Below are 72089 nucleotides of genomic sequence, written 5' to 3'. Positions count from 1 at the left end.
TGGCCATCCGATGCAGAGAGAGCCACTCTGTGGCCCTCTCTGCACCGGACATCGATGGCCGGTATCGTTGGTGGGTGGGAGCTTACGTGGGAGGCGGGTGGGCGGCCATCGATGTTGTGTATGGAGTGGAGGGGGGCGGGATCGGGGGCGGGACCCACGGGGGCGCGCACGGGAGCACGCGCGTGCACGGGGGTTGGAGGGCGGGCACGTGCACGGGGCAGGAGCGGGTGGGAACCGCTACACTACAGAAAAACAGTAAAAAGTATTTAAAAAAAATGAAGTTTAAACTTGAAAAAATATAATCTCAGGGATCTGGAAGGGGTGGGGGGTTGGTCTTGGTGGGGGGGAAAGCTACACTACAGAAAATTGCTTTTTTTTTAATAAAATGGCACTTTTTTTGCAAAACTGGGTACTGGCAGACAGCTGCCAGTACCCAAGATGGCGCCCATTAAGGCAGAGGGGAAGGGTTAGAGAGCTGTTAGGTGGGGGATCAGTGAGGTTGGGGTCTAAGGGGGGATCATACACATCAGCATATGTAAATATGCTTTTTTTTTTTTTTTTTTTTTTTTTTAAATGGCCAAATACCTTTTATTTTAGTACTGGCAGAGTTTCTGCCAGTACTTAAGATGGCGGGGACAATTGTGGGGTGGGGGAGGGAAGAGAGCTGTTTGGGAGGGATCAGGGGGTCTGATGTTTCAGGTGGGAGGCTGAGCTCTACACTAAAGATAAAATTAACCCTGCAAGCTCCCTACAAGCTACATAATTAACCCCTTCACTGCTAGCCATAATACACGTGTGATGCGCAGCGGCATTTAGAGGCCTTCTAATTACCAAAAAGCAATGCCAAAGCCATATATGTCTGCTATTTCTGAACAAAGGGGATCCCAGAGAAGCATTTACAACCATTTGTGCCATAATTGCACAAGCTGTTTGTAAATAATTTCAGTGAGAAACCTAAAATTGAGAAAAATTTAACTTTTTTTTTAATTTGATCGCATTTGGCGGTGAAATGGTGGCATAAAATATACTAAAATTGGCCTAGATCAATACTTGGGGTTGTCTACTACACTACACTAAAGCTAAAACTATCCCAAAAAGCTCCCTACATGCTCCCTAATTAACCCCTTCACTGCTGGGCATAATACACGTGTGGTGCGCAGTGGCATTTAGCGGCCTTCTAATTACCAAAAAGCAACGCCAAAGTCATATATGTCTGCTATTTCTGAACAAAGGGGATCCCAGATAAGAATTTACAACAATTTATGCCATAATTGCACAAGCTGTTTGTAAATAATTTAAGTTAGAAACCAAAAGTTTGTGAAAAAATTTGTGAAAAGTGAACGATTTTTTGTATTTGATTGCATTTGGCGGTGAAATGGTGGCATGAAATATACCAAAATGGGCCTAGATCAATACTTTGGGTTGTCTACTAAAAAAAAATATATACATGTCAATGGATATTCAGAGATTCCTGAAAGATATCAGTGTTCTAATGTAACTAGCGCTAATTTTGAAAAGAAATGGTTTGGAAATAGCAAAGTGCTACTTGTATTTATGGCCCTATAGTTTACAAAAAAAGCAAAGAACATGTTAACATTGGGTATTTCTAAATTCAGGACAAAATTTAGAAACTATTTAGCATGGGTGTTTTTTGTGGTTGTAGATGTGTAACAGATTTTGGGGGTCAAAGTTAGAAAAAGTGTGTTTTTTTCCATTTTTTCCTCATATTTTATAATTTTTTTTATAGTAAATTATAAGATATGATGAAAATAATGGTATCTTTAGAAAGTCCATTTAATGGCGAGAAAAACGGTATATAATATGTGTGGGTACAGTAAATGAGTAAGAGGAAAATTACAGCTAAACACAAACACCTCAAAAATGTAAAAATAGCCTTGGTCCCAAACGGACAGAAAATGGAAAAGTGCTGTGGTCATTAAGGGGTTAATGGCCGCCATCTTGGGTACTGGCAGCTGTCTGCCAGTACCCAGTTTATAAAAAAAAACAGTTGCTTTTTCATTTTTTCCCCATTTTCTGTAGTGTAGCTCCCCTACCCACCAAAGAACAAACCCCCACCCCCTCCTAGATACCTTTGACTGTTGTTTTTTTTTTTAATAAAAAGCTTTACACTGAAACTTTTCTGTAGTGTAGCGGTTCCCACCCGCTCCCGCCCCGTGCACGTGCCCGCCCGCCACTCGGCGTGCACGCGCGCGCGCCTGTGCGCGCCCCCATCACCCCCGCCCCCGATCCCGCCCCCCTCTACATTACCCGGCCCATCGATGGCCGCCCACCCGCCTCCCAAGTCAGCTCCCACCCACCAACGTTACCGGCCACCGATGTCCGGTGCAGAGAGGGCCACAGAGTGGCTCTCTCTGCACCGGATGGCCATTTAAGGTTATTGCAGGATGCCTCCATATCGAGGCATCACTGCAATAACCGGAAAGCAGCTGGAAGCGAGCAGGATCGCTTCCAGCTGCTTTCCACACCGAGGACGTGCAGGGTACGTCCTCAGGCATTAACTGCCTTTTTTCTGAGGACGTACCCTGCACGTCCTCGGTCGTTAAGGGGTTAAACGAGAGTCAAAACCTCATGCTAGCTTTAATTGATAAAGCACCTTACAATCATCTGTTACAACTTGTAGGAATGAAGCAGATGTCCTCTACATTTCCAGCGTTGTCCCTAAAAATAATGTCCTCTGACTGTGCTGCAGCACTTTCTAATGGGACCTGTCAAGAGGATCGATATGGTATACCGCCTCAACACGAGAATCCTACTCAGTTTCAATCAAAATATACCCTGATCTACCACTAATACTAAAATGTACCCCTCCGGAGTACACAGCTGCCCGCATGGAGAGGCCTGTGGATCTTAGCAATCACACTTACATTACTCTTTCAGCACCACTGGTGGAGTGGTCTAGTCTCACAGATCCGGTGGGAGACACAGAGCTAGTGATGGCACAGAGGATCTTGGAAGAAACTTCAGAAAAGCCGTTCTTGGCTATAGCAATCGACTGTCCTGCATGGCTCTTAAAGGAAGCACAGCTGAGTTTTTATAAACCCTTAAATTGGTACACATACTCTAAGGGACTCTCAGATGATCCAACCCAAATTACAGTCTTCCTGCAACCCCAATGAGTTAAAAATACAGGACACTCTTCATCCCTTTATAGAAGTGGTCATATCCTCTAGACTGGATAACAGCAACCAACAGGAGTCCACTGTTATCTGTTGTATGTCAGTTTAAAGTTGGATTTATATACAATATAGTTTATAGTTAACTCAAGATAGTTTTATACATTCATGTACACAAATTTATGTTTTGCAGAACATGTTGGAGTTATATTTTTAGTAGATATTGTAGTTAACTCTCATGTAAATGTCATTATTTAAATGTTTTTAATATGTTACAATCCTTAACTATCTTTGGTACACCTATGCACATTCACTAATTTAATCTCAAAGGGGGGAAAAAACAATCACTGTTCCCATGAATCTGACATTATTTATACTAATGATGGAGGCTTGTGAGCTTTTGTTATACTTTGATGCCTTTCCCAGGGCCTGTGGCCGAGGCTACGGGGGAAGATAGAACATCAGAATGTCTTACAGTAAGCACTTAATTTTGCTTAAGACTCCACTAGGCTATTTTTAATTCAGTGTAGGGTAGGGCTTTTTTTATTTTGGGGGGGGGGCTTTTTTATTTTGTTAGGGGGATTAGATTAGGTGTAATTAGTTTAAAAATCTTGTAATTTGTTTATTATTTTCTGTAATTTAGTGTTTGTTTGTTTTTGTACTTTAGATCATTTTATTTAATTGTATTTAATTTAGGGAAATAATTTAATTATAGTGTAGTGTTAGGTGTAATTGTAACTTAGGTCAGGTTTTATTTTACAGGTAACTTTGTATTTATTTTAGCTAGGTAAATATTAAATAGTTAATAACTATTTAATAACTATTCTACCTAGTTAAAATAAATACAAACTTGCCTGTAAAATAAAAATAAACCCTAAGCTAGCTACAATGTAACTATTAGTTATATTGCAGCTAGCTTAGGGTTTATTTTATAGGTAAGTATTTAGTTTTAAATAGGAATTATTTAGTTAATGATAGGAATTTTTATTTAGATTTATTTTAATTATATTTAAGTTAGGGGGTGTTAGGGTTAGGGTTAGACTTGGATTTAGGGGTTAATAACTTTAGTATAGTGGCGGCGACGTTGGGGGCGGCAGATTAGGGGTTAATAAATGTAGGTAGGTGTCAGCGATGTTAGGGCCGGCAGATTAGGGGTTAATAATATTTAACTAATGTTTGCGAGGAGGGAGTGCGGAGGTTTAGGGGTTAATATGTTTATTATAGTGGCGGCGCTGTCCGGTTCGGCAGATTAGGGGTTAAAAAATTTATTTTAGTGTTTGCGATGCAGGAGGGCCTCGGTTTAGGGGTTAATAGGTAGTTTATAGGTGTTAGTGTACTTTTTAGCACTTTAGTTAAGAGTTTTATGCTATGGTGTTGTAGTGTAAAACTACTGACTTTAAAATGCGGTACCAGTCTTGACAGGAGAGGGTCTACCGCTCACTTTTTGTCAGACTCGTAATACCGGCACTATGCAACTGCCATTGAAAAAAGAGGATACGCAATTTACGTAAGTGGATTTGCGGTATTTCCAAGTCTGGCCAAAAAAGTGAGCGGTACATCTGTACCTGCAAGACTCGTAATACCAGCGGGCGTTGAAAAGCAGCGTTAGGACCTCTTAACACTGCTTTTTAAACCTAACGCATAACTTGTAATCTAGGTGTTTATTTTTCTGTCAATACCACCTCATAATTTTCATATTTTTGTGTTTATAATATTTCACTATCATTATAGCTTACCTGTAACAATTTTTATTTTGTTCATAATTAGGATCCAAAAGTGGTCCAACTTGAAGTTAACAGGGATAAAAATGAGGACAATTAAGTTGTATGTATCACTATGAACCTTAGGCAATATGTGTCATAATGTATGGAGTACATATCCCTTGCCTTTGAGCAACTGCATTTCTGTTGTAAGTTTTTGTTGATCCTAAACAAGTATGTTATATATTTCTCTATATGTCCTTAATAGAAAATGAAATTAAAAAAAATACAAAATAAAAAAGTTGTGGATGCTATAACCAATCTTATAAAAGATAGGGAGATAAAGAAAGAACACATTGATTTCATCCTAATAGGGATCTGTTTTATTTTAGAACACAACTATTTTGCATTTGATGGTAAATATTTCCTGCAAATAGAGGGAACTGCGATTGGTACGAGGTTTGCCAACGATTGGGAGGAAATCTTTTTCACTAGCAATAACTATGGTGCAAACCTTGTACTCTATAAAAGATACATAGATGATCTTTTAATTATCTGGAATGGACCCGAAAAAGAGTTAAATGGTATGTTTGAGAATATGAATAAGAACACAAGAGGCTTACAATTCACATATAAGCACAGTAAAGAATCAGTGGTATTTCTAGATTTAGAAATTATGAAAGTAGATGAACATTTAGAAAACAAAACCCATTTTAAAACGGTGGATTCTAATAATTACATCCACGTTGATTTTTGCCATCTAAACAGATGGAAAGTAACATCCCTATAGGACAATATCTACGTATTAGAAAAAACTGTTCACGAATAGAAGACTTTGAAGGCCAAGCAGCTATTCTAGGGGAGAAATTTAATATTAGAGGCTATAAACAGGAAAATATAAATAAAGCCACCACTAAAGCCAAACTAACAGATAGAAAAAAACTTATTAAAATATAAAAAAATATAAAAATTCTTTACTTGTGTGAATTGTCTATATCCACTGTCTGAATATATCCGAGAAAATAGTTGTCTTCCCATATCAGGATTATTCCTTCAAAGCCTGAAATAATATACAAATCAACCTTAAGTATTAGCACCACCTGGTTTTCATTCTAACCAATAAGAACAATGGAACACCATAAGGATTACACCTGGTAGCCAGAACTCATCTTGATAAAGCCCTTAAGCAGGGTGAAACGCATCAAAGTTTTCTGGCTATTACTTTAAAAGTGTACACTACAGCGAAGCTAACACCATCATAACCTGGGTTTATGGCCATAACTTTGAAACAGGTTTCTTCCTGCATAGTAACTTCATCTGCATCATCGCACTGTGACGGGATTCTTCCCCGTGACGTATACGAGTAAGGGTCACTTGAGTAGAGATCGATAGGCCAGTAGAAGGCTCACACACGCTAAAAACACTCAGAGGTTCTTGTAACAAGGCCGATACAAGGGAGGTCACGTAAGTTAAAGACCGCCGGTCTAAATCATCACACTTTTAAAGTACTCCTGTGCTTGTGAATTTAACTTGCTGCCACTGCACATGCAAACATACATAAAATGTATCCAGCTTGTGGAACGTACCCATTTCCCATTGTATTTGCTAACAACTGAGTCATGAAATAATCCGGTAACTTTTTTCCCTGACATATATTGTTCACAAGTGGAATCTGTTCCTCTGTTCCTGCAATATCTATTTGAAAAATGCTAATAATAAGAACATTAAATATATGTTTTTTTTAGGTGGTACTATTGCTCTTAACCTTGCATGGTTTTTATTGCTAAAAACCTATTTTATTGTGCTTGTATTTTATGTGTTTGTATATTATATATAGGGAGACGTCCCTAAGTTTTATATTTGTTTTATATGAATAAATTGAAACAATTTTACCTTTTTGACATTTCACTTTTTTGATATCTTAAGCTGCCAAAGTGCCCTCTTTTTTCTTACTACAAAAGAGTAAGGTTTGGCAACTTGAGTGGTCCAGATTTTGTAAGAATGGTTTTTATTAGAAGCTATCTTGAATATAATTAAACTGTACTTGAGTGTGATCATAATAGTGTAACCTTGATCTTAAATGTGTTTTGGCAATAACAGAAGCAGTTGAGGGATATAAAAATAACTAATCTTTAAAGGGAGATGATCTACTTGTGGTATCCTTTGCTGGAAACTAATAAACAGAGTAAAGGGGAAGAGAAAATGAGTGACATTCTTGCATGTATAGAACACAACTATAATACATGTGGTCTTCCAATTGTTTTATGTTTAGTTAATGTATGGCTTGTAAACCATTTGCCAATAAACTATTTAGCTATAAGGTAATAATGAATTTACATTGTTTTAAGTCTGGAATCAAGCTTGCAGGAGATGTCAGGAATAGAACACAGTCACAGAACCAACCAAGGTGTCAACCACCAGGGAATTTCCAAAAAAATAGTAACCAATCCAAAGATCAATACCAGAGTATTAGTCAGAAATCAGATGTCAAAGCAGAAGAAGCAGTCAAAAGTTTTGTTCCAATAGTCAGCAACCAGTTTATCAAGATACATGCAAGGGAAGGCTGAAGGTATAAACCAGAAAGTAAGCAGAAGTCAAAACCAGGAAAGCAGATCAGAGGCAAAAAAGCACCAAATCATGTTGACAGTACATTATTAGATATAATTTAATTTGCTACACATATTAACTGGATTGTCAGCAGTTTCTAAAAGCCCAGTGTCTTTTATTTTATGGCATTTTCTGTGGCTTCAACAAAAACTTTTAGCAAATGATGTTGCCTCTTACATTATTGACAGGCAGCTTATGTACTGTCAGCTTTCCTCTTGTTTGATCAACTGCCAACCTTCTCTGACCTTTTAACTTCTAACTATTTCCAAAAGAGTATGGAAGCCATATGACAATCATAGTTACCATAACATCACAATACACTTGCCTCCGTACACGTTTGTATTCTATTTTGTTATGTTTCTGGCATCATTACTATCCTTCAACTGTACATTGTATAGCTGTTTAAACAAGCCTTTTGTTAGGAGGGAATTCCAATTACAAATGTGTATAGTATATAATAGGTAAAAATGAGTTCCCTATGGTCACCCTGATTTTTTTTTGCCACAATATAATACACTGTAAGTCAACTTTTAAATTCCATGTTATTAAATCATGAGTTATTGAAAATTTGTTTGTAGAGTCTTGATGATATATAAACATTCTGTGAAACAATTAAAGGGACATTGAACACTTTTTTTTATTTAACAAACAAAAAAATACATAACATATAAATACACCATTGTATTCAAGTTATAATCCTATAGTATCCGTATAGTTATTGTCAGACCTGTATATAGGTATTCCATCTATTTTTCCATCAACTTCAAATGATATATTTTCTCCTATAAATATCTACTCTTCTAATCCTCTGGGGTACCTTGCTCCTCAAAAACAATGTATCTATAATTGGCTCTTGATTTAATTCTATATTTAATTATTCATTTAATGCTATATTTCCTATCTTCATATAATAAAATTCTTCTAATATCAAGTTATTATTTACTTCTTTAATTCACATATTTATCTCTGGGGACTCAATTTTTTCCCACAATTTTCAAATCATCTTTTTAGCACAATTATTTAGGAGAATAGTTAGGCTGATTATTGGATTTTTCTTCCTCTTAACAGATTGGTTCAATATCACATTATAGAAATCATATAAAATATTTTTTTATTTTTTTATTATATTTCATAATTTCTGGCCAAAATTTTTGGAGTACTGGGCATGACCACCGAATATTCGAAATACAAAATATATCCAGTTCACTTGTCTAGTAAGTGCTATCTTTTTTTTACGGGGGTATTAGAATAGGAATCATTTTTTATTATTTTGGATAATTATTTTACAGGTAAGTTTTTATTTATTTTAACTAGGTAGTTAGTAAATAGTTATATTGTAGCTTGCTTAGGTTTTATTTTTATTTCACAGGTAAGTTTGTATTTATTTTAACTAGGTAGTTAGTTAATATTTATATTGTAGCTTGCTTAGGTTTTATTTTTATTTCACAGGTAAGTTGGTAGTTAGTTAATAATTGTAACATTAATTTAGGTCAATTTTAATTAGGTTAAAGTTAGGGGGTGTTTTAGTGGTTAATAGTTTAATTTATGTTGTTGCGATATAGGGGCCAGTGGTTTAGGGGTTAATAAGTTTAGTTAGTGTTGGTGATGTTTGGAAACTGCGGTTTAGGGGCTAATAGGTTTATTTAGTGTTTCAGTTAGTGTCGGCAATGTGGGGGCCGGCGGTTGAGGGGTTAATAAGTTTAGTTAGTGTTGGTGATGTTTGGGAATGGCGGTTTAGGGGTTAATAGGTTTAGTTAGCGTCAGCAATGTCGGGGAACCTGGGGTTTAGGGATTAATTGGTTTAGTTAGTGTCGGCGATGTCGGGGAACTGCGGTTTAGGGGTTAATAGGTTTAGTTAGTGTCGGCGATGTTGGGGAATGGCGGTTTAATGGCTTAAAGCTTTATTTAGGGATTTAGTTGGTGTCAGCAATGTCGGGAAATGGCGGTTTAGGGGCTAATAGCTTTATTTAGTGATTTAGTTAGTGTCAGTGATGTCGGGAACTGCGATTTAGATTAGAACAATAAAAAATTCTGAATATGAATAAAGAATGGATTAAAAAAATCGGAAATTTTTGGGATTTTAGTTATGGTGCTGATTCGGATGCATGTGAATTTCCGAATTTGCCAAAATTCGTCCAAAAATGAAATTCGGAACAAAACGCATATTTCTACTGTGCACACTTTCAAACCTAGTTATCTTCTGCACAGTTCAAGAATAGTGTGCAGTTAGCTACTTTTAATTGTAAATTCTCACTGAATTTTGCCTTTGCAGTGGCCCTCTGCCATGATCCGGTGTACATGCGCTCAGGAAACAGACCCTCGGGGCAGTGGTAGGGATTTGAAGATACCGACCCCTGAACCGGGGAAGAGTATCCTGGACGTGGATAGATGATATTCTGTGATTCATAGTTGCTAGAAGTTATTGAAGAATTGATGGAGGGTGCAATATTTGTTTACAATATATTCTGGCTTCACTGTGAGTTATAATTAGTTAACAGGAGTAGCTGCAGGATTCAATGAGAGAAATATATAGCAATATTCAGGCTCCAAAGTAAACAGGTAGAAGTTTGATACTTAGATGCAAACTAAGGTTTGTTGTAGGTTCACAGTACATAATGTTTTATAAGGTTGTATGTCAGGGTTAAACACAGCAGCACAAGTGATAAACAGGTTGCAAGTCTTAGGCATTAATTACTGTTTTGTGCATATAAATGCAAACCAAGGTTTGTTGCAGGTTCACAGTTCATGATATTATGTAAAGCTGTATATCAGTATAATCAGAGCAGCACAAATGACAGACAAGTTACAAGTCTCAGGCATTAATTACTGTTTGATCAAACTAGGGTTTTTGCAGGTTATTTCAGCAATGACAACTAGAAGCACAGAAATAGTTATAAAGTTCTGAGTAAGATGCTGTTATTGTAATTAGAGTGATGGTAAGCAAAAGCATAGTTGATTTATAATAAAGTTCAGAGATTGTTAAGTAGCTGTGTCCAGGAAACAGAATGGAGATATTTTTGATACTTGCGGTTTGATGATATTTAGCATAGGTAATAGAAAATGCTGTATCTTGGAATAGTTGGTAAGTTCAAGCAGAAAACTGACACAAGCCTCTGTTGTTCAGGATCACACTTCAATGTTAATGCAAAGCACATTAGACCTGAGAAGGCTTAAAAAGAGGCTGAGGTAATCAGGTGCATGAATGATTAATCAGGCAGGCAAGCAAGCTGAATGTGAATACTGCCCAAATGCAGCAGTCAGAGAAGGAAGTCTTAAAGGGGTAGTGACATTAGGCTGAGATATGTTACAGATCGCCCTCCTCAAAGGCGACCTCCGGGCGCCCAACAGAATCCAAAAGGAGAGAGAACAAAAATGATATGGAGAACCGGTAGTAGGTGTATGGAGGTAGTGAGTCCAATCGGAAATCAAGAAAGGAGGGTTGGAGATCTCTTGAAAAAGTTGAATGATGAAGTAAAGGCCATGTAATTCAGGTATAAAAAGATCTTGACAATGATGAGAGCAAAATTTGAAGTCAACTTTATTGTAGTCATCGTGAGAATGCATGAACGTAACATACAATGAGCTTCCTACCACAGAATCATCCTGAGGGTAGATAGGCGGATGTTCTTCATGATAGATGACCATGTACATAGCCAATGAAAAGGCAGCCAGTCCTAGAGATATGAATAGGCTTTCCTCAGCTTCAGAAATAGAGATGCAGCATTCTGGATTGATAACCCGATTAAGCACCTTTGGGTCAGAGATTTGAGTATCCTCAAAATTAACCTCTTGGCTGAGGATTAGATATACTCCAAAAGAAAAAGCTATAGCCACTTCTAACGCAATAGCAGGGCTTTCTTCAAAGTAGGAGATAGGAGTGTAGAGTGCAAGATTTGTCCAGTTATTGCCATCTTCTAATTCAATATGAAATGTCTCCTTACTGGATTCAGAATCAAAAGTGTCCTCACTAAGAACAGGTATATGAATGCCCACACCAGAACAAGGTTCAGGAATACCCACATCTGGGCAAGGTTCAGGAATATCCTCAATATGATCAAGTGTAGGAATGCCCATGCCAGGGCAAGGTTCAGAAGTACCCACATCTGGTCAAGGTTCAGGAATATCCTCAATAGGATCAAGTGTAGGAATGCCCATGCCAGGGCAAGGTTCAACTACAGAGAAAGGAAAAGAACCCACTTTAGAGCCAGGAACCATACTCTCTTCTGAGCAGAGGGCAAGGCTTTCTTCAGGGTTCATAAACGAAGAATTAACAAGACCCACTTTACAGCCAAGAACCATACTCGCTTCTGAGTAGAGGGCATGGCTATCTTCAGGATCAAGTATTATTACACCCATTTCTGGGTTAAACAAAGGAATACCCATACCAGGGTCAAAAACAGGAGAGTCCACCTTGATGTCAGGTTTAGTAGTATAATCATTGAAAACAGGAACAGGAATGGGCACTGGGGAATCTTCATGAAGAACTTTTGTACAAGTTTCAGGGTCAAGAATGTCCACTTGCGAACTTGGTTCAAAGTTGTCCTCACAGGATTCAGTATCAGGAATTCCTGTACAGGAAACTGATGTAGTAGAAAATGTAGGTTGATGCAAAGTATCTCCCAAGGGAAACAATTTCTTAGATGCAGTAACAGAAGAATTTTGAGAAGGTGAAGTGTACTGAAATATGCCACATTCAGGTTGATGCGGAGGAATTGTGACACAAGATTCTGACTGAGAAGTTATCTGGAGTTCAGCAGGCATGCTTATTTGAGTTTGAATATCAGAGCTAAATTCTCCAGGGATTATCTCTGGTAAACTGAAAGGTTGTATATCTGGAACAAAATTATCTTTTGTTTCTAGCACAGGATTTATAGACATTGAGGCAGCATGAGTGGGATGCAAGAAATCAATAGTTGGAAACAGTTTTTGTAGTTGTTGTAGAGTCTGAGAAGAGATACCATTAGATGCTTTAAGAACAGACAGATGGTGACTAGAGACAACATCCAGCTTGGTGTTGACAGTGTCATGAGGCAAGAGAGGGTCTGGCACAACAGAAACTGAAACAGGAGATTCAGGCTGAGTTTCCTCTTTGCACTTTTGATTTTCTGTAGGCAGAAAGACTTTCTTCTTCTTCTTCTTTTTCTTAGAGAGCTTCGATAACTGATATTTCTTCCCAGTATGAGGCTTCTTAGGTTGCTGCCATTGTGGCTTGTAGTACCTTATATCAGGTTGAGAACAGAAATCCTCTTCATCACTGGATGCATAATTCTGATGTAATAAATCTGCATAGTAGTTTATGGGACCTTTTCTCCAAACAGCAGTCTGTAAACCAGATGTCTTTTCTTCCGGCTCTGAATCTGTCCAATCTAACGATTCAATGGGAATATCAGAAATAGGAAGATCAGTATTTCCATGAGAGGTTTCATGATGGGAGCTGTCTGTATCATCCATATTGTAAATATAACAACCAAGGATGTCATTATAGCCAATAGGTTGAGGTTTTGTCTGAGTTTGTGGCGAATTAAAGTTGCGCTCATACCAGTCTAATTCCAGTTCAGCTGGATCTGTGAAGTCATCCTCCTTGTTGACATATTCAGACTCAGAATCAGTATCACCAGGATAGGAATCACAAACAGGAGGAGTAGATGGTTTTCTGGAACAGTAGTCCTGTCTCTTTAAATCTTTAAAGGTCTGAATTTTTTTCTGCTAAATCTATGAATGCATCCTCTTCAGTTACATAGTCAGACTCAGAATCAGTTTCACCAAAATGGAAATCACGAACATGAGGAACAGATAAAATTCTAGAATAGTGGTTCTGTCTCTTTAAATCTTTGAAAATCTGAATTTTTTCTGCTGAAGCTATGGTTAAATCCTCTTCATTTTCATAATCAGATTCAGGATCAGTTTCACCAAAATGGTAAGCACGAACATGAGTAGAGGATTGTCTAGAATGGGAGTACTGTGTCTTTAAATTTTTTAAAGTTTGAAAATCTTCTGTTTTTCCTTTAGGGATTGCTTGGGTCTGAGTTATGTTGTAATTTTTTATTTTCCTTTGAGGGTCGGTGCATCCACTACCACTGCGGATCCCTTTTTTAGGCATTAACATTCTGTCATGATCTGGTGTACATGCGCTCAGGAAACAGACCCTCGGGGCAGTGGTAGGGATTTGAAGACACCGACCCCTGACCTGGGGAAGAGTATCCTGGACATGGATAGATGATATTCTGTGATTCATAGTTGCTAGAAGTTATTGAAGAATTAATGGAGGGTGCAATATTTGATTACAATATATTCTGGCTTCACTGTGAGTTATAATTAGTTAACAGGAGTAGCTGCAGGATTCAATGAGAGAAATATATAGCAATGTTCAGGCTCCAAAGTAAACAGGTAGAAGTTTGATACTTAGATGCAAACTAAGGTTTGTTGTAGGTTTACAGTACATAATGTTTTATAAGGTTGTATGTCAGGGTTAAACACAGCAGCACAAGTGATAAACAGGTTGCAAGTCTTAGGCATTAATTACTGTTTTGTGCATATAAATGCAAACCAAGGTTTGTTGCAGGTTCACGGTTCATTATATTATGTAAAGCTGTATATCAGTATAATCAGAGCAGCACAAGTGATAGACAAGTTACAAGTCTCAGGCATTAAAGGGACAGTTCACCCAAAAACTTTTTCCCCTTTAAATTATTCCCAATGATCCTTTTTACCTGCTAGAGTTTATGAAATTGGTTGCAAGTAGCTCCTTTACTCATATTTCAGCATTTGAAATAGCTGATTTAGCTTGTGGTTTCCCAACCTATACTGAAAGTTTTGATACTGGCGTATACGCTATTGACAAGCCTAAGTAAACACAGCCAGCAGAAGAGATTACACCCTCAGTGGGGGGCATGATAGTTAAGTAATAACATTATAATTTTCCATTGTTCTCTCTATGTATTGAGCTTTGGTGTTCCAGACAAATATAAGATAAGGAAGCAAGTCTGGGTACATAAAAGTGATAACATAATGAGATCTGATATTACCTGAAGCTCAACCCATTGTAATAGGCTGTGGTTTCAAAGCACAAAACCAGCTACTTCAGATACACAAATAAACCCGAAAATGCAATTTCTCAAATATTTTATACTCTGCACTTGGTATAACAAGTCATTTAAAATACATTTATGGAAAAACAATTGTACAGTGTACTGTCCCTTTAATTACTGTTTGATCAAACTAGGTTTGTTGCAGGTTATTTCAGCAATGACAACTAGAAGCACAGAAATAGTTATAAAGTTCTGAGTAAGATGATGTTATTGTAATTAGAGTGATGGTAAGCAAAAGCATAGTTGATTTATAATAAAGTTCAGAGATTGTTAAGTAGCTTTGTCCAGGAAACAGAATGGAGATATTTTTGATACTTGCGGTTTGATGATATTTAGCATAGGTAATAGAAAATGCTGTATCTTGGAATAGTTGGTAAGTTCAAGCAGAAAACTGACACAAGCCTCTGTTGTTCAGGATCACACTTCAATGTTAATGCAAAGCACATTAGACCTGAGAAGGCTTAAAAAGAGGCTGAGGTAATCAGGTGCATGAATGAAGGCAAGCAAGCTGAATGTTAATACTGCCCAAATGCAGCAGTCAGAGAAGGAAGTCTTAAAGGGATAGTGACATTAGGCTGAGATATGTTACACCCACTAGGGATCAGAGTAAGAGCCTCATGCACTAAGGGCCATATAAAATCTAAATTAAAAATACTAAAAATTATTATACATGCTGTAAAAAGTCTAAATAATCCATTCATTACATATATGTTTTTACAGTATTATAATATTTTTTATTAATATTTTAGATTTAATATTTCAAGAAAGCGCATTGAGGCTAGCAATTCTTCATGTGCGCTAACCCGGCAATGCGTTAGACCTAAATCGCCTGTGTACGTTATGCATATTTTACATTCCTATGTTCTTCACATAGAAAATAATGCAATTTTTTATTATTAAGTATATATTTCTATATATATTCGATAATGTTCATATAAAATATATATCTATAACAAAATATCTATAGGAATAGATATGCAAGTATAGGTATATATAGATATACAGCATCTCACAAAAGTGAGTACACCTCTCACATTTTTGTAAATATTTTATTATATCTTTTCATGTGATAACACTGAAGATATGACACTTTGCTACAATGTAAAGTAGTGAGTGTACAACCTGTATAACATTGTACATTTGCTGTCAAAGTAACTCAACACACAGCCATGTCTAAACTGTTGGCAACAAAAGTGAGTACACCCTTAAATGGAAATGTCCAAACTGGGCCCAAAGTGTCAATATTTTGTGTGGCCACCATTATTTTCTAGCACTGCCTTAACCCTCTTAGGCATGGAGTTCATCAGAGCTTCACTGGAGTCCTCTTCCCCTATCTATCTATTGGATACTTATAGCGAGGAAACTAATCACCTGTGGGGGTCTCAAGGCACTAAGGGAAAGCAGATAGGAGGAGTGGGGGAGGGGATGGGTGTTCAGTCAAAGGTTTTGAGGTTCTTTCTGAACTTTGTAAGGGAGGTGGATTGTCTGAGGTGCAGTGGGAGGGTGTTCCATCTCTTGTAGAAATTTACGCGGTGGTTGATGTATTTAGGTCCGATGTTGTGTAGGGCCTTAAACGTGTGGGTAGAAGCTTGAAGGTGATTCACTTGTTGATGGGGAGCCAGTGAAGGTTCCTTAGGTGTTTGGTGATGTTGCATTGGCGAGGGATGTTGAGGATGAGTCTGGCTGAGGCGTTCTGGATAGGTTGAGTCTCTTTTGGAGTTTGATGGTGGAGCTGGCGTAGAGTGCATTGTCGTAGTCCAACTGGCTGCTGATGAGGGCATGGGTGACTGTTTCCTAGGTTTTGGTAGGGATCCACTTTGAAGATTTTTTGTAGCAGGTGGAGAATGTGGAAGCATGTTCAGGTGATGGCATTGATTTGTCGGTCCATGGAGAGTGAAGAGTCCAGGATGAAGCCTAGATTTTGTGCATGGTCGGTTGTGGTTGGAGGGTGACCGAGGGCTGTAGGCTACCAGGAGTCATCCCATGCAGATTTATTGGGTCCAAGGAGGAGGACTTCGGCTTTGTCTGTGTTCAGTTTGAGCCAGTTGTCATTCATCCAGGCGGCGACTGCTGTCAGGACATCGTGGACGTTCTTTTTGGTGGTGGTGGGATCTCGGGTGAGTGAGATGATTAACTTGGTGTTGTCGGCATAGGAGATGATGTTGAGGTTGTGGTGTCAGACGATGGCGGTGAGAGGGCCATGTAGATGTTGAAGAGTGTGGGGCTCAGCATAGAGCCTTGCAGTACACCGCAGTTGACTGGTGGGGGTTTGGAGGAGAAGGGAGGGATTCTGACTTTCAGGGTCCTGCCTTGAGGAAGGAGGTGATCCATTCCAGGGCTTTTATGTGGATGCTGGCTTCATGTAGGCGGGTGCGGAGGGTTTTGTGGTCGACAGTGTCGAATGCTGCTTAGAGGTCTAGGAGGATGAGGGCGGCAGTTTCTCCTCGGTCGAGCATGGGGAGGATGTCGTCTGTGGTGGCGAGGAGGACGGTTCCGGTGCTGTGGTTGCTTCTAAAACCAGATTGGGAGTGGTCCAGGGTGTGGTTGGCCTCAATATGGTCAATAAGTTGCAAGTTGATGGACTTCTCTATGACTTTGGCTGGGAAGGGGAGTAGAGATGGGGCGGTTGTGATTCGGATCTTTGGGGTCTGCCGAGGGTTTCTTCAGCAGGGGTTTCAGTTCCATGTGCTTCCAGACATCCGGGAAGGTGCCGGTTTTGAAGGAGCAATTGATGGTGCGGTAAAGTTCAGGGGCGATGGTGTTGCTTGGTCAGAGTGTGTTCCAGAGTGGATGGATTTCCTGATTCTGAGGGTGTCCTCTGTATAGGGGGCTCCAGATAGTCTGTGGAGGGGGTGAATTTGGGTGGGGTGTTGGTGGGTATAGGGGGGTGGGTGGTGGAGGTTGAGTTATGAGGCGGAAAACTGTCATAGATGTCAAGGATCTTGTGGTGGAAGTATACAGTGAGTGTATTGCAGAGGTCCTGGAAGGGTGGGATGTTGGTGGTGTTGCTGTTGGGTTTAGCGAATGCCTTGATGACTGAGAACAACTCCTTGCTATTGTGTGCATTACAGTTGATTCTGTCTTGGATGGCTGTTTTTTGGCAGTTTTAATGAGGAGATGGTGGGTGGTGATTGCTTCCTTAAAGGCAGCTTTTTCCAGAAGGGTCTTGCTGGATCTCCAGGTTCTTTCCAATCGTCTGCAGTGGCGTTTGGAGTCCTGGAGGGCTGGAGTAACCCAGCTAGCCTTGTTGATGGTTTAGCAAACAAACAAGCCCAGCACAATCTGCAAATGGGTGCAGGCTCCAAAGGTCCTGCCAAACAACCTTAGATAGAAGTAAAAAATTCAAGCAGGAGCAGCACCACAAAGGAAGCAATGCAATCTTTTCTTTATTGGGACATCATATAATCCAACAACATGAATACCACATGATTAAGGTCAGATAGAACGAAACGTTGTGTTGTTGGATTATATGATGTCCCAATAAAGAAAAGATTGAATTGCTTCCTTTGTGGTGCTGCTCCTGCTTGGATTTTTTACTTGTTGATGGTTTGGCAGCTGGACGGTTTCTTGAGGGGGGCGAGGGTGTTGGAGCAGTCTGTTATCCAGCGGTGGACTTTGCGGGTGGAGGAGTTGGCATCTGTGGAGGTAGGTGGGGAGGATTTGTTTAGGGTGCCATGCAGTTGGACTTGGGTGATGTTGTTCCAGTTTTGGCGGGGCGAGTGGTACAGATGGAGGTGGGTTTGTTGAAGGAAAAGTGTATGCAGTGGTGGTCAGTCCAGAGAAGTTCGGTGATGTGATTGACTGAAATGTGGTTGCCTGCGGAGAAGATTGGGTTGAGGGTGTGGCTGGCTGCATGGGTTGGGTAGTTTACGAGTTGCTTCAGTCCGATTATTCCGAGGTTTTCCAGGAGGGTGGAAGTGTTGTGATCATTGGGGTTGTCAAGATGGAAGTTGAGGTCACCGAGAAGGGTGTTGATGCGAGGGCATGGGGTGCGATGTGGTCAGTGATGGAGTCGCAGAAGGCAGGACGAGGTCTGGGAGGTCTGTAGATGGGGGTGCCACGGAGGGTGGTGTTGGGGTTGACCTGGATTTTGAAGTGTAGGTGTTCCAGGCCTGGTGAGTGGTAGTTGGAGCTGGTTGTGACTTGGATTGTGTGTTTGTGGATGATGGCGATGCCTCCACTAGGTCGGTAGCTGCGGTCTTTGTGGCAGATCTTATAGCCGTCGAGTATTGCAGTGGCGATGTCCGGCGCTGATGCGGGGTTCAGCCAGGTCTCGGTGAGGAAGGTGACATCTGGGGAGGTGGAGTCTAGCAGGTTCCAGATTTCGAGGGCGTGCTTGTGGATGGAATGGGTGTTGAGGAGGATGCAGTTGAGGTAATTGTGGCTGTTTTTGGGTGGGTTAGTTGGTTGGGTTGTGGTCCAGAGGGAGGGGAAGGAGCAGTTGCAGCAAGTGTCCAAAGGTGTTGGTTGGGGATGCGTGGTGGCAGGCAGACGATCTACCGGGGTTGAGCGCATGGAGGGTGCTGGTGTTGTAGTGGTGGTGGTTTCTGGAGCCAAGCTTTTTGGCGTTGGGTGCGGTCGGGGCACGGAAGGGCACTGACATGCTTGCCTTTGGCACGCCAGCGGCACAGTCGCGCATTGAGCACCATTAAATACAGCAGGGAAGTGGGCGGGCTGGTAAACTGGGAAGCTGGAGCAGGGGTAGGTGCTAAAAAACAGGGCAGCAAAAATACAGCAAAAGTACAAAGGGAGAAGGGAGAGAGGACTTACTTCAGTAGTGCTGGGAGCACCATTAAGTACAGAAGGGAGGTTGGCGGGTTGGTTAGCTTGGAAGCTGGAGCAGGGGTAGGTGCTAAAAAAACAGGGCAGCAAAAATACAGCAAAAATACAAAGGGAGAAGGGAGAGAGGACTTACTTCAGTAGTGCTGGGAGCACCATTAAATACAGCAGGGAGATGGGTGGGCTGGTTAGCTGGGAAGCTAGAGCGGGGGTAGGTGCTAAAAAAACAGGGCAGCAAAAATACAGCATGATGACATCACAGAGCTGGTGGATGTTAGAGACCTTGCGCTCCCCCACCTTCCATTTGAGGATGCCCCACAGATGCTCAATAGGGTTTAGGTCTTGAGACATGCTTGGCCAGTCCATCACCTTTACCCTCAGCTTCTTTAGCAAGGCAGTGGTCATCTTGGAGTTGTGTTTGGGGTTGTTATCATGTTGGAATACTGCCCGGTGGCCCAGTCTCCGAAGGGAGGGGATAACGCTCTGCTTCAGTATGTCACAGTACATGTTGGCATTCATGGTTCCCTCAATGAACTGTAGCTCCCCAGTGCCTGCAGCACTCATGCAGGCCAGGACCATGACACTCCCACCACCATGCTTGACTGTAGGCAAGACACACTTGTCCTTGTACTCCTCACCTGGTTGCTGCCACACACACTTGACACCATCTTAACCAAATAAGTTTATCGTGGTCTCATCGGACCACAGGACATGGTTTCAGTAATCCATGTCCATAGTCTGCTTGTCTGCGGCAAACTGTTTGCAGGCTTTCTTGTGCATCATCTTTAGAAGAGGCTTCCTTCTGGGATGACATCCATGCAGACCAATTTGATGCAGTGTACGGCGTATGGTATGAGCACTGACAGCCTGACTGCCACACCTTCAAGCTCTGCAGCAATGCTGGCAGAACTCATACGTCTATTTTTCAAAGACAACCTCTGGATATGACGCAGAGCACGTGCACTCAACTTCTTTGGTCGACCATGGTGAGGCCTGTTCTGAGTGGAACCTGTCCTGTGAAACTGCTGTATGGTCTTGCCCACCATGCTACAGCTCAGTTTCAGGGTCTTGGCACTCTTCTTATAGCCTAGGCCATCTTTATGTAGAGCATTAATTCTTTTTTTCAGATCCTCAGAGAGTTCTTTGCCATGAGGTGCCATGGTGAATTTCCAGTGACCAGTATGAGAGAGTGTGAGAGCGATAACACCAAATGTAACACACCTGCTCCCCATTTACCCCTGAGACCTTGTAACACTAATGAGTCACATGACACCGGGGAGGGAAAATGGCTAATTGGGCCCAATTTTACATTGTAGCAAAGTGTCATTTATTCAGTGTTGTCACATGAAAAGATATAATAAAATATTTACAAAAATGTGAGGAGTGTACTTACTTTTGTGAGATACTTTATATAGAAATAAGTATTTAATTACAATACAAATTACATTATCTTGTAAGTGAAGAACATTGGAATGTGAAATATGTACAGGAAATACACAGTAAAACACATGAATACATATGCACACACACACATATATACAGTGGGGGAAAAAAGTATTTAGTCAGCCACCAATTTTGCAAGTTCTCCCACTTAAGAAGATGAGAGAGGCCTGTAATTTTCATCATAGGTATACCTCAACTATGAGAGACAAAATGTGGAAACAAATCCAGACAATCAGATTGTCTGATTTGGAAAGAATTTATTTGCAAATCATGGTGGAAAATAAGTATTTGGTCACCTACAAACAAGAAGATTTCTGGCTCTCACATACCTGTATCTTCTTCTTTAAGAGGCTTCTCTGTCCTCCACTCATTACCTGTATTAATGGCACCTGTTTGAACTTGTTATCAGTATAAAAGACACCTGTCCACAACCTCAGTCACACTCCAAACTCCACTATGGTGAAGACCAAAGAGCTGTCGAAGGACACCAGAAACAAAATTGTAGACCTGCACCAGGCTGGGAAGACTGAATCTGCAATAGGCAAGCAGCTTGGTGTGAAGAAATCAACTGTGGGAGCAATAATTAGAAAATGGAAGACATACAAGACCACTGATAATCTCCCTCGATCTGTGGCTCCACGCAAGATCTCACCCCGTGGGGTCAAAATGATCACAAGAACGGTGAGCAAACATCCCAGAACCACAGGGGGGGGGGCTAGTGAATGACCTGCAGAGAGCTGGACCAACGTAACAGAGGCTACCATCAGTAACACACTACGCTGCCAGGGACTCAGATCCTGCAGTGCCAGACGTGTCCCCCTGCTTAAGCCAGTACATGTCCGGGCCCGTCTGAAGTATGCTAGAGAGCATTTGGATGATCCAGAAGCAGATTGGGAGAATGTCATATGGTCAGATGAAACCAAAGTAGAACTGTTTGGTAGAAACACAACTTGTCGTGTTTAGAGGAGAGAGAACACCATACCTACTGTGAAGCATGGGGGTGGCAACATCATGCTTTGGGGCTGTTTCTCTGCAAAGGGAACAGGACGACTGATCCGTGTACATGAAAGAATGAATGGGGCCATGTATCATGAGATTTTGAGTGCAAACCTCCTTCCATCAGCAAGGGCATTGAAGATGAAATGTGGCTGGGTCTTTCAGTATGACAATGATCCCAAACACACCGCCCGGGCAACGAAGGAGTGGCTTCGTAAGAAGCATTTCAAGGTCCTGGAGTGGCCTAGCCAGTCTCCAGATCTCAACCCCATAGAAAACCTTTGGAGGGAGTTGAAAGTCTGTGTTGCCCAGCGACAGCCCCAAAACATCACTGCTCTAGAGGAGATCTGTATGCAGGAATGGGCCAACATACCAGCAGCAGTGTGTGACAACCTTGTGAAGACTTACAGAAAACGTTTGACCTCTGTCATTGCCAACAAAGGATATATAACAAAGTATTGAGATGAACTTTTGATATTGACCAAATACTTATTTTCCACCATAATTTGCAAATAAAATAAATTCTTTCCAATTCAGACAATGTGATTGTCTGGATTTGTTTCCACATCATATATCATATATATATATATAAATATAAATATATATACACATATTTAGACATGTGTATATATTTATATGTATATGTGTATATATATATATATATATATATATATATATATATATATATATATATATATATACATACATACACACATTATAACCCTTTGCAGCAAATTCTTTTTCATATACCATATACTTTTGAATCCTTTTTTTAATATATGTCTTTATCAGATATTGTTTATATGAGTGTAACTGTATTTTTAAATGTTTTTATGTTCTGTTTGGTGCAACTTTTTTTTTTATACACTACCCTTTACGCAAGAGTTTAAGTCGCACTAACCCAGCAAGCGTAAAATTTGCTCCTGTATATCATTTTGCTAGTACATGTCCATTTGTTAATAATTTTGTTAACGGTTGTATTTATTTTATTTGCTCCCATTTTCAATAAAAATATTTCTTTCTTTTTTTACGCATTTAGACAGATATTTTTTCATTACCACACACCCCTACTATAGTTTACAGCTATGTCTACAATAATTTGTTGTACAAGTACTTGCGTTATTCATATATCTCAAACCCTCACAAATAACAGACCAATCCTGCCATAAAAATGTCCTTTAGTGGACTGAAATGTTGTGAGCTGTTTCTGCTCAGAAAGATTCATTGGGTACATAAAATTGATGCAGACAGTTGTCTTTGCTCAAAGATGCACTGATCAATGGTGGTCTTAAGGTCAGTAGCAATAGACTCATTACTGTCTGCCAGCTACTTGGTGCATAATAGTTTAGGAAATAACATGTATATTAAATCACTGCAGAGAGTTGTTCTACATCACAAAAAGATTCCTAAAATCACATTGACTGTCCATGTAGAAACTTTGCAAAATATACGCCTAGATTGCGAGTTTTGCGTTAGAAGCTGTGCTGTGCTAACGAGCAGTTTATGCTCACCTCTCACTTGCAGACAACGCTGGTATTACGAGTCTTTACAAACCTGGTGTTAGCCGCAAAAAAGTGATCATAGAGCAAAATTTAGCTCCACATCTCACCTCAATACCAGCGCTGCTTACGTTAGCGGTGAGCTGGCTGAACGTGCTCATGCACGATTTCTCCATAGGAATCAATGGGGGAGAGCCGGCTGAAAAAAAACCTAACACCTGCAAAAAAGCAGTGTAAAGTTCCTAACGCAGCCCCATTGATTCCTATGGGGAAACACATTTTATGTCTACACCTAACACCCTAACATGAACCCAGAGTCTAAACTCCCCTAATATTACACTTATTAACCCTTAATCTGCCGCCCCCGACATCGCCGACACCTACATTATATTATTAACCTCTAATTTTCCGCTCCGGACACTGCCGCCACATACATTATACTTATGAACCCCTAATCTGCTGCCCCCAACATCGCAGACACCTATATTTTATTTATTAACCCCTAATCTTCTGCCCACTATGTCGCTGCAACCTACCTACATTTATTAACCCCTAATCTGCCGCCCCCAACGTCGCCGCCACTATAATAAAGTTATTAACCCCTAAACCTAAGTCTAACCCTAACACTCCCTAACTTAAATATAATTACAATAAATCTAAATAAAATTAATACAATTAACTAAATTATTCCTATTTAAAACTAAATACTTACCTATAAAATAAACCCTAAGCTAGCTACAATTTAACTAATAGTTACATTGTATCTAGCTTAGGGTTTATTTTTATTTTACAGTCAACTTTGTATTTATTTTAACTAGGTAGAATAGTTATTAAATAGTTATGAACTATTTAATAACTACCTAGTTAAAATAAAGACAAATTTACCTGTAAAATAAAACCTAACCTAAGTTACAATTACACCTAACACTACACTACAATTAAATTAATTACCTAAATTAAATACAATTAAAAAAAATTATCTAAAGTACAAAAAACAAACAAACACTAAATTACAGAAAATAATAAAGAAATTACAAGATTTTTAAACTAATTACTCATAATCTAATACCCCTAACAAAATAAAAAAGCCCCCCCAAAATAAAAATGCCCTACCCTACACTAAATGACAAATAGCCCTTAAAAGGGCCTGTTGCGGGGCATTGCCCCAAAGTAATCAGCTCTCTTACCTGTAAAAAAAGTACAATCCTCCCCCAACATTAATACCCACCACCCACACAACCAACCCTACTCTAAAACGCACCCAGTCCCCCCTTTAAAAAACCTAACACTAACCCCCTGAAGATCACCGTACCGGGAGACTTCTATACCCAACCGGGCAGAAGTGGACCTCCAGACGGGCAGAAGTCTTCATCCAACCGGGCAGAAGTGGTCTTCCAGACGGGCAGAAGTCTTCATCCAGACGGCATCTTCTATCTTCATCCATCTGGCGCGGAGCAGGTCCATCTTCAAGACATCCAACGCGGAGCATCCTCTTCTGACAACGGCCAACGACTGAATGAAGATTCCTTTAAATGACTTCATCCAAGATGGCGTCCCTTCAATTCCTATTGGCTGATAGAATTCTATTAGCCAATCGGAATTAAGGTCGAAAAAATCCTATTGGCTGATGCAATCGGCCAATAGGATTGAACTGGCATTCTATTGGCTGATTGGAACAGCCAATAGAATGCCAGCTCAATCCTATTCGCTGATTGGATTTTTTCTACCTTAATTCCGATTGGCTAATAGAATTCTATCAGCCAATCGGAATTGAAGGGACACCATCTTGGATGATGTCATTTAAAGGAACCTTCATTCAGCCGTTGGCCGTCGTCAGAAGAGGATGCTCTGCGTCAGATGTCTTGAAGATGGACCCGCTCTGTGCCAGATGGATGAATATAGAAGATGCCGTCTGGATGAAGACTTCTGCCCGTCTGGAGGACCACTTCTGCCCGGTTGGGTGAAGACGTCTCCCGGTAGGGTGATCTTCAGTGGGTTAGTGTTAGTTTTTTTTAAGGGGGGATTGGGTGGGTTTTAGAGTAGGGTTGGTTGTGTGGGTGGTGGGTTTTAATGTTGGGGGGGAATTGTACTTTTTTTTACAGGTAAGAGAGCTGATTACTTTGGGGCAATCCATAGTGTAGGGTAAGGCTTTTTTTTATTTTGGCTGGGCTTTTTATTTTTGTTAGGGGGATTAGATTAGGTGTAATTAGTTTAAAAATCTTGTAATTTGTTTATTATTTTCTACAACACAAATAAAATTTAAAAATAAAATAAAAAAAAATGGACATTATTTTTGAAAAGTGGGTACTGGCAGACAGCTGCCAGTACCCAAAATGGCACCAAATAGTGAGATGGGGTAGGGATAGAGAGCTGTTTAGGGGGGCTCAGGGGGGTTTGGTGGTAAGGGGGATCATACACTGCAGAAAATATATAAATGTAAAAAACAAACAAAAAAAAACAAACACAAACTTTTTTTTTTATATACTGGCAGCCTTTCTGCCAGTACTTAAGATGGCGGGGACATTTGTGGGGTGGGGGAGGGAAGAGAGCTGCTTGGGAGGGATCAGGGGGTGGAAATGTGTCAGGTGGGAGGCTGATCTCTACACTAAAACTAAAATTAACCCTTCAAGCTCCCTACAAGCTACCTAATTAACCCCTTCATTGCTGGGCATAATACAAGTGTGGTGCGCAGCAGCCTTTAGCGGCCTTCTAATTACCAAAAAGAAACGCTAAAACCATATATGTCTGCTATTTCTGAACAAAGGGGATTCCAGAGAAGCATTTACAACCATTTGTGCCATAATTGCACAAGCTGTTTGTAAATCATTTCAGTGAGAAATCTAAAGTTAGTGAAAAAGTGAACGTTTTTTTTTTTATTTGATCGCATTTGGCGGTAAAATGGTGGCATGAAATATACCAAAATGGACCTAGATCAATACTTTGGGTTGTCTACTACACTACACTAAAGCTAAAATTAACCCTGCAAGCTCCCTACAAGCTACCTGATTAACCCCTTCACAGTTGGGCGTAATACACGTGTGGTGCACAGTGGCATTTACCGGCCTTCTAATTACCAAAAAGGAAATGCCAAAGCCATATATGTCTGCTATTTCTGAACAAAGGGGATCCCAGAAAAGCATATACAACCATTTATGCCATAATTGCACAAACTGTTTGTAAATAATTTTAGTGAGAAACCTAAAGTTTGTGAAAAAGTGAACATTTTTTTTTTTTATTTGATCGCATTTGGCGGTGAAATGGTGGCATGAAATATACCAAAATGGGCCTAGATCAATACTTTGAAATGTCTTCTAATAAAAAATATATACATGTCAAGGGATATTCAGGGATTCCTGAAAGATAGCAGTGTCACAATGTAACTAGCGCTAATTTTGAAAAAAAGTGGTTTGGAAATAGCAAAGTGCTATTTGTATTTATTGCCCTATTGTAAACATTGGTTATTTCTAAACTCAGGACAAAATTTTGAAACTATTTAGCATGGGTGTTTTTTGGTGGTTGTAGATATGTAACAGATTTTGGGGGTCAAAGTTAGAAAAAGTGTGTTTTTTTCTATTTTTTTCTCATATTTTCTAATTTTTTATAGTAAATTATAAGATATGATGAAATAATGGTATCTCTAGAAAGTCCATTTAATGGTGAGAAAAACGGTATCTATATGTGTGGGTACAGTAAATGAGTAAGAGGAAAATTACAGCTAAACACAAACACCGCAAAAATTTAAAAATAGCCCTGGTCCTTAAGGGAAAGAAATTGAAAAATGGCCTTGTCCTTAAGGGGTTAAATGTGGTACCAGGCTTGATAGGAGAGGGTTTACCGCTCACTTTTGGTCAGACTCGTAATACCGGCGCTATGCAAGTCCCATAGAAAATATAGGATACGCAATTGACGTAAGTGGATTTGTGGTATTTCCGAGTCTGGCCAAAAAAGCGAGCGGTACACCTGTACCTGCAAGACTCGTAATACCAGCAGGCATTAAAAAGCAGCGTTAGGACCTCTTAACGCTGCTTTTCAACCCTAACGCACAACTCGTAATCTAGGTCATAGATATTATTGAAACATATGCAAAAGGCATATAATGAGCTTGGTCATTTTATATTTGGAATTATTGTATAGAAAATTAGCAAATCTAGACAAGTATTCCTGCTTGCTTTTTCCCATAACTACTCTGTATACATTGTTACCAATGCACCAGAGAACTCTGGGTAAGATATGCCAATTAGATATACAACATCTCATGCTTTTTGCTGCCAGTACTGTGTTCAACCACAGCAATTCCCCTTTAAGGGGTATATGCAGCAAAAAATATTTGGTGTATTGGTAACAGAGTACTTGTGTGGAAAAGCAACAGGGATACTTGCCTAGATTTGCTAATTTTCTATACTATAATTCTATGGATTTGATTTACCAAGTTTCGAGTAGACATGATTCGCTATAGTGACTTTTGTCCGCTTGACATCTCTAAATGCAGACAGCATACGCTGTCCTCATTTATCATTCCACACGCATTTCACCAGAAATGATTGCGCAATGCTCAATCATCCTGATCATATCAGGATAATTTCAATCTACCACCATTCTTACAACCGCTGCTTCTTAACTTTCGTTTCAGGCGAGCCTAAAATGATTGGCCTCTGAAACAGCATCCGCTGCTTGATAAATGGAACCCTATGACTCTTATGAATTGGAGGATTTTAATCTCATGCTACCTCAACCATAAGTCAAACAAATTAATTAATTAATTAATATATTGAACAAAAAATTGCCTCTTTTACTGTCAGTGGGCTGCAAGGTTTACTAAAGAAAAAAAACTGCCATTGAAAAACCTGTAGATCCCTGAGGGATGTTAACTACATTTTTTATTAACAAGGACCAAATAATTCGGTACAATATGGCACTCTTACAATGTTGTTTTTTTGTTTTTTTTTAGAGTAACCAAATTCTGTAGCACAGGGTAATTAATGACAACGATTTATAGTTAAAAAAACAAAACAAAGATATCCAGATACATAAAATAGATGTAACAAAAGAAATTCAAGTGAAGAAAGGTCTTGTTGTAAATATCTTAGATTAGTGTGTGAGTATTGTTCTTGTTAATTCAGTTTCAGTTTAATTCAGATTTGTCATCACTGTGCTAACTAAAGCAGGAGCTGCGGGCCAAGGATCGCCGGTCTGCTTTCCATAAAATAAAGGTAAAAAATCAGCTTCATTGTAAAGTTTAATGAATGAAAGTTCCCCGGTTTTTAAAAGTATTTTTAAAAAACGGACACTTATTCATTAAACTTTACATTCACTTTAATTCTCTTTTTAAAATTAAATTACTTTTGCCTTTGATAATATTTGATCTGACCGTAATCTCAATCTTTAGTTATCTGATTGTTCCTTTCTCCGATTAGCTACACCCACTTTGTTCATATTGCTGTTGGTTTACATGTAGAAGAAACATTAAATGGAAAATACATTTCATGTACCTCCATATAATTATGGATGCCGCCATATTGGAACTTAGGTTACACTGCAGGTATGTAGAGTTTCTGCACATGAGCAAACACATCAGCACTGGAATGAGGGAAAGCGAGATTTCAAAATGGTGGCACCCAGGAATAAGGAGGCAGGGAACAACCTCAATACTGCGCTTTAACAAGTATGTATTAAGGATATTCTATTCATATTTATACCCTTTATAGCAAACTGTTGAATGTATTTGCTTAAAGGAACATGAAGCCCAATCTTTTTCTTTAATGATTCAGATAGAACATGCAATTTTAGACAACTTTTCATTTTACTTATTTTATCTAATTTGCTTCATTCTCTTGGTATTCTTTGTTGAAAAGCATACCTAGGTAGGCTCAAGAGCATCGCTGCTGTACTTGGCGCTAGCTGCTGATTTGTGGATGAACGTATATATGTGTCATGTCATTGACACTCCTGATGTGTTCAGTTAGCTCCCAGCAGGGCATTACTTCTCCTTCAACAAAGGATTACAAATTTGATAACAAAAGTAAACTTGAACATTTTTAAAATCATATGCTGGATCATAAAAAAAAATTGTGGGTTTCATTTACCTTTAGCATGCTCTGCTCAGGTTCGTCCGGTTGTGCTCCTTTGTGGCTACTGAAGCGTCCTTGGTAACACAATGTTAGCATGCACTCTATTCCTGTCGAGTTATTCCTGTACGTTCTGCTGTGCTAATCCTTTACAAAGCGAAAATAGTCCTTAAATTTCTGCCTGTGTAAAGGATCTATCTTCTCCTGGGTGAAATATTACTTGGATTTGTCCTTTTCTTGGCTGAACTCTGCCTGTCTGCTGATATTCCTTTGCCTGCTACCTGCTCTGAACTTTTGGACCATACTGACTATGCTTCTCCCTCTAGACTTGGTACTGTGATTGCTAGTTTGGTTACTGACTCCTGCCTGTTCCAAACTTCTCTTCTGCCTCACGTTTTGGTCCTTTGCAACCCACCTGGTACTTGACCTCAGCTTATATGTCTTCTCTACTATAAGCTTCCTGCCAGTTGGGATGTGATTGCAGGTACTTCCGTACTATCTACTGTATCCTTTGCTCTCAGTTACCACCTTTAGAGAGTCATGTCCTGGGCCTTATTAAGATTGTTGGGACAGGATCCATTCCTGCACAGACAATTAACTTAGGCCTGACAGCACTACTTATATGCTCCTATTTCAGATCTTCAAACCGGTGCATATGCAATTTTTGAGGAACATGTATGCACCATGCATGAACTTTATGGCCAAGCCCAGTGCAACCAATCAGATACTGGAAAATGTATAGGCTTCTCTTAAACAGATATGCAGATATAGGTGAATGTTGCCTGGCAAAAAGTAGTGATATAACACAGCAAGAGGGTTGAAAAGTCATAACATTTTTAATTAACCTGGGCAAAATGATGCCATTTATGTAAATTGGATCAAAAATACATTTTACAGATGATAACCTGAAGACTTTTGTTTTTATAACACCTGCTTTTGATAAACACAGATAATTACACCTAAAATATATTTATTATAATTATTATTAATTGTTTTTGTACAAGTAAGTTAAGTTATTGGAAACATCCATGACTACCACACAAGGTGGTTACAGAGGTCTAAACAGGAAATGATTTAGAAAACCAGTATTGGATACATTTTAAGCATTGGCAATAATACTCAAGGAATATTTACTTTATTTTAAATTATTAAAAATGCTACAAATTAACAACACTTAAATAAATAAATAGAGAGAGAAAAACAAAAATATCCCAAAAAAACACACAAGAAAGATACCCAAACACAATACAGTGCCCCCGATATTCCTAACTGATAACCAGATACCTTGGCATCAGTCGGGAGCAACATCAGTGGGCACTTAAAATCTGGTATAAAAAAGGAATACAAAACAAAAAAACAGCTATACGTTTTGGCCCAAAAACTGGCCTTTATTATAAATCTCTGTAAAATCCAAAATGGAATATCTGTGCTTTTTAAATAGAATTCTAAAAAGTTGCTCTGATTTACATTGTACATAGGTGACGTGGTATTACTGTATCCTAAGGTGACCACAGACCACCCACTGACCTGAAAGAGAACAATCATAAATTAGGTAGTCAACTTCACATATTTAATTAAATCTTGTACCTTATATTTACAGCACAAAGTTGCAAAATTAATTATATAATTGCTGTTCTCTAAAATCATTCAATTTTATAAACTCACTTCTTTATTATTTATATATACTCAGTGACAATCATTCACTGATAATAACGGAGATTTTAATCATGTGATAGTTTTGACAATTAATGTTTAAATAAAAACATATACATATATTTACATATTAATACATAAATATATATGTATATATTCATATACATATATATTTACATTTGCTGCCCATCGCTGCGCGACTTGCCCCCAGCTGCGTTACGTTATCATGCGGTGTCTCATGGCATGAGAACAAGGCTCCCATTGGAGCCTATGGAAGTGCGCTCTCGTGAACCCAATGCTTCCGTGTAATGTGAACCCAAGGTTACATTCGCATTGCATCTCCCCTGTAATACCAGTGCACATTTGCATGTGCTGGTATTACAAAGTGGAGCGCAAATATCGATTTAGCAAGTGATATTTTGCACTTCACTTATAATCTGGCCCAAATTCTTTCAAAATATCTGTTGGTCCATCACATGGATTCAAAATATCATCTATGTATCTTGTACACATAGATATAAACATAGTATTATTGCCCATTGAAATATATATAGCAGAAGGTATGAGACAATTGGAGAATGCTAACAATTACACAAGATTTAATTTTGATCCCACTAATGAATTTTGTGTTAAGTACAATAATGTAATTTTGAATGCTCATAAATTAGGCCTTATAGATTTTCAAGAAAATAATTTCCTATTTGTATCCAATCCAAGGGTGGCCACCCTATAGTTCTTGCCTAAAATACATAAAGACCTGGTTAACCCTATATTATCAATAATACAATCATTGTGTAAAAGGGCCAGTAAATATTTAGATGCCAGGTTACGACATCTGGTGGTGGACCTTCCATCCTATACACATGATACTATGCATATTTTAAATAAACTAAACAATGTCAAAATCAATGAGATTGTATATTTAGTAACATGTAATGTAGAATCCTTATACACCAGTATACAAATGGAGTTTGGATGTGAGAATAAGGAATTTATTTTATCCCTCTTAAAATTTATACTGAGTCATATCTATTTCACATTTAACAATACATTTTATTTCCAATTATGTGAGACTGTGATGGGGGAAGCTTGTGCCCCCACATATGCGAGTTTGTATTTTGGATTGTGGGAGGCAACTATGGCCTTTAAAAAATAAATGGACAGATTCCACCAGCTTAGATCTATGTGGATAAGATTCATATTCATATTTTTATTCTATAGTATGGACCAATAGATATTTTGGTATTTTAAAAAAAAAATGTATAGCTGAGTTGAATAGTAATCACATGAGTCTTTTTTTACGTACAAATATAGCAACAAAAAAAAGGATGGACTTTTTGGACTTATCATTGATTACAACTGGAGACAATCAAATTATAACAGAAACATACAGGAAAACTACTGCCACTATTTTAGGAAATGTAGGAATTGCCCTACCTTAGATGGCTTTAAGGCAGCAGTCAAGGACTTAAGGTCCAGGCTTCTATATAGAGGGTATTACAAAAGAAGTGTAATTAAAGCATATCAACAGGTTTTGAAAATAGATAGTGACACCTAAAAAGAGAACTTCTTCATCAGATGAAATTTGTTTTATTACAACATATAATAATAAATAATCTGAGGTTAGGCCATAATTTAAAATATTATTTAGTTACTAGCCATTTTGACAATATAGCTAAAAGGAAAGCCCTTTTTAAAGGATCAGTGGCCTCTGGTTCATGCAGGGTATGTACTCATATGGTAAAAATGTAGATAATATAGATTTAAAATACGAATTGTATTGTCCACTTTTCATACTAAAAAATGGAGTATATGACCCTTAGCGAGACACCATGTTTTCAGGTTAAAAAGTGGCTTTTGATCATTCCACCAGAGAAATGGAAGTACTGGCAAACATTCTATAACAATCTTGCCAGTCCAGAGAGTTTTAGATCATCGGGCCTTCAGTGATTACTAGCTCAACCGGTGTGCTCAGGAAACCTTTTGGCATGAATATACACATATATGTTGGAGACAATGTTCCCTTTAATTTTTTTGAGCACTATGCAAAAAACAAAAAAAAAAAAATGCCTGTGCAATTTTTGGACAAGTAACCAAAATGTGTGTGCACTTCCATTGTAGTCAAACTTGAAAATGTTGTAAACATAATAAAACACATACACAAACTTGCAAATAGATATTCACACTCACCCTCACTCTCTCTCTCTATACACACACACAAAGACTTTATCCCTCACACACAGAGACACTCTCTCTTACACACAAACACAGACACACATTTAATCAATACAGACACCAACACACACAAAAAATCTAAATCCTTAGGGTAAGCATTGACTTACAAATTGCCAAAGATAAAAATTAAATTGATGTTCAGACTTACTCTGTAAAGAAATATTTTCTAAAATAATAATAGGTTGTTTAAACTGTCCGTTGGTAGCATTTTTATATAGGGTAAAGGCATCTGACTGCTTACCTTGCAGATGAGATACTCCATATCTGACTCCATCCCCCTGCACAACACAGATTAAGGTGAGGGTAACAGCAGAGCAGTAAAGACATCATGTATTTTACCTGCCTCCAGTCCTAACTTCCCGCTCAAACTAGCTTCACTAAGTATCAGCGCCACCTCCTCAAAGTGCTATATGCAGTGTATAAGTGCTAGCCTCAGCCACTCTAAGTTCCAGCTCTACACCCCAGTCATGCTATTTGTCAATGATATCCACAGCCATGCCATGTGTCAGCACTACCCCTCAGTGTGTAAGAGCTAACTGAAAATTAAAAAGGGAGAAAAAAAAAACTAAACTAAAGCCCACTCACATTGAACTGATGGAATGCAGCAGGACTGTTAAAATTACATTTTAAAAAATAAATAAAAGCAAAAGCATGATGACCTTAAATTGATATCCTGTGCACTACCTCCAGAAGTGGTGTGAACACAGGCTAACACCTTGGAAACATTATTGGAGCCCTTCCCAGTCAAACACCTTGCCATATACCATATCCCTTTTAAAAACTTTATATTAATATTAAAATTATATTTTATTAAAAAGTGTATCTATGTAATAGTCTGTATTTGTAGCAATTGGAACAAGCATTTAATTTTGTTTTATAAATAAGAACCAACAATTTCCTCAAAAGTAGGTTTGTAACATAAATGAAGCTTGATGAATTCGTTGTTAGTGCTTCATATAATGTATTAATATCTGCCCAATAAGTGACAGTTTATTAACTTCATAAACTGTATTACTTTCAGGGCATTTGATAATGCAAACAGTTCAAATTAAGCAGTAACATAAAATATAGTATTCCTTAATTAGGCAGGTAAAGTTCATCAAAATAAGTAAGGATAACGATTAATAGTAAAATAATTGGGTCTGACCTGAGAACACAGGAATTGTTACTTGTCCGTTTGTTATGAACAGCAGCGTGGTACTCAGAGGGAGAGCGGTTGCGGCTGCAGCTGATGACGTCACCGCTACTTGCTGTGCTGTGTATGAAGCTGCTTGAATCCTGTTACGTTGTGAATGCTTCAGGGTTTGATGTCGAGTTAGTTTGATTTCCTTGTAGTATGCAATATCTTCCAGTGTTGAATTGAGTAGAAGAGCTGCTAGATGTAGGAATGAAAAATAAGAGATGTTATCAGAACTCTTCAAATAAGTATTTATGAGGCTGTTGGAGAGTGAGGAAAACTCTCAGTGTAACGCTTGTGCTGTGAATCATTTCTCAATTAACCAGCAATGAATGCTGGGGGGAAGTGCTTGATATAGGAGGCTCTTAAAGGGACAGATCATTAGCAAGCAGTAACCCTGACAGAGCCCCCCACAAAAAGAACCACAGCGAGGTTCAAGGCCTAGGACGATCAGGGTTACGTCTATGGAAGAGGGAAATCAGACGTGGAGCAGATATGTTCGAGGCAGGCTCCCAGGAATCATCCTCATGGCCAAAACCTTTCCAATGAACCAAATAGAAAAGATTCCCACGACGTAGTCTAGAATCCAGAATGCTATGAACCTCATACTGGCAATCAAGATTAGCAGAAGGTATTGGGTCTTCTGATGTAATATTTGTTATGGGTAGGTTGCAAGGTTTGATAAGAGACACATGGAAAGTTGGATGTATCTTAAAAGTTGATGGTAGTTGGAGTGTAACTGTTGTTGGACCATTTACCCTGATGATAGGGTAAGGACCCAAAAAGAGTTTACCTAGTTTCCTACAAGGATAAGGTATCTTGAGGTTCTTAGTGGAGAGCCATACTTGTTGTCCTACGGAATATTGAGGACTAGGTCTGTGGCGAAGATCGTAGTACCTGCGTTGTGATGCCTGTGCCTGAAGAATATGTTCACGAATTGAAGAAAAGTTAGCAGAAATGTCATTAACCAGATCATTCACCTGAGGACATGGGGTGTCAATCTTCGGAAGTAGTGTGAAATTTGGATGTAAACCATAATTTATAAAAAATGGTGATGTGCCAGTTGTAGAACTCTTATTATTATTATAGGCAAATTCTGCTAAGGGCAAGTAGGTGGCCCAAGAATCTTGTTGGTGAGAGCAGAAACAACGTAGGTATTGCTCTAGCCACTGGTTCACCCTCTCCGTCTGCCCATTCGTCTGAGGATGGTAAGCAGTGGTGAGTTTTTGTTCTATATGCAGAGCAGCACACAAATTTCTCCAGAACTTAGATGTGAATTGGGTTCCACGGTCACTAAGGATGGTTTTAGGTATTCCATGCAGTCTTACAATGTTTTGAATGAACAATTCACTGGTGAACTTGGAAGTGGGTAGGGAGGTAACCGGTATGAAATGTGCCATCTTTGAGAATAGATCGGTGACAACCATTATAGTGGTATATTTGTTAGAGAGAGGTAAGTCCACGATAAAGTCTAAGGATACCGCCTCCCAGGGTACTTGAGGTACAGGTAAAGGCTGTAAAAGACCCACAGGGAGTTGTTTAGAAGGTTTGGAGGTTGCGCATATAACACATTTAGAAATATATTCTTTGAGATCGAGGTTAAGAGTAGGCCACCAAAAAGATCTCTTAAGTAAATCCAAAGTTTTATCCCTTCCCATGTGTCCAGCAAGGGGAGATTCATGAACTGATTTCAAGATTGAAGATCTAAGATTTGGAGGTATGTATAGCTTCCCGTCCTTATAGAGTAAGCCATCAGAATTGTAAGTAAGATCTGTATGAGGTACTGATGGATCAATAGCAGTAGCATCTTTTATCACTGTAGTTAGACTTGTTATAACTCCAATGATAGAGTCCTTAGGAACAATAGTAGTAGGAATGCATGGTATTATAGGTTTAGGACCTTGTCTAGAGAGGGCGTCAGCCTTGCCATTTTTTGTACCAGGCCTGTAGGTAATGATGTAATGGAAACGAGAGAAGTAAAGACTCCAGCGTAATTGTCTGGAGGATAGAGTTCGATTAGACTGAAGATATTGCAGATTTTTATGGTCAGTATATATGACAGTTGGTTGTGTTGCACCCTCAAGCAAATGCCTCCAGTGATCGAAGGAACACTTTATTGCAAGTAATTCTTTCTCGCCAACTGGATAATTTAACTCTGCTGGTTGCATCAATCTAGAGAAGAATGCGACCGGATGTAAGGGTTCTTTGAATGATTTCCTTTGAGAGAGGATTGCCCCTATTGCGAACTCAGAAGCGTCAACTTCCAGGATAAATTGCTTTTCTAAATCCGGGTATTGGAGAATGGGTGCTGTAGTGAATTTATTTTTTAAAAGGTCAAATACCTGTTGAGTATGGCTTGTCCACCTGAAAGGATGATTCAATTTGGTGAGTTCAGTAAGAGGTTTGGTAATAGCAGCAAATCCAGGAATGAATTTCCTATAATAATTTGAGAAGCCAAGGAAACGTTGAACATCTTTCTTACATTGAGGAGTCGGCCAATTGTGAATGGCCTGAACCTTGTCATCTTGCATCTTGATTCCTTCAGGAGAGATGTTATACCCCAGAAAAGAGATATTATTTGATTCAAATATACATTTTTCTAGTTTAGCGTATAGGTTATTTTTTCGTAACCTAGTGAGAACCTCTCTAACATGCATTCTATGTTGATCTAAATTTTGTGAGTAAACTAGAATATCGTCCAAATAGACAACAACATATACATCCAAAATATCTCTGAAAAGATCATTGATTAAGCATTGGAATGTTGCTGGGGCATTGCACAGACCGAATGGCATCACTGTATATTCGAATAGCCCATATCTAGTCCGAAAAGCAGTGAGCCATTCGTCGCCAGCTCTCATTCGTATAAGATTATAGGCACCTCGAAGATCCAATTTAGTGAAAATTGAGGCCCCCCTTAATCTTTCAATTAATTCAGGGATTAAAGGTAGGGGGTACCTGTTTTTTCTGGTACGCCTGTTCAATTCCCTGTAATCAATGATTGGTCTTAACGTGCCATCTTTGTTGGTAACAAAAAATATGCCTGCACCTGCAGGAGAGGTACTAGGTCTTATAAAACCTTTTCGGAGGTTCTCATCGATATAGTTTTTAAGGTGTTCTAGTTCTGGTTTAGAAAGGGGGTAGATATGTCCATAGGGAATTGAAACTCCTGGGAGTAAATCAATAGGACAATCGTAATCCCTATGAGGGGGCAAACATTCAGCTTCTTTTTTATTAAAAACATCTGAGAAGTCTGCATATTGTTTGGGTAAAATATTATCCTCAACCTGTAGCATAATTAAATCTGATGATGTCTCACTATTTTGAGTGAGATGAGGAAAAGATAAACTGAGGTCATTCCAGTTTATAGTTGGTTTGTGTTTACAAAACCAATTTATACCAAGGATTACATTGAACATTGGTGAAGATATGACATCAAAAGTGAGTGTTTCTGTGATGTGTGTGCAAGATATTACCTGTAAAGGTGTAGTTTGGTGTGTGACAGGACCTGATTTTAAAAAAGAGCCATCAATGACCTTCACAGAGACTGGAGTTTTCTTAGAGACCAGAGGTATTTTATTCTGTTTCACAAAAGAAAAATCAACAAAATTTCTACATGAGCCGGTGTCCAGGATAGCTTCAGTTGTTATCCTGATTTGATCCCACTGTAAAATAATAGGGATAGTTAAATATGATGGTTTAATGGTTTTCATTAACAGGGATTCAGAGATGTTAGGCAACCTACCCTTCTTATTCCTAGCCAGAACTGGGCAGTCCTTTACTTCATGTGTAGGGCAGGCACAATACATGCACAAACTATGCAACTTCCTCCTAGTCTTTTCCTGAGAGGAGAGGGGACCCTTTATGAAGCCTATGTCCATAGGTTGTGGTGATTCCTTAGTTTGATAAACAGGTGTGGAGAGAAAGCTTTTTGTACCGCTAGCCTTTTCAGAGCGGCGTTCCCTAAGCCGTCTATCTATGTTAATAATGAGAGAAAAGAAATCTTCCAATGAATCTGGAACACCTGTGCGTGAAAGCTCATCCTTTATATCCTCAGATAATCCTAAACGATATTGAGTTTTAAGGGAGACCTCATTCCATCCCGAATCACGGGCAGAAATTTTAAATTGTGTGATGTAAGACTCCACTGGGTTCTTTCTTTGTTTTAAAGATCTAAGTAAGTTTTCAGCTGTGACCTGTTTGAAAGGGTCATCATATAATGCTGACATTTGATCAAAGAATTCATCTAGAGATCCCAGTATTGCATCATCATTTTCAAAAAAAGAGTCAGCCCAAGCCCTAGGTTCCCCCCTCAAGTATGATATCACAGTGAGCACTCTTGATCTTTCTGTGGGATAAGTACGTGGCTTTAATTGAAAAAGCAACAAACAGGAATTTTTAAACTCTCTGAATCTTGAACGGTCACCAGAGAATTTTTCTGGGGGGGAGACCATAGGTTCAGGGATAGAATCTGCACTTGCAGGTTTAGGTGCCAGAGTCTCTCTTAAGCAGGCCTTCAAAGCCTGATTTTCCACTTGTAATTCATGGAAAGAACCTGATAAAGCTTCTAATCTGTCTGACAGGACTTGAACTTTATCACTTAAAAGATCTTGTTCCATAATTGCTGTTGAAAGTATATGTTTAGTATAGGATAATTCTGTGTACACAAACACTAAATCCTTTCTTCCTTATGGCTGGTTAATTCTGTAATAGTCTGTATTTGTAGCAATTGGAACAAGCATTTAATTTTGTTTTATAAATAAGAACCAACAATTTCCTCAAAAGTAGGTTTGTAACATAAATGAAGCTTGATGAATTCGTTGTTAGTGCTTCATATAATGTATTAATATCTGCCCAATAAGTGACAGTTTATTAACTTCATAAACTGTATTACTTTCAGGGCATTTGATAATGCAAACAGTTCAAATTAAGCAGTAACATAAAATATAGTATTCCTTAATTAGGCAGGTAAAGTTCATCAAAATAAGTAAGGATAACGATTAATAGTAAAATAATTGGGTCTGACCTGAGAACACAGGAATTGTTACTTGTCCGTTTGTTATGAACAGCAGCGTGGTACTCAGAGGGAGAGCGGTTGCGGCTGCAGCTGATGACGTCACCGCTACTTGCTGTGCTGTGTATGAAGCTGCTTGAATCCTGTTACGTTGTGAATGCTTCAGGGTTTGATGTCGAGTTAGTTTGATTTCCTTGTAGTATGCAATATCTTCCAGTGTTGAATTGAGTAGAAGAGCTGCTAGATGTAGGAATGAAAAATAAGAGATGTTATCAGAACTCTTCAAATAAGTATTTATGAGGCTGTTGGAGAGTGAGGAAAACTCTCAGTGTAACGCTTGTGCTGTGAATCATTTCTCAATTAACCAGCAATGAATGCTGGGGGGAAGTGCTTGATATAGGAGGCTCTTAAAGGGACAGATCATTAGCAAGCAGTAACCCTGACAATCTATGAGTGTAATAGTTCATTTAAATATGGTTTTGATGTGTTTTGTGAAAAGATTTTTAACCCTAACAGTTTAGTTCAGGCCTCAAACTGTATTAAATATTTTAGAGCCATTTTGGATTTCGATCGAGTGCAAACTATAACTTTCAACTTTTAATACCAGTGGTATTTAGCTCAGTCGCGATATCCATTGAAAGTAGGCTAGAAGGTTGCAGGAGAAGGAAGGTTGTAGTAGAGCGATGTCGGTCACGCTAACCCATCTCTGGTAAATGGGAATTACTATGGACTTATAATAAGAAGTTGCAGGCTAATCTTAGCCCTGTCCAGTGATCATTAACACACCACTTGTAATCTGGGCCTATATCTATATTTATTAATAACATTTAACAATTGAAAATCAGAAGATAATTTTACTATTTTTTTGTCAATGTTCTCAAGTTATGCAGAAAATAAGTAGGTTTAAAATATCCTAGAAGGACCCATTTTGACAATCTATGCATGTTCCTACCACTGCCAAATTCAATTAGCAGAGAAGAAATATTACAAAAACCATGAAAAAGTTACATCTTTATAGAATTTCACAAAATAACATCTATTTTTGTACTCATACATGTCTTCCATTTATTTTGATTGCTAAATTACTTAATTCATTCATAGAAACATAAAAGTATAAGCCCTGACATCAATACAACAAAATGAGAATAGCTGTTACTGATAGATGATAATTCTTAGTATGACAATTATTTGACAGTTAAACCAACATGAAACCCAATATTTTATAGATATATTCTATGGTAAGGAGTAGAAAAGGCATCTTAGAAACTTGAAAACTCCATCTTTAAAATGAGTGGCATTGTGTCAGAACAGCTGCTAGCTTATTGCCATAACAGCACTGGTTCTATTTTGGGAGTTCCAGCAATTTTTATGTGTATACTGGGGAACAACATAGGGGATATTCATTTCCATCTCCTTAATATTGTTCCATATGCCTATGGTTCTGTCAAGTGATCACTGCAATGCAGAGAATCCACAGAATAGAGATTGGAAGGAGGACCACTGGATGAATGACACATGCCATCCATCTCAATGTACAGGTTAAGAAATAAAGCTTATTGCACACAAAAATTAAACAGCACTGCCCTGAGATATTTTTCAATACACACAGTAATAATTCAGATGAAGGTTTGAGTATATATGTATACCTCACAACATTTTGTTTTGTCTCATGAGGGACTGAGACACTGGGGACTAAAGTCAGGGTTGTCCAGCAACACAATCATTGCCTTTGTGCTTGAATGAAGAGTACGGGGGTGATAATGGGTCAATTCAAGGCTGTCTGTAATGTATCTGGGTGTTTGTTGATGAAGCTGGGGCTGTTTGTGTAACTAGGTTGTCAATGGTGCAGGCTATGAGCATGAGTGGGTGATCCAGGGGCATAGCTGTACAGGTGGGGATAGTCTTTTTCTCTGTTATCTGAATATATATATAGGCTAGGACAAATGGTGGTAAGGACATGCAGAACAATGCTACCACACTCTGTATCAGTTGTGGTTTGCTTTAAAGAATAATTATATAGGACAATGCCAATTTATGTTTTATAATATTACTTTTGTAAAGTGCCACTAGTACTGGCTGTAAATTCTAATTTCTCAGCAACTTCCTATGTGGAAGGATATTAGTACAAAGTTACTGAGGGGCAATTATCAAACTCTGTATGGAACTTGAAGCCCCGTGTTTCTGGTAAGCCTTCAGTAACGCCAGAAACACAAGTTATGAAGCAGCGATCTAAAGACCATTGCTTCATAAGCTGTCCGCCTGCTCTGAGGCGGCGGACAGACATCGCAGAAAATCAACCCAATCCAATACAATCGGGTTGATTGACACCTCCTACTGGCAGTCAATCGTGAATCTGCAGGGGGCGGCGTTGCACCAGCAGTTCACAAGAACTGCTGGTGCAATGTCGGCATTTATCGATGTGTAGCAGACATGATCTGCAATATTGGATCATGTCCGTTCGCACATTAATAAATAGGCCCCTGAGTGTTTTTAGAATTTACATCAGGGGGTCCATTTATTAATGTGCGGACGGACATGATCCGATATAGCGGATCATGTCTGCTGCACATCGATAAATGCCATGCACCAGCAGTTTTTGTGAACTGCTGGTGCAATACAACCCCTGCAGATTCGAGGGCAATCAGCCGCTAGCAGGGGGTGTCAATCTGCCCGATCGTATTCGATTGGGCGGATTGCTGTCCGCCACCTCAGAGGTGGCGGACGAGTTAAGGAGCAGCGGTCTTAGGACCGCTGCTTCTTAACTTCTGCTTCAGCCGGAACTGAAACAGAGTGGGTCGGAGGCAGCATCCGCTGCTTCTTAAATAGACCCCCAGACCTAAAGAAATCTGCACGCTCCATCAGTTGTTGAATTGTTCAATGTACTTAGAAAGTGGAAGGAAACATCAAAAGTCAATCTGAAAATAAAGCGCATTTAAAAAGAGTGAAAAATATATAAAAGCATATAATGATATGTATAACATGGTCTTACAATGTAATCTGTCAGTGTTCCTTACAGAGCTGGAGCCCTGCAGCAGTTCTATTTCTGACAGCTCAGCTATGTTCTTATGCTGTTTGTACAACTCATGTTGAATCAATTGCCTTTACTTTCTGTTAGACTAAAATATATGTGCACTAGAACCAAGGCCAAAAATTATGTCTGCTATTGTCAAGCACAAAGCTTGGATGAAAAATAGACTTTAATCATTTATTGATCTTGAGTCCTTAAGAAAACTGGCTGAATTCTTAACTCATTAAAGATAAGCACATGGACATTAGAAAAAGAAATTTTCTTGTTTATTGCATAATAGTAAGGCTGTACAGAGAAAAATGTAAAAAGCTCTATTTGGCAAAATAATCAATTAACTGTATTGTCACAGTATTTTAGGGGCAGTTCTGTGTTAGACAACAACCTGTCACCCACATGGTATGATACTGAATACTATGTTTTTGTAAATGTCTGTACGAGATGTTTTGTTGCCGTGGCAACAAAGATTCATTTATGAAACAGCAGATTACCAAGGGAGTTGAACCAATACCATCATGCTCCATCTTTATTCTTGGCAACTGTAAGCAAGCTTTTATAAATTGGTCACTGTGGGTCGTTTATCTTCACTGCAGTATTATTACTTAATGACCCCTTTCATTATTGTCAGAGTGCTTTTCTACTTGGATAACATAAGCGATTAAGGATTCCTCATGTCCAACCCTATGGAATACCCGAGACAGAATTGTGAAAAGTTACAGGGCGCAATGAAAGAAGATTGCAGCTGTTGGAATTGCACAGAATGCATACCTTTAAAAAAAATACCAGAAAATTGACAGCCATTTTCAATATCTATCTGTTAAATTTGTCGTCCTGTTTTCTGTAACTGTATTTCTGATAGAAATTTTCTGTGAGGTGTGCACACATCTACAGCTCAATGAAGACAGAAAAAAATAAAGGATTACTTGCTGAAATAAACCAAAATCAACAATTATTACCCATAACCACTCCACTGCAATTACCCCAACCTTAACATAATCCATCCCCTACTATCCCCAGCTGTGACTAGACCCAAATAAAGGATAATAATTGACTCAGACTCTGCACCTGTTATTCAGCTCTGCTGCAGTAAAGCTATGACTCCCTCACTACAATCTTCCCTAAAGCACCCAACCGAACCACAATAATGCACCTATATCTAAGGACATCTCTTCATGAACCCCTGCCATAATAACTCCCCTTCATTTAGGTATCCCATATACTATTGCCCTTTTGTAAACCTTTGTAATACCTAGCTAGCTTAACCCAACACCTAAAGAAATCTCCTCTCAACACTAGACCCTCCACAAAAATTAAATAGTCCTTACATTAGGTCTGAATATCTTCAGCCTCTTTGGGCTAGTGTCAACAGGTTTCTTACTCTTCTGTTTCTTACAACAATATGTGGCTAATTAATGGATGCTCTTCCTATTTACAAAGATAGTCAAGCTAATTGCAATTTTCAATTAATCATTTCCAAATTTTAAGCCTGATTTTTAGCAAAAGCAACTTTTCAAATGTATTTCGGATACCCTAACAAGTTCAAACACATGCTCTCAGCGTGGGTTGGAATGTAGTTGGCAGGCAAACCAAACATAGCCTGGCTGAGAGAAATTAATTTGCATGGCAAATTCTATGAAAATTACAATTTGAAACTCAAAGAGATTGATGGAGGTAGTGTTGCAGTTAGGATAAATTGTACTGGGATTGAATTATTCAAGCAATTACCCTGCAGAGCTTCATGCAGGTACCAGAAAGCAAGGGACTGAGCCATTTCAAGCAATGATGGAGTTGTGGGCATTCTCTGTGTAAATCTAGACGGTCCCAAGGTTTGGCAAATAAATCTGCTGGCATTGTTAAGTGTGAAGGTACTGCATTTCTAATTCTTCTCCCGTTGCCAAACTAAGCCAGCAATAAAACCCCATAGAACCACCTCTTCCACCATTTGTCGTGGCTTAGTAACTGTAATATGAAAATTCAGATGATGGTTATTGTGGGTTTAGTAAAGTGGGGGATGGAGTTGCAATACTAACACCAATGTTATTTACAGTGGGATCCATTGTTATAGCAAATGAGGTCAACATCTCTTTGCCAGCTGGTCATAGCAACTAGCATTAATGTAAATAAAGTAAAATGTACTCGCCTGTAAACGTGATCGCATATTCTTATGTGTCCTAAACAACATGAAAATATGATTATTTCACATTCCAATGTCCTTCACATAGAAGATTTCTTCTATTTATTCATAAATAAATATTTCTACTGGTACAATATATATTTATGGATAGATATAGAGATAGAGGGATAGAGATAGAGGGAAAGGGATAGAGAGATAGGAATAGAGGGATATGGATAGAGGGATAGAGATGTTTAGGGAAAGAAATATAGAAAGGGATAGAGGGATAGGGATAGATGGATAGGGATAGAGGGATATGGATAGAGGGATAGGGAAAGAGCGATAGAGATAGAGGGATAGGGATAGAGATAAAGGGATAGGGATAGAGGGAAAGAGATAGAGAGATAGAGATAGATGGATATAGGGATAGAGATAGAAGGATAGGGATAGAGATAGAGAGATAGGGATTGATGGATAGAGGGATATAGATAGAGGGATAGAAGGATAGGGATAGAGGAATAGGGATAGATAGATGGATAGATGGATAGAGGCATAGAGATAGATAGATAGAGGGATAGGGATAGATGGATAGAGGGATAGGGATAGATGGATAGAGGGATAGAGATAAAGGGATAGGATAAAGGAATCGATGGATAGAGATAAAGGGATAGGGATAGAGGAATATAGATGGGGGATAGATGAATAGAGGAATAGGGATAGAGATAGAGGGATATGGATAGAGGGATAGGTATATTTCTTTCCTTAAACATTTTTGCCCATGTACACGGGCTTTAATACTAGTATGTATATATGTATGTACGTGTGTGTATATATATATATATATATATATATATATATATATATAAATAAACTTTTCATGTAGAGAAGAGGCACACACAGGACTTGATTAACATACGTTTTATTAATTCATTAATTCAGTGACTGAATTAATGAATTAATAAAACTTATGTTAATCAAGTCCTGTGTGTGCCTCTTCTCTACATGAAAAGTTTCTACCTATCTACCATAGAGTGCACCCAGGCAACTCAACGTACAGTGAATGCTTGGATCCAAAAACTATATATATATATATATATATATATATATATATATATATATATATATATATATGTATACATCAATATGCATGGTATAATCTTGATGATGTTTAATTGTCAGGTCACAGATTATGATCATTTCTGCAAATAACCATTTCCAATATGGTTCACACATACTTCCAGATTGATTGGCCTTAGTTTTAAGTTTGGCTATTTAATTATAATTATGGTTATCTAATCCCTGCAATTATGTGTAGTTTAACTCCTTAACATCCATTGGATTGTCAATAATGGCACCAAGTTGTAATCCCATTATGTTTTTAATTATTGCTATTTCCTTACTAGGGATAATGAACTATTTCTTATCCCGCTTTTAATTCATTTTGACATCACAATTTTGAATGGCTTCACGTATTCTCAGGAAGCACTTTTGATTTTAATCAGGTCACAATAGTGTGTAATGTCTAGTTCACTAACTAAAGTTTACAATAACCACTGTATCCATGGCAGACATGACAATATAAACACATACTAAGCATGAGTTTCGTCACTTTACACTGATGCCTTATATTTAATAGTTTTGGGCATCATACTTGTATGCTTTACACTATACTTGCACTCGTTATGTAATGTGTATATATAGCGATGTTTTGTTATACACGGCTATTATTGATTTTGTTTAATTTCGGCGAAAACCGGAAGTGATGTCTTTGAACTTCCGGTTTCGGGCTTTGATGGTGGAAAGCATTATGCATTCCACTGACGATACTGTTTTTGGCGCAAAAATTTGGGAGATGAGAGGTTTTTTTTTTTTCACTTTCTGTATAACACTATAAAAGGATTGTTTGTGTGCACAATTGTATGCTGATGAAGGAGTATTAAACCCCGAAAACGTTCCACATTAAAACTTTGAAAAAGACCTGTGAGTGCAAACGTTTGTTCCTATATATATATATATATATATATATATATAATTTTATATTCTGAATTATGCAAATGTCCCATATATGGTTCCGGAGAAAATGCCTGATAAAAGTTGAAATGGCTTTTAAAAATAACATGCTAGGCTTTAAAGAATATTATGACAAATTATATAACATAGAGACACGTCCGCAGACCCAAACCCTGATGATATAGCTATCTGTCACAACTAAAGCTCCCTAAGTTAACTGAAGTCCAGGGCAATGAACTGGAAGCCCCCTACTCTGAGGAGGAACTCCTGGGAGTTATCTCTTTGCTCCCTTCAGGCAAAGCCTCAGGCCCAGATGGGTTTGGTAATTCCTATTACTCCCTATTTAAAGAGATCTTAGCCCCCCACATTCTTAGATACTCCCGAAGTATTGACGAAAAAAGATCATTCCCACCCTCCGCGCTCCTAGCACACATTTCTGTCCTCCTTAAACCTAATAAATCACTGGATCAAATTTCAAACTTCCGCCCGATTTCCCTCATCAACATAGATATAAAAACTTTTGCTAAAATTATGACGATTAGCAATCGATTCCTTCCTAGCATAATTCACTATGACCAAGTCGGATTTGTCCCTGGTCATGAGGCACGGGACAACACCATTCATAACATGCACTTAATTTGGCACATTACCAATAAAAATATACCCTCAGTGCTTATCTTAACGGATGCCAAAAAGGCTTTTGATTGCATAAACTAGTCTTTCTTTAGAGCCTCCTTGGAGGCCTTTGGTCTGGGCCCTATCACCCTAAACCATACCTTTGCACTTTACGCATCCCCCAGCGCTCAAATTCTCATTATTGGCACTCTTTCCCCTCCGGTTCTTATTAGGAACGTACTAATCAGGGATGCCCTCTATCACCCCTACTTTTTGCATGCTTAGTTGAAACCCTAGCTTCTAAAATCAAGAACAATATGTAAATTTCAGGTATCTCCTCTGGTCGCAATGTATATAAGATCTCTTTGTTCACTGACGACATTCTCTTTACACTAACTAACCCTGAAAAGTCGATCCCCCATCTTCTTACAAAACTTACCACATTTAACAACTTCACAAACTTCTTGGTTAACCAGAGCAAGTCCAAAAATTTGGGCTTCAGCCTACCAGAGAGCACAGTTTTATTGATTAAAAATAGATGTCCCTTCAGGTGGTGTAGCGGGGCTGTGAAATACCTAGGTATTTACTTAACCAACTCTTTTGATAAGATATACCTTAAGAATTATCTCCCAATTAAGACCACAAACATCCGTGACCTTTCCTCTTGGGGTTCTAAGAGACTCTCCTGGCTAGGGTGCATTAACACTTGCATGAACATCTTCACAAGACTACTCTATACTCATTATGCAAGCACTACTGATCCCTCTCCCCCCAGATACATCCCTCAAATTCAGAGTTTATTCAGTTCCTTTGTATGGCACAATAAGCCACCCAGAATAAATAAAGTCACTGTGTCCCTCCCCAGGAACCTTGGTGGCTTAGGATAACCCGATCTGGAGGCTTACAGAATCTCCATATTCCTGCAGAGGATATTGGACTGGAGGGTGAGAGGTGAGCAGAGGAGGTGGGTCCAGCTGGAGGACAGCATACATTCTGAACTGCCACTTGCAAGCTTCTCTTGGAGCCCTAGCTTTCCCAGGAGTTAAGTCAATTTCTATCCCGATTACGAGAGAAACTGATATCCTGTGGGACGTAGCTATTAAACGTAACCCTTGTCTTTCCTTCAGCCTGGGCCACTGACTTCTTTAATACACAATTCGGACTTCTCATTATCCTCATTCAGCTCCCAACATATCTCGATCACACCCATCCCTGACATACTTGCCCATCACGTTTCCATAAACGACTCCATATGTTCACCAGACCAATTTATAGATAAAGGTATGATTGGGCTAAAAAATTGGTTCTCTTACAGGAGACTGTATAATTTTATCACCACTCACAAACATAACCGCAACCTGACCCGCCACCCCACCAATATAAAAAACTTTATTTATCCAGTTCACCGGTTAAACATTCCCTCTCTATTATATACATTTTTTACTTCAACCCCTCCCAGGCAATCTGACATACTCCATTGAAATGTGGGAAAGAGAGCTGGAAGTAATTATTCTTTCGCAAATGGCACTTAATATGTTTTCTAATACTAAGAAGTCCCCACTTCAGCTTCCATTCTGGAATTTAATTATAAGATCCATTGTTGGTATCTAACCCCCAGAAAAATGCATTGTTTGTTCCCCAAAGCTAGTAATAGATGCTGGATGTCCGGCCATGTTGGGAGTGGCATGGGGCATATGTGGTGGTGGTGCTCGCAAATTAATCATTTCTGGTATGCTAATATGCGAGAGGTTGAGCTTGTCTTGTGAGTGTCCATCCCTCCCGATCCCCAGATATGGCTCCTAAATAAATCAGTCCAACTCCCCTCTAAATACCTAATTCCCCTATTCTGGATTTTCACAAATAGCGTTAAAATCCTCATAGCGAGGTCTTGGAAATCTAAAGATATTCTGAACCTGGCAATGGGGAAAAACAAAGAGGCAGAGTTGTTAGAGCTTGAGGAGTATTCCGCATTTAAATATGGTAATATGGAAAGCTTTCATATTTTGCAATCAATGTCGGATAAATACATTAAAAATTCTGTGGGTGTATTAAACATTTGAGAAAATTAAGTTGGGACCATTCTGCTCAAATTCTCATTTTTAGGCTGGGATAAATACTGGTGGATTTCTATCTACGAGTTAGGTACTTACATTATCCGCTTTTGTCACTACTAATTATATTTTGAGACATGACACTTGATGTATAATTTTGTGCTTTACTATCGTTACTTTGTATACTTTGCTTTACCCAAATAATATGTGAGTCTGATTTAACGACTCGTTCTTGTATTTCTTGATGTTTCAAGAATGTTATTTTGTGAAATGACTGTTGTACTCTATGAACAGATTCCTTTCAATAAAAAAGATATTCAAAAATAAAAAAATAACATGCTGGGGGTAGATCCTCTGCAGATTGGTAACATTGAGCAGGTGTGAAAAATTTAGTGAAAGGATATGTTTTTTTCATAGAAGCTAATTGCATTAATTTGATCAAACTTAACAGCTCACTATGGGCTTAATGATCAAAGATTCTCCTGCTTGAAGATAAATATATATATATATATATATATATATATATATATATATATATATATATATATACACATATACAGATTTAGACATGAATATGTATGTATCTCAATGTTAAAGTCCTTTGCCTGACTTTTTTTTTCTAACACCTGAGATCTCATATCTTTGAGCCCTAATAACTTTTGTGTGCAATATTTTTTTAAAATATTTTTTATCAGATGGTGTTATTATCAGTGTAACTGCACTTTGTAATGTATTTTTGAAGTGTTTTGTGAGCCTTTTTTGTTTTGTGAAACAGTTAACCAGAGCTCTGAGGATGCTCTTAACTTGAACTGCGCTGAAGCGATCACGTTTACTTTCAACTTGTTATATGAGTGATAAACCCGATGCGTGCAAACACCCGCAATAAACCCCTTTTTACTTGTGTTCTCCTCTTGTAATCTGGCCCAATGTAAGTTGTAAAAGATATATACAAAGTATGATCCTAATTTGATAAAGCAACACAGAAACTTTCAAAACATAATCAGAATTTGTAAAATCACTGTTGGATCTAAATCTAAATGTATTAAAATATAAATTAGAAACTGCAAAGCTGAAAGGACCCAATCTGAAGTTTAAAGTAATATTAAATACAATGCACAAAGTGTAAGTGTAACAAAACTCTTATATCATGCAGTGCTATATTTCACTGTCTTTCTTTCTGTTACAGAAATGAGAGAGATCTCTCAGTGATGTAGAGTTCCACTATTTTTTGAGCATTCAGTGAGTTCGGCCCCTGTAAAGTCGGCGCTCCAATTTCTCTCCAAGCAGGAGAATCTTTGATCATCAAGCCCATAGAGAGCTGTTAAGTTTGGTCAAAATAATGCAATTGGCTTCTATGAAAAATATCCTTTCACTAAATTTTTCACACCTGCTCAGTGTCTGCAGAGGATCTACCCTCTAGCACGTTATTTTTAAAAGCCATTTCAACTTTTATCAGGCATTTTCTCAGGAAACATATATTGGGACATTTGCATAATTTAGAATTTAAATAGTGATGTTGCGAATTGTTCGACGGCGAATAGTTCCCGGCGAACATAGCATGTTCGCGTTCTCAGTGTCGGGTGAACATATGCGATGTTCGATCCGCCCCCTATTCGTCGTCATTGAGTAATACTTAGACCCTGTACCTAACAGTCAGCAGGCACATTCCAGCGAATCAGCAGCAGACCATCCCTCCCAGACCATCCTACCTCTTGGACAGCATCCATTTTAGATTCATTCGGAAGCTGCATTCTTAGGGAGAGGAGGGACAGTGTAGTTGCTGCTGATTAATAGGGAAATTGATATCTAGGCTAGTGTATTCAGTGTCCACTACAGTCCTGAAGGACTCATCTGATCTCTGCTGTAAGGACAGCACCCCAAAAAGCCCTTTTTAGGGCTGTTTTTTTCCCTGTGTAATCTAATTGCAGTTGCCTGCCTGCCAGCGTGTCTGTCAGGCTCACAGCATATACTGTGCCCACTTGCCCAGTGCCACCACTCATATCTTGTTTAATAGTAGTGTACATTTAAAAAAAAACACCCTATTTTGACTGTGAAACATCAGTCTGCTTTTCTGTGTCAGGCTCACAGCGTATACTGTGCCCACTTGCCCAGTGACACCACTCATATCTTGTTTAATAGTAGTGTAAGTGTTCATTTAAAAAAAAAAAAAACTTTTTGGACTGTGAAACATCAGTCTGCTTTTTTGTGTCAGGCTCACAGCATATACTGTGCCCACTTGCCCAGTGGCACCACTCATATTTTGTTTAAGAGTAGTGTAAGTGTACATTTAAAAAAAAAAAACTTTTTGGACTGTGAAACATCAGTCTGCTTTTTTTGTGTCAGGCTCACAGCGTATACTGTGCCCACTTGCCCAGTGCCACGACTCATATCTTGTTTAATAGTAGTGTAAGTGTACATTTAAAAAAAAAAAACTTTTTTGATTGTGAAACATCAGTCTGCTTTTTTGTGTCAGGCTCACAGCGTATTCTGTGCCCACTTGCAGAGTGCCACCACTCATATCTTGTTTAATAGTAGTGTAAATGTACATTTAAAAAAAAAAAAAAACTTTTTTGACTGTGAAACATCAGTCTGCTTTTTTGTGTCAGGCTCATAGCGTATACTGTGCCCACTTGCCCAGTGCCACCACTCATATCTTGTTTAATAGTAGTGTAAGTGTACATTTAAAAAAAAAAAAATTTGGACTGTTAAACATCAGTCTGCTTTTTTTGTGTCAGGCTCACAGCGTATACTTTGCCCAGTGCCACCACTCATATCTTGTTTAATAGTAGTGTAAGTGTACATTTTAAAAAAAAACTTTTTTGACTGTAAAACATCAGTCTGCTTTTTTGTCTCAGGCTCACAGCATATACTGTGCCCACTTGCCCAGTGCCACCACTCATATCTTTTTTAATAGTAGTGTAAGTGTACATTTAAAAAAACAAAACTTTTTGGACTGTGAAACATCAGTCTACTTTTTTGTGTCAGGCTCACAGCGTATACTGTGCCCACTTGCCCAGTGCCACCACTCATATCTTGTTTAATAGTAGTGTAAGTGTACATTTAAAAAAAAAAAAAACTTTTGGACTTTGAAAGATATGTCTGCTTTTTTGTGTCAGACTCAAAGCGTATACTGTGCCCACTTGCGCAGTGCCACCACTCATATCTTGTTTAATAGTAGTGTAAGTAGGCTGACCATATTGCCACTTTAAAAAGGGACACATATGAAAAATACATATGTCAGGGCTGTTTTCAGGGCTGTTTAAAGAAATAGTTTTGTATAAGAACCCTCACATATGTATTTTTCATATGTGTTCCTTCTTAAAGCGGCAATATGGTCAGCCTAAGTGTAAGTGTACATTTTAAAAAAAAACTTTTTTGACTGTAAAACATCAGTCTGCTTTTTTGTCTCAGGCTCACAGCATATACTGTGCCCACTTGCCCAGTGCCACCACTCATATCTTTTTTAATAGTAGTGTAAGTGTACATTTAAAAAAACAAAACTTTTTGGACTGTGAAACATCAGTCTACTTTTTTGTGTCAGGCTCACAGCGTATACTGTGCCCACTTGCCCAGTGCCACCACTCATATCTTGTTTAATAGTAGTGTAAGTGTACATTTAAAAAAAAAAAAAAACTTTTGGACTTTGAAAGATATGTCTGCTTTTTTGTGTCAGACTCAAAGCGTATACTGTGCCCACTTGCGCAGTGCCACCACTCATATCTTGTTTAATAGTAGTGTAAGTGTACATTTTAAAAAAAAACTTTTTTGACTGTAAAACATCAGTCTGCTTTTTTGTCTCAGGCTCACAGCATATACTGTGCCCACTTGCCCAGTGCCACCACTCATATCTTTTTTAATAGTAGTGTAAGTGTACATTTAAAAAAACAAAACTTTTTGGACTGTGAAACATCAGTCTACTTTTTTGTGTCAGGCTCACAGCGTATACTGTGCCCACTTGCCCAGTGCCACCACTCATATCTTGTTTAATAGTAGTGTAAGTGTACATTTAAAAAAAAAAAAAAACTTTTGGAATTTGAAAGATATGTCTGCTTTTTTGTGTCAGACTCAAAGCGTATACTGTGCCCACTTGCGCAGTGCCACCACTCATATCTTGTTTAATAGTAGTGTAAGTGTACATTTAAAAAATAAAAACTTTTTTGACTGTAAAACATCAGTCTGCTTTTTTGTGTCAGGCTCACAGCGTATTCTGTGCCCACTTGCCCAGTGCCACCACTCATATCTTGTTTAATAGTAGTGTAAGTGTACATTTAAAAAAAAAAAAAAACTTTTGGAATTTGAAAGATATGTCTGCTTTTTTGTGTCAGACTCAAAGCGTATACTGTGCCCACTTGCGCAGTGCCACCACTCATATCTTGTTTAATAGTAGTGTAAGTGTACATTTAAAAAATAAAAACTTTTTTGACTGTAAAACATCAGTCTGCTTTTTGTCTCAGGCTCACAGCATATACAGTGCCCACTTGCCCAGTGCCACCACTCATATCTTTTTTAATAGTAGTGTAAGTGTACATTTAAAAAAAAAAAAACTTTTTGGACTGTGAAACATCAGTCTACTTTTTTGTGTCAGGCTCACAGCGTATACTGTGCCCAATTGCCCAGTGGCACCACTCATATCTTGTTTAATAGTAGTGTAAGTGTACATTTAAAAAAAAAACTTTTTGGACTGTGAAACATCAGTCTGCTTTTTTTGTGTCAGGCTCACAGCGTATACTGTGCCCACTTGCCCAGTGCCACCACTCATATCTTGTTTAATAGTAGTGTAAGTGTACATTTTAAAAAAAAAATACTTTTTTGACTGTGAAACATCAGTCTGCTTTTTTGTGTCAGGCTCACAGCGTATACTGTGCCCACTTGCCCAGTGGCACCACTCATATCTTGTTTAATAGTAGTGTAAGTGTACATTTAAAAAAAAAAACTTTTTGGACTGTGAAACATCAGTCTGCTTTTTTGTGTCAGGCTCACAGCAAATACTGTGCCCACTTGCCCAGTGCCACCACTCATATCTTGTTTAATAGTAGTGTAAGTGTACATTTAAAAAAAAAAAAAACTTTTTTGACTGTGAAACATCAGTCTGCTTTTTTGTGTCAGGGTCACAGCGTATACTGTGCCCACTTGCCCAGTGGCACCACTCATATCTTGTTTAATAGTAGTGTAAGTGAATATTTAAAAAAACCAACTTTTTGGACTTTGAAACATCAGTCTGCTTTTTTGTGTTAGGCTCACAGCGTATACTGTGCCCACTTGCCCAGTGCCACCACTCATATCTTGTTTAATAGTAGTGTAAGTGTACATTTAAAAAAAAAAAAACTTTTGTTGACTGTGAAACATCAGTCTGCTTTTTTGTGTCAGGCTCACAGCGTATACTGTGCCTACTTGCCCAGTGGCACCACTCATATCTTGTTTAATAGTAGTGTAAGTGTACATTTAAAAAAACCAACTTTTTGGACTGTGAAACATCAGTCTGATTTTTTGTGTCAGGCTTACAGTGTATACTGTGCCCACTTGCCCAGTGCCACCACTCATATCTTGTTTAATAGTAGTGTAAGTTTACATTTAAAAAAAAAAAACTTTTTGGACTCTGAAACATCAGTCTGCTTTTTTGTGTCAGGCTTACAGCGTATACTGTGCCCACTTGCCCAGTGCCACCACTCATATCTTGTTTAATAGTAGTGTACATTTAAAAAAAAGAAAAACTTTTTTGACTGTGAAACATCAGTCTGCTTTTTTGTGTCAGGCTCACAGCGTATACTGTGCCCACTTGCCCAGTGCCACCACTCATATCTTGTTTAATAGTAGTGTAAGTGTACATTTAAAAAAAAAAAACTTTTTGGACTGTGAAACATCAGTCTGCTTTTTTGTGTCAGGCTCACAGCGTATACTGTGCCCACTTGCCCAGTGCCACCACTCATATCTTGTTTAATAGTAGTGTAAGTGTACATTTTAAAAAAAATGACAGACAGAGGCAGGTCACCCCACAGGTGCCGTTGTGGTAGTGGTGCTGTGATTCCTTTTGGCCCTAGAATAATGACCAGTGTTCACAGGCCACGTACCATGAACTCAAAAAGTTCTGAGGACATAGTTGACTTTTTAACACAGGACACCCAATCTTCTATAGCTTCCGCTCGGAACCTTAACGCGCCATCCTCCTCCAGCTTAGCTTCGGGCACCTCTCAAGTTACCACTCGCCCGCCTGCCGCCACCACCAACACTTGCACCACAGCCGCTTCACTTGATCTGTCAGAGGAGTTACTTACACATCAGTTTGAAGAAATGAGTGATGCGCAACCATCATTGACAGAGGATGTAGATAACAGTGATATGTCTCAGTCAGGCAGCATTACAGACATGGACGTACGGTGTGATAATGATGATGTTGTACCCGCTGCTGCTTCCTTTGTTGATTTGTCAGATACAAGTGAAGCGGTTGATGATGACAATGCGTCCGTGGATGTCACGTGGGTGCCCGCTAGAAGAGAAGAAGAACAGGGGGAAAGTTCAGATGGGGAGACAGAGAGGAGGAGGAAGAGACGAGTTGGAAGCAGGGGGAGGTTGTCGCAAGGAGCTAGTGGCACAGCCAGAAAGCACGCCAATCAACGCATGCTGTTGCCACCACCAGAATGCTGTCATCGCAGAGCTCAGCAGTGTGGCATTTTTTTGTGTGTCTGCCTCTGACAACAATGATGCCATTTGCAACCTGTGCCAAAAGAAACTGAGTCGTGGGAAGTCCAACACCCACCTAGGTACAACTGCTTTGCAAAGGCACATGATCGCACATCACAAATGCCTATGGGATCAACACATGAGTAGAAGCAGCACACAAACTCAAAGCCGCCATCCTCCTCCTGGTCCAGCATCTTCAGCCACATCAACCACTGCTGTCCTCCTTGCCCCCTCTCAACCATCTGCCACTCCGTCTTTCGCCTTGAGCAGTTCCTGCTCATCACCAGCCCACAGTCAGGTGTCTGTCAAGGACATGTTTGAGCGTAAGAAGCCAATGTCACAAAGTCACCCCCTTGCCCGGCATCTGACAGCTGGCTTGTCTGAACTCTTAGCCCGCCAGATTTTACCATATAAGCTGGTGGAGTCTGAGGCATTCAAAAAATTTGTAGCTATTTGGACACCGCAGTGGAAGGTACCCGGCTGAAATTTCTTTGCACAAAAGGCAATCCCCAACCTGTACTCGATTGTGCAAAAGGAAGTATTGGCATGTCTGGCACACAGTGTTGGGGCAAGGGTCCATCTGACCACTGATAGCTGGTCTGCAAAGCATGGTCAGGGCAGGTATATCACCTACAATGTGCATTAGGTAAACCTGCTGATGGCTGCCAAGCATGGAATGCGTGGCTCTGCAGAGGAGGAGTTGGTGACACTGCCACGACTTGCAGGCAGGCCTGCTGCTACCTCCTCTACTCCTCCTACTCTATCCTCTTCCATAACCTCCTCGGCTGAGTCCTCTTCTGCTGCTGCATCTTGCTCCACATCAACGGCACCCCCCCAGCTCCCCAGGTACTATTTCACATCTTGGATACTGCAGTGTCATGCCGTCTTGGGGTTGACTTGCCTGAAAGCAGAGAGTCACACCGGACCAACACTCCTGTCCACCCTGAACGCACAGGTGGATCAGTGGCTGACTCCGCACCAACTGGAGATCGGCAAAGTGGTTAGTGACAACGGAAGAAATTTGGTGGTGGCATTGAATTTGGGCAAGTTGACACATGTGCCGTGTATGGCACATGTGTGTAATCTGATCATACAATGCTTTGTGCATAAGTACCCAGGCTTACAGGACGTCCTGAAGCAGGCCTGGAAGGTGTGTGACCATTTCAGGCATTCCTACACGGCCATGGTGTACTTTTCAGATATCCAGCGGCGAAACAACCTTCGAGTGAGGCGCTTGATTTGCGACAGCCCGACGCGCTGGAATTCAACACTCCTAATGTTCGACCGCCTGCTCCAACAAGACAAAGCTGTTAACGACTATTTATATGACCGGGGTGCTAGGACAGCCTCTGAGGAGCTGGGAATTTTTTAGCCACGTTACTGGACGCTCATGCACAATGCCTGTAGGCTCATGTGTCCTTTCGAGGAGGTGACAAACCTAGTCAGTCGCACAGAAGGCACCATCAGCGACATCATACCATTTGTTTTCTTCCTGGAGCGTGCCCTGCTGGAGTGCTGGATCAGGCCGTAGATGAGCATGAAGAGGAAGAGGAAGAATTGTGGTCACCATCACCACCAGAAACAGCCTTATCAGCATCGCTTGCTGGACCAGCGGCAACGCTGGAAGAGGATTGTGAGGAAGAGGAGTCAGAGGAGGAATGTGGCTTTGAGGAGGAGGAGGAAGACCAACCACAACAGGCATCTCAGGGTGCTCGTTGTCACCTATCTGGTACCCGTGGTGTTGTACGTGGCTGGGAAGAAGAAGATACCTTCAGTGAGATCACTGAGGACGAGGAACGGGACATGAGTAGCTTGGCATCCAACCTTGTGCAAATGGGGTCTTTCATGCTGTCATGCCTGTTGAGTGACGCTCGTATAAAAAAGCTGAAAGAGAACGACCTGTACTGGGTGTCCACGCTACTAGACCCCTGGTATAATCATAAAGTACCTGAAATGTTACAGAATTACCGCAAGTCGGAAAGGATGCAGCAGTTCTATTAGAAATTAAAAAGTATGCTTTACACAGCGTATAGGGTGATGTCACAGCACAACGGGAATCTAACAGGGGAAGAGGTGAAAGTAATCCTCCTCCTCCCATGACCACGCCGGCAAGGACAGGACGCTTTACAGACGTGTTGTTGATGGAGGACATGCAGAGCTTTTAAGTCCTATGCATCGCAACAGCCCTTCGGGGTCCACCCTCAGAGAACGACTCGACCGACAGGTAGCAGACTACCTCGCCTTAACTGCAGATCTCGACACTCTGAGGAGCGATGAACCCCTTGACTACTGGGTATGCAGGCTTGACCTGTGGCCTGAGCTATCCCAATTTGCGATAGAACTTCTGGCCTGCCCCACTTCAAGTGTCCTGTCAGAAAGGACCTTCAGTGCAGCAGGAGGTATTGTCACTGAGAAGAGAAGTCGCCTAGGTCAAAAAAGTCTAGATTACCTCACCTTTATTAAGATGAATGAGGGATGGACATTCGACTAAAAAAGGCCTGATGAGATGAGCTGCCTTGGGCTAAAAATGGTCCACACGCTGGTGTATTTTATCTCTGAATGCCGGATGACTTGCGTGACTTATCCGCCACCAACTAGGGTTCAAGCCGCAATGTTTTAGGGCACTTTCTGCCTGGGAAACAAACATCAATTTTTCTGGCTGCTGCTACAATACCGAATTTTTCAGGCATGTGTACATGCCTAATTTTTCTGGCCTCTGGTGCAGCACTGTGGCTTCAAAAACCAAACCAATAAAAAAGGCACATAACAGGGATTAAACTGATAGGAATAGTACTACTTAACACACCACTCCTATCTGGTGGCACATTAGATTGCACGCGCAGTGCCCCAAATTTGAAGTAGGAGGACCGACCAAGCATCTTTTTCCATCTTCCGGTTCCTAAAATCCATGCCATATACACGTCCCCTGATAGGGGACATAACAGGAATTAAACTGATAAGAATAGTACTACTTAACACACCACTCATATCTGGTGGCACAGTAGATTGCACGCGCAGTGCCCCAAATTTGAAGTAGGAGGACCGACCAAGCATCTTTTTCCATCTCCCGTTTCCTAAAATCCATGCCATATACACGTCCCCTGATAGGGGACGTAACAGGGATTAAACTGATAAGAATAGTGCTACTTAACACATCACTCATATCTGGTGGTACAGTAGATTGCACGCGCAGTGCCCCAAATTTGAAGTAGGAGGACCGACCAAGCATCTTTTTCCATCTCCCGGTTCCTAAAATCCATGCCATATACACGTCCCCTGATAGGGGACGTAACAGGGATTAAACTGATAAGAATAGTACTACTTAACACACCTTATAATAACGCAGAGAGAGGCAACACAGAGAGAGGAGTCTGAAGAAGAGGAGTCAGAGGAGGAAGGTGGCTTTGAGGAGGTGGAAGACCAAACATAGCAGGCGTCCCAGGGGGCTTGTTGTCACCTTTCAGGGACCCTTGGTGTTGTACGTGGCTGGGTGGAGGAAGAGACCTTCAATGACATCAGTGAGGACAAGGAACGGGACATGGCTAGCTTGGTATCCAACCTTGTGCAAATGGGGAGTTTGCGGTTGTGCAAATGGACTGTTTGCGGTGCGTTAAACGGGGAGTTTGGTCTGTCACTGTGAAGCAGGCGTAACCCTTACACTACCTGATCGATGCAACATCATACCTGATGTTTTAAAGCACGTTATTCCAAACAATTTAGGAATGATAGGTGATTTATGCCCTTTATGGATTAAAACCAGACTCTGCATCAACTTTGTAATTTTCCGTGGGAGTTTTGCCATCGATCCCCCTCTGGCATGCCACAGTCCAGGTGTTAGTCCCCTTGAAACAACTTTTCCATCACTATTGTGGCCAGAAAGAGTCCCTGTGGGTTTTAAAATTTGCCTGCCTATTAAAGTCAATGGCGGTTAGCCCGGTTTGCCCGTTCGCAAACTTTTGCGGAAGTTCACGTTCGCGAACGCAAAATTTTATGTTCGCGACATCACTAAATATAAAATGTGAATACAAGTTAAACATTTAGGGCCCCATTAAATATGTGTAACTAAACTGAAATTCTATTGGCTATTCAAATCAGCCAATAGAATTTCAGTAGCTCTCATCCTATTGGCTGATTTGAACAGCCAACAGAATTTCAGTAGCTTTCATCCTATTGGCTGATTTGAGTTTGAAGAATCAAATGAGTCAATAGGAATTCAAGGGACACCATTTTTAATTGCGTCCCTTGAATTCTCTATCCAGTGTGTGGCGAAGATCGTACATAGAGGATCCTCCACCCTCCATGGCTCCGCGGTCACCGGTCTTCAGTTCCAGGGTCACCAGTCTTCAGCTCCACGGTCTTCAGTCTTCCGCTCTGTGAAGGATGTTCCAGGAAGAAGAAAGAAGAGGTCGCCGCTTGGAAGAAGACTTCACCGCCTGGAACAGGACCTTCTCTGCCTGACTTCAGAAATGGTGAGTAGCAACCTGGGGCTTACACTTTTTTTTAAGTTTTTTTAATATTATTTAGATAGGGTGGGCAGTAAAAGAGCTGAATGCCCTTTTAAGGGCAATGCCCAACAAATGCCCTTTTCAGGGCAATGGGTAGTTTAGGGTTTTTAGTGTTAGGTTATTTTATTTGGGGGGGGGTTTGGTGGGTGGGGGGTTTTACTGTTAGGGGGTTGTGTATTTTCTTGTAAAAGAGCTGATTATCTTGGGGCAATGCCCTGCAAAAAACCCTTTTAAGGGCTACTGGTAGTTTATTAGAGTAGGGGGTGTTTTTATTTGGGGGGGGCTTTTTTATTTTCATAGGGATTCATTTTTGTAAAATTTGGTAATTTTCTTTTTTATTTCCTGTAATCTTAGATTTTTTTTATTTTCTGTAATTGTAGCTTGAAGGGACAGTCTACTCCAGAATAGAATTTTGATTAGACTGTCCCTTTAATGTATACTTAGTTTATTTGTATTTTTAAAGTAGTGTTAGTTTTTTTAAAAATTTAATTGTAACGTTAGTATTTTGAAAATTAGGTAATTTGGGTTCATTTAGGGGGTGTTAGATTATGGGGGTTAGGTTAGGGGGGTTAGGTTTATTGCATTGTGGGCTTTGGTGGTTTAGGGGTTAATACTTTAATAGGTTTATTGCGTTGTGGGTTTGGGTGGTTTAGGGGTTAATACTTTAATCGGTTTATTGCGTTGTGGGTTAATGACAGATTAAGGGTTAATAGTTTTAATAGATAGTTTGCTATGTTGGGGTTGGCGGATTTAGGGGTTAATAATTTAGTTATTACTTGCGGTGTGCGTTTGATGGCGGATATAGGGGTTAATAGTTTGATAAGGCGTATTGCGTTGAAGGTGGTTTTCAGTCTAGGGGTTAATACACTTATTATTAGTAGTGAGAGGGGGGGGGGATTGCAGATATAGGGGTTTTACGTATCCGGGTTATTTTTGGGAGGTGTGTTAGACTTTTACGGGAGATTTGTTATTTTCTTTACTTTTCTTAGGCACCGGCAGTTTCTAAAGTGCCGTAAGTCACTGGCGACTCCAAAAATTTGTATTTACGATCATTTCTGGACATCGCTAGTTTATCCGACAAATTTTTTTTACTTTCAACTTATAGAACTAGCACAATCCAACTTATATGTTGTATACATTTCCATTCAAATAGTTATACAGACCTTAGTATGCTTAAAAGGTGTTTCTTTACAGATGAGCAATACACTTGTCTCCTTTATGTAATTACTAAAATATAATATTTAAAAGCTATTTCACATTTACTTTTCCATCCTGAAAGATGGACTAATTACTAATTCTGTGTAAATAGAACATAAGAAAATAACATGGATTCTTTTTATTTTTTTAAACAACACTGAACCACACAAGTAGTTTCCATCACTATTGTGGCCAGAAAGAGTCCCTGTGGGTTTTAAAATTTGCCTGCCTATTGAAGTCAATAGCGGTTAGCCCGGTTTGCCCGTTCGCAAACTTTTGCGGAAGTTCACGTTCGCGAACGCAAAATTTTATGTTTGCGACATCACTAAATATAAAATGTGAATACAAGTTAATTATTTAGGGCCCCATTAAATATGTGTAACTAAACTGAAATTCTATTGGCTATTCAAATCAGCCAATAGAATTTCAGTAGCTCTCATCCTATTGGCTGATTTGAACAGCCAACAGAATTTCAGTAGCTTTCAGGGGTTAATAATTTAGTTATTACTTGCGGTGTGCGTTTGATGGCGGATATAGGGGTTAATAGTTTGATAAGGCGTATTGCGTTGAAGGTGGTTGTCAGTCTAGGGGTTAATACACTTATTATTAGTAGTGAGAGGGGGGGGGGGATTGCAGATATAGGGGTTTTACGTATCCAGGTTATTTTTGGGAGGTGTGTTAGACTTTTACGGAAGATTTGTTATTTTCTTTACTTTTCTTAGGCACCGGCAGTTTCTAAAGTGCCGTAAGTCACTGGCGACTCCAGAAATTTGTATTTACGATCATTTCTGGACATCGCTAGTTTATCTGACAAAATTTTTTTACTTTCAACTTATAGAACTAGCACAATCCAACTTATATGTTGTATACATTTCCATTCAAATAGTTATACAGTCCTTAGTATGCTTAAAAGGTGTTTCTTTACATATGAGCAATACACTTGTCTCCTTTATGTAATTACTAAAATATAATATTTAAAAGCTATTTCACATTTACTTTTCCATCCTGAAAGATGGACTAATTACTAATTCTGTGTAAATAGAACATAAGAAAATAACATGGATTCTTTTTATTTTTTTAAACAACACTGAACCACACAAGTAGTTTCTCTGTTTTCCAAGACTCCCCTTAAGATCATTTTCTCTAATGAATGCAGCCCTTGGAAATGGAGAACAAAGAGAGGTTTATAAGTCAGGGATATTGTGGGATGACATGAATAAACAGTGGCACTTATCTTTGCAGAGCAGCATTGATCTGTTAGGAACTAGTTTTATTCAATCCTGTCCATTATTGCAATTAATATTGATTTGTGTGGCCACCAGCATGAAGAAAACTATGGATTTAAGTCTTGTAAATTTCCTTCCCGATCAATAAGTAACAAGACCCTCATTGTTTCAACTCAGGCCTGATCTTTCAGTCTGTGGAAACCCTTTCCTCAAAATGATAAAACTGGAGAAAAGATGTACAAGTAGAATGAAGGGAGACAATTGAAATTCTTGAAGAGATAGGAGAACATAACTCCAGGCACATAATTGGATGCACAGTAAATGAATAGCATTAATTATGTCCTTACTAAGCAAGAACAATAATTTTGTATAAAATACAGCAACAATAATGTTTTATCCAGGAGATTTCTATATGATAAAACAGAGGACAGAGGTAATGATTATTGTGGTAAATAGCCTATGCACAGGAACGTACAGTAAAAAAGTGTAGTTTTTAACATATTAAATAGAGATTAAACTCATACATACATCAATAATTAAGAACTGAATAGCAAAATTCGTATTTTAAATAATTTAACAATAATTTTGCCCAAGGTACAATTTTGTAAATCAAGAACAGTTCAGGTATATCAAATTCTGGTGGGGTCATTGATGGTCTCCTTTGCAGGGGCCAGTAGTGAATGTAATAGAGCTTGCAAGTGAGCTAATGAATCACTGTGTAGAATGTTGCATGGTTAGATAAACTTTCCCATACTTAAAAGGACAGTGAAGTCAAAATTAAACTTTCATGATTCAGGTAGGGCATGCCATTTTAAGCAACTTTCCAATTTACTTTTATCATCAAATTTGCTTTGTTCTCTTGGTATTCTTTGTTGAAAGCTAAACCTAGGTAGACTGAAACTGATTTCTAAGCCGTTGAAGGCCACATATTATCTCAATGCATTTTGGCAGTTTTTCACAGTAGAAATTGCTAGTTCATGTGTGTCATATAGATAACAGTGTGCTCATTCCTTTGGAGTTATTTATGAGTCAGCACTGATTGGCTAAAATGCAAGTTTGTCAAAAGAACTGAAATAAGGAGGCAGTCAGTAGCGGCTTAGATACAAGGTTATTACAGAGGTAAAAAGTATATTAATATAACAGTGTTGGTTATGCAAAACTGGGGATTGGTTAATAAAGGGATTGAAGAATTAAAAATATAAATAAAAAGTAGACTTTCCCTTTAAGTATAATGGAGGCATTCCAGCATCTCTGTGAAGTTAAGCAAGCCCAATGCTTGTATAGAAAATGTTTTATTTTCATTAATTAAAGAGATAGGTAGTGATGTTGCGAATAGTTCGTCGGTGAATAGTTCCTGGCGAACATAGCTTGTTCGCGTTCGCAACGGCGGGCAAACATATGCGATGTTCGATCCGCCCCCTATTCGTCATCATTGAGTAAACTTTGACCCTGTATCTCACAGTCTGCAGACACATTCCAGCCAATCAGCGACAGACCCTCCCTCCCAGACCCTCCCAGCTCCTGGACAGCAGCCATTTTAGATTCATTCGGAAGCTGCATTGTTAGGGAGAGGAGGGACAGTGTAGCTGCTGGTGATTTAATAGGGAAATTGATAGCTAGGCTAGTGTATTCAGTGTCCACTACAGTCCTGAAGGACTCATCTGATCTCTGCTATAAGGACAGCACCCCAAAAAGCCCTTTTTAGGGCTAGAACTTCAGTCTGGTTTTTTTCCCTGTGTAATCTAATTGCAGTTGCCTGCCTGCCAAGCCACTTGCCCAGTGCCACCACTCATATCTGGTGTAACAGTAGAGTAAATTTAAAAAAAAAAACTTTTTCAACTGTGAAACATCAGTCTGCTAGTGTAATCTAATTGCAGTTGCCTGCCTGCCAGCATGTGTGCCAGGCTCACAGCGTATACTGTGCCCACTCTCCCAGTGCCACCACTCATATCTGGTGTAACAGCAGTGTAAATTTAAAAAAAAATGTTTGGACTGTGAAACATCAGTCTGCTTTTTTGTGTCAGGCTCACAGCGTATACTGTGCCCACTTGCCCAGTGGCACCACTCATATCTTGTTTAATAGTAGTGTAAGTGTACATTTAAAAAAAAAAAAAAAACTTTTTGCACTGTGAAACATCAGTCTGCTTTTTTGTGTCAGGCTCACAGCGTATACTGTGCCCACTTGCCCTGTGCCACCACTCATATCTTGTTTAATAGTAGTGTAAGTGTACATTTAAAACAAAAAAAACTTTTTGGACTGTGAAACATCAGTGTGCTTTTTTGTGTCAGACTCACAGAGTATACTGTGCCCACTTGCCCAGTGCCACCACTCATATCTTGTTTAATAGTGGTGTAAGTGTAAATTTAAAAAAAAAAAAAATTTTGGACTGTGAAACATCAGTCTGCTTTTTTTGTGTCAGGCTCACAGCATATACTGGGCTCACTTGCCCAGTGCCACCACTCATATCTTGTTTAATAGTAGTGTAAGTGTACATTTAAGACAAAAAAAACTTTTTGGACTGTGAAACATCAGTGTGCTTTTTTGTGTCAGACTCACAGAGTATACTGTGCCCACTTGCCCAGTGCCACCACTCATATCTTGTTTAATAGTGGTGTAAGTGTAAATTTAAAAAAAAAAAAAAATTTTGGACTGTGAAACATCAGTCTGCTTTTTTTGTGTCAGGCTCACAGCATATACTGGGCTCACTTGCCCAGTGCCACCACTCATATCTTGTTTAATAGTAGTGTAAGTGTACATTTAAGACAAAAAAAACTTTTTGGACTGTGAAACATCAGTCTGCTTTTTTGTGTTAGGCTCACAGCGTATACTGTGCCCACTTGCCCAGTGCCACCACTCATATCTTGTTTAATAGTAGTGTAAGTGTACATTTAAAAAAATAAAAACTTTTTGGACTGTGAAACATCAGTCTGCTTTTTTGTGTCAGGCTCACAGCATATACTGTGCCCACTTGCCCAGTGCCACCACTCATATCTTGTTTAATACTAGTGTAAGTGTACATTTAAATACAAAAAATACTTTTTGGACTGTGAAACATCAGTCTGCTTCTTTGTGTCAGGCTCACAGCGTATACTGTGCCCACTTGCCCAGTGCCACCACTCATATCTTGTTTAATAGTAGTGTAAGTGTACATTTAAAAAACATAAAAACTTTTTGGACTGTGAAACATCAGTCTGCTTATTTGTGTCAGGCTCACAGCGTATACTGTGCCCACTTGCCCAGTGGCACCACTCATATCTTGTTTAATAGTAGTGTAAGTGTACATTTAAAAAAAAAAAACTTTTTGGACTGTGAAACATCAGTCTGCTTTTTTGTGTCAGGCTCACAGCGTATACTGTGCCCACTTGCCCAGTGCCACCACTCATATCTTGTTTAATAGTAGTGTAAGTGTACATTTAAGAACAAAAAAAACTTTTTGGACTGTGAAACATCAGTCTGCTTTTTTGTGTCAGGCTCACAGCTTATACTGGGCCCACTTGCCCAGTGCCACCACTCATATCTTGTTTAATAGTAGTGTAAGTGTACATTTAAAAAAATAAAAACTTTTTGGACTGTGAAACATCAGTCTGCTTTTTTTGTGTCAGGCTCACAGTGTATACTGTGCCCACTTGCCCAGTGCCACCACTCATAACTTGTTTAATAGTAGTGTAAGCGTAAATTTAAAAAAAAAAAAACTTTTTGGACTGTGAAACATCAGTCTGTTTTTTTGTGTCAGGCTCACAGCGTATACTGTGCCCACTTGCCCAGTGCCACCACTCATATCTTGTTTAATAGTAGTGTAAGTGTACATTTAAAAAAATAAAAACTTTTTGGACTGTGAAACATCAGTCTGCTTTTTTGTGTCAGGCTCACAGCGTATACTGTGCCCACTTGCCCAGTGGCACCACTCATATCTTGTTTAATAGTAGTGTAAGTGTACATTTAAAAAATGTAAAAATGACAGGCAGAGGCAGACCACCCCACAGGTGCCGTTGTGGTCGTGGTGCTGTGATTCCCTTTGGCCCTAGAATAATGCCCAGTGTTCAGAGGCCACGTCTCATGAACTCAAAAAGTTCTGAGGACATAGTTGACTTTTTAACACAGGACACCCAATCTTCTATAGCTTCCGCTCAGAACCATGATGCACCATCCTCCTCCAGCTTATCTTCGGCCCACCTGCCGCCACCACCAACACTAGCACCACAGCCGCTTCACTTGATCTGTCAGAGGAGTTATTTACACATCAGTTGGAAGAAATAAGTGATGCGCAACCATCATTAACAGTGATATTTCTCAGTCAGGCAGAATAACAGACATGGACGTACGGTGTGATGATGATGATGTTGTACTCGCTGCTGCTTCCTTTGTTGATTTGTCAGATACAAGTGAAGTGGTTGATGATGACGATGCGTCCGTGGATGTCACGTGGGTGCCTGCTAGAAGAGAAGAAGAACAGGGGGAAAGTTCAGATGGGGAGACAGAGAGGAGGAGGAGGAGGAGATGAGTTGGAAGCAGGGGGAGGTCGTCGCAAGGGGCTAGTGGCACAGTCAGACAGCATGCATCGGCACCCGGGGTCAGCCAGACAGCACGCCAATCAAAGCATGCTGTTGCCACCACCAGAATGCTGTCATCGCAGAGCTCAGCAGTGTGGCATTTTTTTTATGTGTCTGCCTCTGACAATAGTGATGCCATTTGCAACCTGTGCCAAAAGAAACTGAGTCGTTGGAAGTCCAACACCCACCTAGGTACAACTGCTTTGCGAAGGCACATGATCGCACATCACAAACGCCTATGGGATCAACACATGAGTAGAAGCAGCACACAAACTCAAAGCCGCCATCCTCCTCCTGGTCCAGCCTCTTCAGCCACATCAACCACTGCTGTCCTCCTTGCCCCCTCTCAACCATCCGCCACTCCGTCTCTCTTCCTGAGCAGTTCCTGCTCATCTTCGCACAGTCAGGTGTCTGTCAAGGACATGTTTGAGCGTAAGAAGCCAATGTCACAAAGTCACCCCCTTGCCCGGGGTCTGACAGCTGGCTTGTCTGAACTCTTAGCCTGCCAGCTTTTACCATACAAGCTGGTGGAGTCTGAGGCGTTCAAAAAATTTGTAGCTATTGGGACACCGCAGTGGAAGGTACCCGGCCGAAATTTCTTTGCACAAAAGGCAATCCCCAACCTGTACTCGATTGTGCGAAAAGAAGTAATAGCATGTCTAGCACACAGTATTGGGGCAAGGGTCCATCTGACCACTGATAGCTTGTCTGCAAAGCATGGTCAGGCCAGGTATATCACCAGGTATATCACCTACACTGCGCATTGGGTGACACCACCACGACTTGCAGACAGGCCTGCTGCCACCTCCTCAACTCCTCCTACTCCATCATCTTCCATAACCTCCTCGGCTGAGTCCTTTTCTGCTGCTGCGTCTTGCTCCACATCAACGGCACCCCCCCAGCTCCCCATGTACTATTCCACATCCCAGATACGGCAGTGTCACGCCGTCTTGGGGTTGACTTGCCTGAAAACAGAGAGTCACACCGGACCAGCACTCCTGTCCTCCCTGAACGCACAGGTGGATCAGTGGCTGACTCCGCACCAGCTGGCAAAGTGGTTTCTGACAACGGAAGTAATTTGGTGGTGGCATTGAAATTGGGCAAGTTGACACATGTGCCGTGCATGGCACATGTGTGTAATCTGATCATACAACGCTTTGTGCATAAGTACCTAGTCTTACAGGACATCCTGAAGCAGGCCAGGAAGGTGTGTGGCAATTTCTGGCGTTCCTACATGGCCATGGTGCACTTGCCGATATCCAGCGGCGAAACAACATGCCAGTGAGGCGCTTGATTTGCGACAGCCCGACACGTTGGAATTCAACACTCCTAATGTTCGATCACTTGCTCCAACAAGAAAAAGCCGTTAACGAGTATATGTATGACCGGGGTGCTAGGACAGCCTCTGCGGAGCTGAGAATTTTTTTGCCACGTTACTGGACGCTCATGCGCAATGCCTGTAGGCTCATGCGTCCTTTTGAGGAGGTGAACAACCTAGTCAGTCGCACCAAAGGCACCATCAGCGACATCATACCATTTGTTTTCTTCCCGGAGCGTGCCCTGCGAAGAGTGCTGGATCAGGCTGTAGATGAGCTTGAAGAGGAAGAGTTGTGGTCACCATCACCACCAGAAACAGCCTTATCAGCATCGCTTGCTGGACCAGCGGCAACGCTGGAAGAGAATTGTGCGGAAGAGGTGTCAGAGGAGGAATGTGGCTTTGAGGAGGAGGAGAAAGACCAACCACAACAGGCATCCCATGGTGCTCGTTGTCACCTATCTGGTACCCGTGGTGTTGTACGTGGCTGAGGGGAAGATGATACCTTCAGTGAGATCACTGAGGACGAGGAACGGGACATGAGTAGCTCGGCATCCAACCTTGTGCAAATGAGGTCTTTCATGCTGTTGTGCCTGTTGAGGGACCCTCGTATAAAAAAGCTGAAGGAGAACGACCTGTACTGGGTGTCCACGCTACCCCCGGTATAAGCATAAAGTGCCTGAAATGTTACCGAATTACCGCAAGTCGGAAAGGATGCAGCAGTTCCAAAATAAATTAAAAAGTATGCTTTACACAGCGTATAAGGGTGAAAGTAATCCTCCGTCTCCCACAACCACGCCGGCAAGGACAGGACGCTTTACAGACGTGTTGTTGATGGAGGACATGCAGAGCTTTTTAAGTCCTATGCATCGCCAGAGCCCTTCGGGGTCCACCCTCAGAGAATGACTCAACCGACAGGTATCAGAATACCTCGCCTTAACTGCAGATCTCGACACTCTGAGGAGCGATGAACCCCTTGACTACTGGGTGTGCAGGCTTGACCTGTGGCCTGAGCTATCCCAATTTGCGATAGAACTTCTGGCCTGCCCTGCTTCAAGTGTCCTGTCAGAAAGGACCTTCAGTGCAGCAGGAGGTATTGTCACTGAGAAGAGAAGTCGCTTAGGTCAAAAAAGTCTAGATTACCTCACCTTTATTAAGATGAATGAGGGATGGATCCCGAAGGGACTGACATTTGGCGATACATTTGAGTAAAAAAGGCCTGATGAGATGAGCTGCCTTGGGCTAAAAATGGTCCACACGCTGCTGTATTTTATCTTCAAATGCCGGATGACTTGCGTGACTTATCCGCCACCAACTAGGGTTCAAGCCGCAATGTTTTAGGGCACTTTCTGCCTGGGAAACAAACATCAATTTTTCTGGCCGCTGCTACAACCGACAGGTATCAGAATACCTCGCCTTAACTGCAGATCTCGACACTCTGAGGAGCGATGAACCCCTTGACTACTGGGTGTGCAGGCTTGACCTGTGGCCTGAGCTATCCCAATTTGCGATAGAACTTCTGGCCTGCCCTGCTTCAAGTGTCCTGTCAGAAAGGACCTTCAGTGCAGCAGGAGGTATTGTCACTGAGAAGAGAAGTCGCTTAGGTCAAAAAAGTCTAGATTACCTCACTTTTATTAAGATGAATGAGGGATGGATCCCGAAGGGACTGACATTGGGCGATACATTTGAGTAAAAAAGGCCTGATGAGATGAGCTGCCTTGGGCTAAAAATGGTCCACACGCTGCTGTATTTTATCTTCAAATGCCGGATGACTTGCGTGACTTATCCGCCACCAACTAGGGTTCAAGCCGCAATGTTTTAGGGCACTTTCTGCCTGGGAAACAAACATCAATTTTTCTGGCCGCTGCTACAGTAGCGGGTGCAACAATACCTAATTTTTCAGGCATGTGTACATGCCAAATTTTTATGGCCTCTGGTGCTGCACTGTGGCTTCAAAAACCAAACCAAAAAAAAAGGCACGTAACAGGGATTAAACTGATAGGAATAGTACTACTTAACACACCACTCCTATCTGGTGGCAAATTAGAGTGCACGCTCAGTGCCCCAAATTTGAAGTAGGAGGACCGACCAAGCATCTTTTTCCATCTCCCGGTTCCTAAAATCCATGCCATATACACGTCCCCTTGCACCGCAACTTCCTCTGGGAACCTTACCATGGGTCCCAGACCGCACGTCTTGTAATTCTCTGTCTGGGAAATTATCTATCTATCAAATCTATCTATTTATCTATCAAATCTATCTATCTATCTATTTATCGTATCTATCAAATGTATCTATTGCATCTATTGATCTATCTATCTAATCTATGTATCTATCTATCAAATCTATCTATCTCGTGGCCGGACTGTTATCTGACAGCCACTTGTGTTTCGGCCAAATGTCAGTCGGCCAAATGTCAGTCGGCCAAATGTCCGTCTGCCAAATGTCCGTCGGCTAAAAGTCCGGCCACAATTGCACGCGCAGTGCCCCAAATTTGAAGTAGGAGGACCGACCAAGCATCTTTTTCCATCTCCCGGTTCCTAAAATCCATGCCATATAAACGTCCCCTGGCGCCGCAACTGCCTCTGGGAACCTTACCATGGGTCCCAGGCCGCACGTCTTGTAATTCTCTGTCTGGGAAATTATCTATCTATCAAATCTATCTATTTATCTATCAAATATATCTATCTATCTATCTATCGTATCTATCAAATGTATCTATTGCATCTATTGATCTATCTATCTAATCTATGTATCTATCTATCAAATCTATCTATCTCGTGGCCAGACTGTTATCTGACAGCCACTTGTGTTTCGGCCAAATGTCCGTCGGCCAAATGTCCGGCCACGATTGCACGCGCAGTGCCCCAAACTTGAAGTAGGAGGACTGACCAAGCATCTTTTTCCATCTCAAATGGGGAGTTTGCTGTTGTGCAAATGGACTGTTTGCGGTTGTTTGCGGTGCGTTAAACGGGGAGTTTGGTCTGTCACTGTGAAGCGGGCGTAACCCTTACACTACCTGATCGATACAACATCATACCTGATGTTTTAAAGCACGTTATTCCAAACAATTTAGGAATGTTAGGTGATTTATGCCCTTTATGGATTAAAACCAGACTCTGCATCAACTATGTAATTTTACGTGGGAGTTTTGCCATGGATCCCCCTCCAGCATGCCACAGTCCAGGTGTTAGTACCCTTGAAACAACTTTTCCATCACTATTGTGGCCAGAAAGAGTCCCTGTGGGTTTTAAAATTCGCCTGCCTATTGAAGTCAATGGCGGTTCGCCCGGTTCGCCCATTCGCGAACATTTGCGGAATTTCATGTTTCATGTTCGCGAATGGAAAATTTTAAGTTTGCGACATCACTAGAGATAGGAGAGTCAAAATTAAACTATCATTATTAGGATAGA

This window comes from Bombina bombina, chromosome 3, assembly GCF_027579735.1.
Source record: "Bombina bombina isolate aBomBom1 chromosome 3, aBomBom1.pri, whole genome shotgun sequence".
Lineage (NCBI taxonomy): Eukaryota > Metazoa > Chordata > Amphibia > Anura > Bombinatoridae > Bombina > Bombina bombina.
The sequence above is the reverse complement of the archived record's forward strand: the minus strand, read 5'-3'. Positions refer to the sequence as shown.